The sequence below is a fragment of the Dasypus novemcinctus genome, chromosome 5 (assembly GCF_030445035.2).
Source record: "Dasypus novemcinctus isolate mDasNov1 chromosome 5, mDasNov1.1.hap2, whole genome shotgun sequence".
NCBI lineage: Eukaryota > Metazoa > Chordata > Mammalia > Cingulata > Dasypodidae > Dasypus > Dasypus novemcinctus.
Genome location: NC_080677.1, coordinates 134,906,738 through 134,978,826, shown reverse-complemented (window position 1 = coordinate 134,978,826; position 72,089 = coordinate 134,906,738).

Sequence of the window (72,089 nt, the reverse complement as noted above, 5' to 3'; positions counted from 1 at the left end):
TGACAAACTGCTTTCCACAGCAGCAGCACCATCTTAACATTCTTTGCCAGCAAAAACAAGAGTTCCAATTACTCTGCATCCTTTCCAACACTGGTTATTTTTGTTTTTTAATAATAGCCAGCCTTGTAGATGTGAAATGGTATCATGTTGTGGTTTTGATTTTCATTGACCTAATGAATAATGACGTTGAACATCTTTTCATGTGCTTACTGTCCATTTGTATACCTTCGTTGGAAAAATATCTGTTCAAGTCCTTTGCCCATTTTTAATTGAGTTGTCTTTTAGTTGTTGAGTTGTGAGAGTCCTTTATATATTCTAGATATTAAATATGTATCAGATATATGATTTGCAACTATTTTCTCCCATTCTGTATGCTGCCTTTTCCTTTTTTTTCTTAAATGGTGAAAGCATCATTTATTCTGTTTGGAAGAATGATGGTGTTTTTTAAAATGTATTTTTTTAATTTATTAAAAAATTTTTAAAGTCTTTTTTAAAAAAATACATAGATCACAAAAAATGTTACATTAAAAAATATGCGGTTCCCATATATCCCCCCCCCACACACACTTCTCCCACATCATCAATCTCTTTTATCATTGTGGCACATTCATTGCATTGGTGAATACATTTTGGAGCACTGCTGCACCACATGGATTATAGTTTACATTGTAGTTTACACTCTTCCCCAGTCCATTCAGTGGGTTATGGCAGGATAACCCAGTATCTATCCCTGTCATATCATTTAGGACTACTCCAAGTTCCAAAAACGCCCCCATTTCATATCTCTTCTTCCCTCTCCTTGCCCTCAGCAACTACCATGGCAACTGTCTCCATATCAATGATGCAATTTCTTCCATTACTAGGGTCACAATAGTTCTATAACAGAATACCAGTAAGTCCACTCGAATCCATATTTTATTCATCCATCCTATGGACCCTGCGATGGTGATGTTAATTCCAAATCTTTTGCCTTTTCACTTTCTTGATAATGTCAGTTGATATACAAAAATTTTAAATTTTAATGAAGTCAAATTTATCTATTGTTTCTCATGCTTTAGGTGTTACATCCAAGAATTCATTACCAAATCCAAGGTAATGAAGATTTGCCCCTACGTTATCTTCTACGAGTTTTTGGTTTTAGCTTTTGTATTTATGCACTTGATCCATTTTGAGTTAATTTTTGTATCTGGTGTAAGGAAGGTAGAGACACTTTTGAAAACAATGAAAAGTTAGATGTACAACTACAATCTGACACAGCCATTCCACTTGTAAGTATTTATCCAACATAGAAAGTGGACTTGTACAAGAATATTCATTGTAGTTGTATTTGTAACAGCCAAAATTGGAAACCCTGAAGTGCCCATAAAAATAAAGTCAGACCAAAAAAAAATTCATGATATATAATTATACTTATATGAATTTCAGGAAAAATGTAAGCTAATATATAATGACATAAAGCAGATGAGAAGTTGCCTGGTAATAGTGGGGGACAGGCAAAAGGAGAAGAAGGAGGGAAGGATTTCAAAGGAAGACAAAGAAGCTTTTGGGAGTGATGGGAGAATTCATTATCTTTATTGTGGTGATAGTTTTACAGGTATATACATATGTTAAGACATAAAATTATACTCATAAAATATGTACAGTATGTCAATCATACCTCAACAAAGTTGTTAATTTTTTTAAAGAAAAACAAAATTTTTAATGTATAATATAGAGAATATAAGATTTTTTTCATTAGTAGCACCAGTGACTTTAAAATACATAACAGACCCTTTTCCTATATTCACTTTCTCCTTATACATTTCCATTAATGGTGTAACTACTTACTTCATCACTTAGTTAGGAAACACAGAATCTTTCTCCATAACTTCCTGACCCTGGTCTACACTTACTGATTCCTTAAAAAAAAAAAAGATTCTTGGATCTAATACTTCCACTCAGTCTCCACTCTTCCTGTCTTAATTTAGCCCCTTGGAATCTCTTTTCCTGGACTCCTATTTCGTCTCTTCTTTCCAGCATAACCCTCCATGGTTATATCTCTCCTTTACATTGCTGATTTACCTTTCTGCACAACAGAAATAATTAAATATTTTAAATAGCTCAAAAACATCTGTGATGAAATATGATCTTTCATAAAACTTGTTAAATCATTCAAAATATTGCTTCAACCCTAGTCTCATCTCCTTTCCATTCCTTAAACATTGTCGACCTACAAAAAGTAAAGAGATTTATTTTATAATAGAGTGGCCTTTATGTCATTTGTTACATGCTAGAAACTGAAAATCTAAGAATGAAGATTTTGGTGGAATGGTATTTGAGGCATCAACTCTTCAGTACCACACAGGCAGTCACCTAATTGTTCATTCATAAGCCTGGACCTAGGAAAATTCCATCCCTCTGCAGAAGGTGGGGCCAAATAGAGCTAATGACATTCTTAAAAACCAAACTACTCACAAGGACACACACAATAACAATTTCTGGAAACTAGACAAATTGGATAAATGCAAGAGTTGCATGACTAAACCATTTGTGAAATGGCCTTTTATAGTATTCTAATATGGAGGTCACAAATTTATATACATGAAAAGAGGGAAATTGTCTTAGTTATTGTGAATTCCTTGCCTCAGTAAAAAATGAGAAACCATATAAATATTTAAACAGTTTTCTTAATGATATTGCTAATGTTCTTAAGCATGAACCTCTTTTGGCAGTATATTTAGTGTACCTCCTTGCAACTTTGCTTTTGTCCCCATTAGGATCTAAATCCTTTCCAAGTAGAGAACTGAATATTTCTTTATTGATTGAATGCCAACTTTATCCCTAAGTTATAAAACTGTAGATTCAGAATAATACAAATTACAGCATTAAAGAAATATGATATATCATGATCCATAGTACTCTGGAAAACAACAGCAACCCTGCTTTCTGCTAGGTTGTAGCAATCCAATTTACATATTGGGGTATACCAAATAATTCCAGTTTGGACACTTTAGATATGACCTGCTGTCCCAGGATATAGTATAATGATTTTAAACTAGGATTTGCTAATTTATTAGCCTTTCCACAGTTAGAGATTATAAATTCACTCATTTAGTTAACATATATTTATTGACTGCCTAACATATGGAATGCACTGAGGGTAGAACAGAGCAACATAATAAAAGTTCCTCTAATTAGGGAACAGTCAGGAGAGGGAAAGCAACAATAAGCAAGTAAATACTAATTTAGATAATTATAAACAGTATGGAATTCTACAGAGGAAATAAGCTGGCTGCTGATGTAACTAGTGGCTGGGCATGGCTGCAACATTGGATGGGGTGATTATGGGAGGCAGTTCTGAGGGTAAAATGATATTTAAGCTGTACCCAAAAGCTAAGAAGGAGTTGCCTATATAAAAGTAGAGATTATAATATTAGAATTATTTTTTCCTTAAATTTATCCATGTTAACCAAAACATGTAGTGACCAGGAATTTTTAAATTCATAAATCCTACTTTGATATGAGGAAAGCTTAACATATAATGTACCATAATAAGATAAATTCAATTTACATAGTTAATTTTGGATGAATTGTTACTCAAAACTCAAACTTTCTGTTCCCTCTCAGGTCATCCCAACTCCTAAACCTTTATTTTCTTTTCCTTATATACATGATCCAATACTTACTAAAAGTTGGAGAATTCCATAAACATGTCTTCCAGACTCATATGTTAGGGCTTACTGGACATCAATTAGATATGCTGCAGGTATTTCCAATTTAACACAAACTTATATCTTTGCCTCTTTCTTCCAAACTAAAAAATTTATTCATCTTATTTCATACAAAGACATCACCATTTTAAGGGACCCAATTAGCATAAATCCTTGGGTCCTCCTTCTTTTCCAACTGACCTAAATAATCCAGTTACCAAATTTATTGTAATATATGTTAGAAAGTTTTAATTACTTAAACTCTTATTTATATTTTGATTACCATCATCTTAATTTAAACCCTTTAATTCTTGTCTGAATTTTTCTAAAAGCTTTCTAGTAAGCTTCTTGGTTGAAAGCCCTTTCCATTCATGACTATGTTATATTTGCAATCTTTTGTAAATTAGGAAATATATAATGCATATAAATTATATAAAAATTACATGGACCTATATTTGTAGCAGTATGGTTATTCTTTTATCCTAAAAAATTTTCCCAATACAAAGCTCAAAAAATGTTATACAAAATATAACAATAAACATATTTCAAAATATAGTTGTACTTACAAGAAAATAAGGGATATTCCCAAGGAATTAAAATTAGCTGAAGAGAAACCCTAAGGAAACATATGAAAAGAAAAGGACTTCCATATCTGGCTATGATGCAGTAGTTTGTATCAGAAGAACCTCTGACCAAAAATATTTACAACATGTAGACAATATACAAAAATAAAAATCTGGAGCTCAATTGTGGCCACAAGAGCTTGCACTTTGAATATCACAGAGAGAAGGAAAATTATTCAGACAAGTCCAACATTTATACCACGTTTCCCCAGAAGGAAGTTGTTGATTCACACATCGTATGGCTTAGAAATTTTGGTAAGACAAACTGGAACCAGGGTCCTACCAAATACTCAATTCTTTCTGTTAAAAACTGTTAAGCGCTAGGGCATGAGAATAAGAATAAGATAAAATTAGATTATCCTTCATAAAGACTGAAAAGAGGCTCAAATATACTTTATGCATTCTTGGATTAAGATGACCTGTTTTAACTGCCCACCCAAAAGGAGCAAATCCACTCTGAAGCTATCTAGAAATGTTCATTATAAGGTCTTGCATTCAGTAACACTTATCAGGTGTGCCAAGAGGTAGGATCCAATGACAGAGAGAGAAGGAGAGAAAGGGAGAACAGAAACTAGAAACAGACTTGCAAGGACTCAGATATTGAAGTTATCAGACATAGAATTTAAATGTTAAATAACTGAAATGAAGTGCTCAATGGATGGATTGAATAGCTGAATAGACACAGAAGAAAAGATAGTGGAAAGAAAAGATAGGGCAGTAGAAAATATCCAGACTGAAATGCAAAAGGGGAAAATAGATGCAAAACACAGAAAACAATAAAAGAGTTGGGGAACTTGTGAAAATACCTAGCACAACTATACTTTAAGCCACAATATTTAAGGAGAGATAGTGGGACAATAATACTAATAATTGGCTGGTAATTTTCCAAACCCAATAAAAGATATTAACCCACAGTTTTAAGAAAACCCATGAAATCCAAGCAAAAAAAGTACATAGAAAATTAAACATAAGCAAACCATTGAAAATTTGATGAACATTTAAGGCTTCTCTACAGAAACAAGGGAATCCAAATGACGATAGAATGATATCTTTGAAAATATAAAGGAAAATATTACTTACCTGGCATACTATAACAACAACAACAAAATTCTTCAAAAAAAAAAAGGGAAAAAGACCCAGACAAAACAAGCCAGCTGGTCACAAAAGGACAAATGCTGTCTGATTGCATTATCTTGAACTCAATATATTGTGTAAACTCATGGAGTTAATAATTAGACTATAGGTCACCAGAAAATAGCAGGAGGGTAGAGAATGGAAAGCTGAGGGCTATTCTACGCAGAAGTGGTAAAAAGGTTGTCTGTAAATCTTTGGAAAGGAATAAAAATGGTTAAAGCATATCATGGTGTTTGTAACTAGCTGGGCTATTTATTGTATGGGTAAACAGTGGTTGAAAGGGCAAGTCTAACATCATGTATACTACTAGAAGGAAAGCTAAAAACTGTAATATGGAACTGTATAAGATAGTAATATCTCATGTAAAACATGAATTTGGGTGATATTGCATATATATAAGACTATTTTTACAAAATATAACTATAAATATACTAGAGAGAAGGAAAAAGAACAGTAGCTGTATACAGCAGGGGAAGTATAGAGGGATTGAGAGGTGATGAGTTTTGTTTGTTTTTTTTTCATTATTATTATTGGAATAATGAAAGTACTCTAAGAATGATTAAAGTGATGAATGCCAAATATGTGATTACAAAGAATACCACTATTGTATACTTTGGATGGATTTATGCTTTATTCAATAAAATTGAATAAAATAAAATACCAATAAAATTGATTTGTCAAAAAAAAAGTGAAAGAAGACCTAGTCTAAAGAAATACTAAAGAAGTTCCTTCAAGCAGAAGGAAGATTTCAGATGAAAACATAGAAATACGAAGGAAACGAAAAGCCTGACAATGAGTAAATACGTGGGTAACTCTAAATGAATATTGACTGAATAAAATAAAATAAAAGAATTTAATATATGATTTTAAATGTAGGTAAAATGAATTAAAATACATGACAATAAAAAGCAAGGCAATATGGGGATAAATTGAAGTAGAGATTTCTAAGATTTTCAAAATAATGAGAAGCGGAAAAATAGAAGTGAAGGTTGCAAGTGGGAATCTCTAAGACAGCCACTAAAAGAAAATAAAAGAATGTGTAACTAAAAATAATACAAGTGGGCAATAAGGAAATTTAAAAATACTTGATTAATCCTAAAGAAGACAGTGAAGTAGAACAAATGGGATAAATGTAAAACAAATGGTAGATGGTAGATTTATACCAGACCATCTGAAAAATTAAATTAAATATAAACATTAAATACTCTAATTAAGAGTTGAATATTATTGAATTAGATTTTTAAGAATTCAACATATATGCTGCTGTATTAGTCAGGGTTCTCCAGGGAAACAGGGAAACAGAATTGACAGGATAGATCTGTGAATAGTATGAGATTTTATAAAATTCTCTCACGTGACATACAAGTCCAAATTCCACAGGCAGGTTGCAAACCAGAGGATCTTATAAAGGTCCTTGATGAGTTCCCCAGAGACGTTGCCTGTCTGAAGTTGATCTGGAAATACTCTCTGAATGCTGAAATCACTTCCCCTTTGAAGGCATTTAACTGATTGGATAAAATGTCATACATTGTTGACAGCAATCTCCTTGGTTGATTGCAGAGGTAATCAGCCATATATACAATGAACTCACTGATGATTGAAGTCCATAAATGTCTTTATATTACAGTTAGCCCAGTGCTTGCTTGACCAAATGACTGTACATAATTACCTGGCAGAGTGGACACATTAGCCTAACCATCATAGCTGCGAACTAGAGACATACTTAGATATAAGGGAGCAGAAAGATGGAAAGTACAAGAACTTAAAGTATCACCAAAAGAGTCAACAAACAAATGAATAATTTTCTGGTGTATCTATACTAATGTGAAAGAAAATGGGCATTAAGACAAGAAGCATGGTTGGTGGAAAAGTGGGATATTTCATAATGAAAATAAATCCACCAAGCAGATTAAAATAAAACAAAATTATATTCTCCTATGAACATAGCCTCAAAATATATAAGAAAATTAATGTAAATAAAAGAGATAAAATCATAAATGTACCCAAAAGTTTTAGTAGATTTTCTGAAAAAAAAACTAATAGAAAATAAGCAAAAAAATCAATTGGTAATTAGAAAATTTTGATGAGTTTGATAAATTTGATCCACAGAAAAAAAAAGCAACAGGAGAAACCATATTTTATTCAACTACATATGGCTCATCTACCAAAAATCCTATATTCTAGCACATAAAGTTATTCTTAAGAAATTTTAAAAGACTGCAATAAAAAAGACTACTTTGAAAATGTAAACTCAAGCTAGAAATAGAAAAAAGTAAATTAGAATATTGCCAAATGTTTAAAATTAATTTGTACATTTCTAAAGGACAATTTGGTAAAAGGAAATCATCAATAAAGGTTGCAACATATTTTAAATTAAAATATTACCTTTAAAATTTGTGAGATAGAATTAAAATTGTACTTGGAAGAAAATTCATGGCATTAATTTGCATATATTATAAAAGAAGAAATGCTAAAAACAATTACCAAAATATTCATTTAAAGAAGTTATCATAAGAACAGTAAACAAAATTCAATGCAGGAATGAAATATTAATAAAACCATCATTATACATAGACATCATGTAAAACATCATTATACATAGAATAACCAAGATGGTTCTTTGGAAAGACTAATAAAATTGACAAACTGCATAGAATGAATAAACATGAAAAAAGAATGCACAAATTACTAATATTTGAAATGGACAGGAGAATTATTATATATCCTATAGAGTTCAGAAAGATAAGATGATATCATAAATAATTTTATAACTTGAAAGTTTAGGTGAAATGGAATAATTCCTAGAAAATACAACTTAATGAATGTGGGTAAAAGATTATCTTTTCAATAAATGTTGGTGTACCAATTAGATATCCATATGGAAAATAAATATTCTTGATTTAAATCCAGTTGCATGGTAGTAAACTGACTCTTTAAAACACATATGTACTAAATACATATGTATATTATATATAACACACATATACATATAAACACACACATACATGCATAGAAAAATACCCTGATTTGGCATTTGGCCATTTTTGTTAGATAAATACTCTCACTTTGGCTGATTTCAGGTTATCAATGATTTATTTATTAACAAAAACAATTGTCTTGCAAAATTCCTGAATTTCAATAACTTACCCTTTTAATAGCCAGGTACAGCACACTACAGTTTATACCTCATATCATACATAAAATCAATTCCAGATGAACCATAAATCTCAATATGAGAGGCAAATGAGTAAGGCCGCAAAGCTTGGAAAGAGGTGAAGTTTCCAACGTCTAACCAAAAAAGAACAGCAGGATTAAGAATTTCTGTTTATCAAACCATTAACAGAGTGAAAAAGCAAGCCACAGAATGGGATATTTGCCAAATATAACTGACAAAGATTCATCTAGAATATATAACAAATCCCTTCTTAATCATGAGAGAAAGATAGCTAACTGTCCTAGTTTTCCAGGGCTACAATGACAAATACCACAGACAGGTGGCCTTAACAGAATTTATGGGCTTACAAGGTATTGGCAGGCCACATTTTCTCCCATAGTCTGAAGTGAATGGTAGCTCACTGGCATTCCTTGTAAATATAATAGTACCTTGGTACTTGTAGTTAATTAGTTCTGGGAGATGTAATAAGTGCCAAAAATGATGAGTACCAAACAAATTTTTCCCATAAGGAATAATGTAAATAAGCTTAATGTGTTTCCAAACCAAAGACAATGCACATTTTTAAGGTAATATGTTAAAAGGTAGGGTTGTATATCATAACTTTACATGAGAAATAAATTTAAAAATTAATACATACTTAGAATAAATAAAATAAAAACTCGGGTCTCGTTGCAGATAAAGATTTGGTGGGGAATAAAATCCTTAGCCTCTATGTAGTTTTGAAATATCTTGTCATAACTTACAAAATTGTACAGGAGTTTAAACTATAAACTAAAATCAGTGGCAATGCTCTGATAGGCGTTCATCAATTGTAACAAATGTACCAGATTAATGAAGGATGTTGTTAACGTGGGAAAGTGTGGGAGGGGTAGGGAGTGGGGCATATGGGAATCCCCTACATTTTTTATGTATTATTTATGTAATCTAATTATCTTAAAAAATTTTTTAATTAAAAAAAAATCCATGGCAAATTCATAAGCAGCCTTTTTATTAGCACTCGCTGCCTCACCATGCCTCACAACACTATGGATACTGGTCCTCTTTTAAAAATTACCAAAGCAGCCATCGTTGGCCTTAAAAACTTCAACACTCCCATCACTAGGTTCTGGTTTGTTTCTCTGAAGGATTGGCATGCAACACTTTCACTTTTTCACATACTGTGACTTCTGATACACTGTTGCCTGCTAACTGCTTCTCATTAACCCAAATTAATACCAGCTTTTCAACTTACTTGAGTAGTTGGGAACACTGCTTTGTTACTGCTTTAACTCCTTTCACAACATCAGCCTTTTTTATTGCTTCTTTATTCTTGATGGTGGAGATCGTTGTTCTAGGCATTCTGTATCCCCTAGCAAGATTAGTAATACAAAAGCCACTCTCATATTTACCTATTACTTCTTTTTTTTTTTTTCTTTGCTTAATGGTGGTACAAAGTAATTTTCTTTTCTGCACAGCCCTATCATGGCTCATTTTCTTAGGACCCAATGATGAGGAAAAACAAATGTGAAAATACACAAAATGACCACAGATGCTAGGCTAAGATAAGACCGCAGTGGGATATGCATAGGGCAAGAGCTGCCACATGACTAATGTGTGACCCTTTGTTTTGGCTGGAAAGTGTAGTGAGTAACAAGGCAACAGACACTGACAAGTTCTGCCTTGCAGATTGAGTACTAAACAAATGACGCGAGTACCAGGACAAAATTTTTGCATCAAAATGCATTGAGTACCAAATTCGACAACTTTCAAAGCAGTCAAGTACCAAGGTATGACTGAATATCACTGCTTCTGTCACATGGCAGTATCTGTCTCCTTCTCTGGCATCCACTGACTGACCACATCTGAATCTCTCTGCTTATAAGGACTCTAGGCATATGGATTATGGCTCACCATGATTCAAATTGGCCCCATCTAAACAGGAAGATCCTATTCACCAGTAAGTATACACCCACAGGATGAGGGGAGGATTAGGAGTTAAACATGTCTTTGTGGGAGTCATAATTCAATTCCTAAAAATATCCAACTAAATGCGCAAAATCAAATGCATGACCAATTAACATCTAAAAAGAGCTTCAACCTTATTAGTCATTTGGAAAAGACAATTTAAAACAACAATGAGGGAGCCAATGTGGCTCAAGCAGCTGAGCATCCACCTTCCACATGGGAGGTCACAGATCCTGGTGCCTCCTAAAAAAGCAAAAACAAACAACAAGCAAAACAAATGATAAAACCAACTCAGGGACGATGATGTGGTTCAGTCATTGAGTGCTAGCTTCTCACATACAAGGTCCTGGATTCAATCTCCAGCCCCTGGTACATCAAAAACAAAAAACAAAGAAACAAATAAAAACAACAATGAGATTTCACTACCAGAATGACTAAATTGAAAAAGACAAAAGCAAAACAACAACAACAACAAAAAAACCAAGTGATGTAAACAAAAAAGACCAAGTGATGTAAAAGATAACAGCAGGCACTGTCATCTTCTGTTGGTGGGAAATATGACTTTGTACAAACACTTGAAAAGAGTTTGGCAAGATCTACTAAAGTTGAAAAATTGTTACCCATTCAATCCATTGTCTAATACACACCCAAGAAAAATGCATTCAGAAGTTTGCCAAAATCAATAAATATTCATATCAATAAATGCTCATAGCAGCATTTTTCTAATAGCAAAAATTGGAGACAATCCTATCTGTACTATAGAATGGATGCTTAAGTTGTGACATCAGACATTCCAATTTGTGGAGAGTGGATAGGTGTATATGGAATAAATGTATTACATGAATATGTAACGGAAATATTTGTCTGTGGTCTCCTTTTCTGATTATTTAGTGCTTCCCAGTGCAGGCTTGATTTGGAGGGGAAGAAGCAAAGGGCAAAGGGTTTAGTTCCAAATCCCTTCTTGCAAGGTTCACATCCCCTCTCCCAAGAGTACTTTCACCTTTGATTCTCTTATTTATAGAGATTTCTAGCTGTCCCCAGAGAAGCTTTACCGCAGCAATAGCTTCCTCTCTTATTTGCAGTTCATTTCTTCTGATCACAGGAGATTTTTTTCCCTATGCCTTTATGGCTTAGCAATACATTTAAAAGGATATTTGTTATATTTTTATCCAGCATACATAAATGGGAGGTTTTAAATTTTAAGATATTGACTTTACCATAATGTTTATATCAGAAGTCCTGAAATATCTTTCTAAAGCAGAGATCCAGACATATCACTGATCTAATTTAAAATTTTCAGAGGTCAATTTGAGCTATATGTATAAAAATGATTTTTCCATGTATAAATGTTGGGGGAAAGTCACAAAAGAAATCATACAGTATTACATGATTTTAAAAGCCCCCAAACATACGGTGTGAATTGATGTATTCTAGGGACATACATGTATTCAGAAAAACAAACAAAATCAAGGAAATAATTGTAAACTTTAAAATAATGGTTAACTATAGAGGAAAAAGATGCAATTGGGATGGGGGCTCAAATGGCTATTTGCTAGTTTTGTTAATAATATTCTGTTTCTTGGGCTTGGTGGTAAGTGTATAGGCTTTTTAATTTTTTATATCTTGTTACTTTATATTTATAAAATTTCAAAAGTATTTCATAAAAATAAATAAATTGGCCTCAGCCTTATTAACAACATGTTCATTCCAACAAATTAAGTAGGATAGTCCTGCTGAAATCCACACTGGAATTTGAAATCCATACTAAAAGGATGTAGCAGTTTGATATAGTTATGAATTCCAAAAATAGACATTGGTTTATATTTGTAAACTGGTCTGTACCTGATTAAATTACGATTAGGGCTTTGATTGGGCCATATCAGTAGGGCATTGAGTCCCTGCCCCTTGGTGTGTGGGGACTCAAAGATAAAAGGCATGGCAAAGGACAGAGTTGGAACTTTTTGATGCTGGAGTTTTGAATTGCAGCCCAGGAAGTGGACATGCAGGAGATGAACACAGAGGAATAGAGACAGCTCCTTACATATGGCAGAAGCCCCTGGGAGAGAGACAGAGACATTTGCCTGATAGTCTATAGCTGGCCTTGTGGAGGAAGCACAGCCACTGAGCCCCGAGAGAAATGCAGCCCTGGGAAGAGATGAACACTCAGTCCAGAGAGAAGCAAGTCCTGGGAAGAGAGGAAACCAGGAAGTACAAAACCTGGCAGATGTTGGCAGCCATTTTGCAAAACATGTGGCAGAAGACTTTGGTGAGGGAAGTAACTTATGCTTTATGGCCTGGTAACTGCAAGCTTCTACCTCAAATAAATACCTTTATAAAAACCAACCAATTTCTGGTATTTTGCATCAGCACACTTTTGGCTGACTAATACAAAGGATTTGCCAAAATTTGGTTCTAGCAAAAACTTGAAAATGTAACAGTTTCCTCAGCAGAGTGACTTTTTTCCTGATCCAGCTTAACCTCACTGGAAGAGAATGATTACAGAATTGATACCTGGAGCTTAGATTCACCCAGCAGTGATATGCCTGCTCAATTCATCCAAGAATCATTTTCTTTCCAAATGAGCCAGTGCTACACGAAGGCTAAATGTACCAAAGCAGCTCCCCCTTCATAAATACAGGCTCTGGGATAGCTATTGTAGTCCAGAAAGGGAATCAAGTATGGTAAGTGATGATTATTTTTTTTAAAGATTTATTTATTTTATTTCTCTCCCTTTCCCCACTCCTGCCCCAGTTGTCTGTTCTCTGTGTCTATTTGCTGCGTCTTGTTTCTTTGTTCGCTTCTGTTGTTGTCAGTGGCATGGGAATCTGTGTTTCTTTTTGTTGCGTCATCTTGCTGTGTCAGCTCTCCATGTGGGTGGCGCCATTCTTGGGCAGGCTGCACTTTCTTTCACACTGGGCGGTTCTCCTTACGGGGTGCACTCCTTGCACGTGGGGTTCACCCTACGCGGGGGACACCCCTGAGTGGCAGGGCACTCCTTGCGCGCATCAGCACTGCGCATGGGCCAGCTGCACACAGGTCAAGGGGGCCCGGGGTTTGAACCACAGACTTCCCATGTGGTAGGCGGATGCCCTAACCGCTGGGCCAAGTCTGCTTCCCAATAGGTAATGCTTAAAGGCTACTACTGTGGTTGTTATTACAGCTCTTGAAATGTTTTTTCCTGGCCTCTAAAACACTTCATATCATGTCCCTTCCTACCCATCTAATATTTTCTTCAAAATCCTCCAGAATCTACTTTCCACTCCCGGGGAGCTCACCCTCCCACTGTTTTGCAGATACCATTCCTGTTTCACCCTTTGCTCATGCTACTGCCATAGCTTTAAGAACTTTCTCTCTCCTCTGGACTCGGTAAATTTCTAGCCCTCTCTCAAGGTTCAGCTCAAGGCAATCAATCAATCAGCCTATTTATAAATGTAGAGCACTCAAATTTGAATGCCTCAATGAAATCATCCCAGACAGATCTAATCTACATTGATTTCATCACCATATATATATTTAAATCTGACATTAATATTTATATATGCTTTGTCTTATATTTTCTAATACATAGTTCTAATAAAATACATTTTTCACTGATGGCCCAACTTCTGTTTAGTGGGAACAAGGAGGATTACCAACCTGATCTAAATTTATATGGGAAAAAATATATACAAATGATGATAAGCCACTATACCCAAATATTTCAGTGGATTATTTATACATTGGCAACGTGGGATGGTGATTGATATTTGAACTATAATATGGACATGCTCTTTATTGTAAAATTACAGGCAAATACTGCTAATGCAAATAATAATCTCTAGTCATTTTATGTATAAACTAATAATACTCAAAAACTAAACTGATAATAAAGCTAAACTAATATGTATTTATAATTTAAAAACAGCAGCAATTGAACACTATAATTAATTAATTAACGCTGATGTCACAATGATTTCAAATAGCCCTTACTGAAAATATACTGAAAATAGAAAAATCCAAATATCTATAGGTGCGCTTTGCAAACAATGCCAGACATTTCATGGCAGCCAGACTTTTGTGTAGAATACTGATTAAGGATTTCAGAAAGTCTGCTACTGTGCTCGTTTTCATTTATGTGCACTAATTTTAATAACATAATTCACTAAAAGTTAATGCACAAAAAGCTTTTAAACACATGTTAAAATGAAACTGTATGGAATCGCATAACTTTTAGCAGTAATTATACAGGAATTTGCATAGTTTTGAAAAAATGTATGGTCCATCACAAAAGCCACACATCACTGTCTGAAAATCACTACTCTATAACATCATATGTGTCATCTTCTGTTTCTCTCTAACTTGAATATTCCATGAAAGGAAGGATTATGTCCTGTGTTTTACTTCTTGCATATTTCACATAGGGGGTATAGTAGAGTCACATAAAAACAACAGGTATTTGTATGTTATGTTTGGGTGTTGACTGAGTGTAACAGATTGTACTTGAGTCAAGGTTTCTAAGATCTACAAAGCCTGCTTATAGACTGATTGTACAAGCAACAACAAGGTTGGAATGCAACTTTGCAATTTACTAGCTAGGTGACCTTGGACAGGCTGCTCAAACTTTCTAGGACTCAATTTTTTAATATTTAAAATGGGAATGATATATCATGGAATTGTTGGGAGGGTTATAGTATGCCAAACAGAATCGAGCTCTGGTTTTATGAACAATGAAATACAGCTCCTGGGGAAACAAATGTGGATCAACCAATTGGGCTCCCGTCTACCATACAGGCGGTCCAGGGTTCGATGTCCATGGCCTCCTGGTAAGAGCAAGTCGGTCCATGTGGTGAGCTGGCCCACGCAGAGTATCCACCCAGGTGGGAATGCAGTCCCATGCAGAAGAGCCACCCTGGGTGGAAATGCCGCCTCACATGAGAAAAGCTGCCCCGCACAGGAGTGCCAGCCAACATGGAGAGCTGGCACAGCAAGATGATGCAACAAGAGACACAGAGGAGAGACAATAAGCACACGTAACAGAACAGGGGAGCTGAGGTAGCACAAGAGAGTAATCGCTTCTCTTCCACTCCAGAAGATCTAAGGATTGGTTCCTGGAGTCAGCTAATGAGAATACAAGCAGACACAGAAGAACACAGAGAGAATGGACACAGAGAGCAGACAATGGGAGGAGTGGGGGGAAATAAAAGAAAAAAAAAGAAATATAGCTCCTGATCTCAATGAGTTCCAAGGCTAGTTGGAAAGATAAGAGGAAGCCATATGAGGTGATCTGGGTTAGATGTCCCTGCTCTGCCTGCCCAAGCCATCTGCACCAAGCCCCATCACCATACTCCAACCCAGTTCTGATTCTAGGTTTACCTCTGATCTATTCTACATTGAAGGTTTCTCTTTACCTCAAAATTAACTCTCCTTCCATCAGATCAATTGGTACCTGGTTTGCCATTCTCTGGGAAAGTTATTTATAAGAAGTTAAGTATTATTTCATGTATTAGTCATTGTATGGGGATTTACATGTTAAAGTCTATTTATAGAAAGTAAAATTTTCATACAAAGGAAAATCTCTCAGTCACAAGGTTCTCCACCTGGGTTACAAGTCCTGGGTAGGCAGAGCTCTGTGTGCATGTGTTTTTATGTATATTCCCTTGTGCATTTTATAGGAAGGCAGATCATAACTTTCCTCAGCTTCTCAAGGAGATCCAGGCATGACCCTAAAAAGGTTAAAATCCAAATCTATAAATGTGAAAGTTTCAGACAATGCAGCAGGGAAGCATATATTGTCCCTTAATTGTATAGTGTTGCTACTCTGTGAACCGAGAAGTTGTACTAAAAAGAAGTTTGGCCTAACTGGGGTCTTTCCAGTCATTTTTCAGCCTACAAGGATAATTATTGCTTTCTGCACAATTTTCCACAAGGAAGGCCCCTGAATGTCTCAAAGCAGTGGTCCAGAGGCTTATAAACCTCCGTGGAAAAGGCATGAATTTTATTTCCCTGAAACTCAGTCATCCTTCTTTGAGACACCTTTACAGACTTGACTTTCTTTCTAAGAAGCCCTTGCTCTAGATCCTGTGGGAGGCTTACTTTATTTGTCCAGCCATGCCTCAGACCCTTTGTAAAATGTTACTGGGATCTCTTACCAGATAGGAAATCTAGGCATGAATAAATGCTTATTGGTTAACTAGAAGAAAGACTGAAAGCTAAAAGGAAAAATGACCAGACTGATATATGATAAGTTTGGAACCAATGTAATTTGAATCCCTTTCAATATGAAAACCACATATACAGGGTCTGACAATATATGATATCAACTAGAAATAACCTCCAGTGAACCTGGGAGCAACTCCTTGGAGTTCCTGGGAACTAAACTAGAAAATCCATTTATAATTGATTAGAAAATGCAAAGTTACCTTCAAAGACTTCTAGGCCAAGATTGGAACTATAATCTGATTAGGACATAGTGGTTATGAGCATGGGCTCTGAGACAGCAGACTTACTGGGTTTTGAGCCTAGCTCCCATACAAACATGAAAAAGTATGTTTCTCTGTGCCTCAGCTTTCTCATAAGGGTTACAGGAGTTAATATAAGCAAAACACATAGAACAGTATATGAAACATATTAAGTATTCGATAAACGTAATCTTATTTACTACTACTACTGCTATTAGTAAATTTTTTCATACTAATAACTATATTCACAAAAGTATCACTAGGGCAAACATAAAAATTTGTCTCAAGATGACCATTCAGGGTGTTCATGAAAATACTGCCCAGGAAAGAGGATGCCCTAACTCATGCACATATATCAGAATAGCTCCAGTAAGATGAGATCAGCCATTAAATTCTCTCTATTCTGCTTGAGGGTGGTAGAAGTTGGTCTTCCACGTAGATTTGCCAACAAGGTACAATGCCTTGATCTGTGAAGGGGAAAACCCATGTCTGCTGAACACACGTAGCTTAAGTTATTGTTTTGAGTTTTCATATCCGGCTTTTTTGAGGTTGCTTAATGTTAGTCACCTAGAAATCCAGGAACTCTGGGTATGTTATCAGATTTAATTTTGGGTTACAAATACCTAAGGACCAAAATCTTACCATTTCATTCACTTCATACTCCTGCACTCCCATCCTATGGGCATACTCTGCAAAGCCAACTACTTCCCTGCTGGCTCCTCTTTGTACCATTGCCTGCTGTGGCAGATACAACTAATTGCCTACACAATAGGGTAGTAATTTTCCTCTTTATGAAGTTAGAAATCAAGTTATTAGAGAGTCATTATGGTTTATCTTGAAGGGTGTTAATTATCCTAGTGTTGCTTTCAACATGCAAAACCTTTTGATTACATCATGAGTAACATGAGATTGGGCCTATGGGGAGAGAACTGAAGAATGAAACAATAACAAAAGGCAAAGCAGGAAGTCTCCAATATCACTTCCTTCTTTACTTTCTTTCCATTCTTCACAATTCGTCTGTTGTCCCAATACAGAATGCTGTTCTCCGGTAAGTATCTGTTGAAGACCACAGAGAGTTTGTATAGTATAGTCTCCCTCAAGCTACAAATGTCATAAAATGGAAAAGGGGAGGGAGTAAGGAGAGAGGAAGCATTTTTAAATAATTGGCAAGAGATAAATGCATAATATTTTCTCATTCTAAAATCCATTTAGTAAGTAAGGTGTAAAGGAATAATGTGACTATAGCAATTTCATTTTGCATTTTTAATGTTTAGCCAGGAAGTACCAGGAGAGCAAGAATAAATGTTTGTTTTCTTTTTATGTACTGAGACAAATCAGTAATAGAAAATTGAACATTTCAGTGTATAGGTCTAACTAAGACGATGCCTATGCTCAGTGTAATGACAGGGAGGCAAATCTCTCAGGGTAATATAAATATAATACTCTTAAATGACCAGATGTGGGCTAGCAAGAACAAAAAGATATAGCTTTGACTCTTACTGGTGATTTTTAAGGTTATTTACAAAAACTCTAGTTTTGTTCCTTCTGGACATTTTAGTAGAACTGCACAACCTTACTCTAATCGAAGGTAGGCAAGACTATTTTTATTGCCTTGGTCAATAAAATATTATTGGAAGAGACATGTCACTCCCAGGTGTAAGCTCTAAGTACCAGTGTGCAGATTGCCATGTTCTTTCCTCTGATTGTAGAAGCCTGTGTCAAGACGTAGTTGCCTCCCAAGAGCTAAGTCCCCTGCCAGCCCTTGTTTGGCATGTAACATTTTAGTGATAAATAAATATTTGATTTATAAAACCATTGAAATTTTGCAATTGGATTTGGCACTATATAGCCTAGCATGTCCTGACTGAGGCAAACTGGTGCAGCTTAGAGCAAAGTATACTATATTAGATGTTTAGAGATTGATGTTATAGGCTAGCCATGCTCTGAAATCATGAGAAAATCATTTCTTTGCACCATAAAGAACATGTATCTCCCTATCTCATGTTAAAAGTCCTCTCTGTAGGCTAAAATTATCCATGAGGTAATGGGTTAGCATTATAGACATCAGTATGCGTTCATGTTTAGCTTAATGTAGTTACAGATGCTACATAGAGAATTATTTATAGATAAGTGCAAATACATAAATTAGTATCACATAGATATTTTCTTGCTCTGTTAGCTGAGAAGGCCTAGAAGGAATGACCCTCAAATAGCAATGAACACACCTAGTACTAGATATTGGTTTCTAATATCATTCTCCAGTTTAAGGAACCAGAGCTCCTTGAAAAGTCAATGGCTGTAGGAATGGGATGGCTGATACTGAAGATGCACCTGGAGCATCTTGTAAATACAGAAAGTAAAGAAGTGCAAAAATGAACAAACAAACAAATCCCCACAACACCAAGAATTTGTTGAATGGACACAGGAACCAATTTAAAGAACTTCCAATGACCAAAACTGGAATAATTAGAGCATTGAATATATAAATTAGGATTGGAATATAACCGAAAGTATAAAATAAATATCCATGAATCCATACTGATATAAATTATTAAATAAGTACAAAAATCAAAGAGAAAAGACAAATCTCCAATCAAAATATTCCATATAATTTCTGTCAATTCATTACTCTCATCAAGGTGGAACAAAACTCTCCACTCTGTAAGTGTGGACCATCCATAGTGACTTCCTTTCAAAGGATACAATAAGGAAAGGCAGAAAAAGAAGAACTGCACTGTGAAGAAACCTGAAATATACTGCTTCAAGCCAAGTGATCAGTTAACATAAAAAATCTTTAGCATGTTAATAGTATGAAGTCTTGATGTGATGTGATAAGAATGATACATTAACTCTGTGGTATTCCTTCAAAAATAATCCACAATCCCCAGTATAATCAAAGTAAAACAGACAAATCCCAATAGAAGGATACTATACAAAATACCTTACCAGTACTCCTATAAACAGTCAAGGCTATAAAAAAATGAAAAAAAAAAAAACTGTTACAGCAAAGAGAAGCATACAAGGACATGATAAATAATTCTAATGTGATATCCTGGATGGGATCCTAGAATATAAAAAGGACATTAAAAACTAAGGAAATCATAAAAATATTGAATTTAGTAATAACTTATCAACATTGTTTTAGTTTCCTAAACTTTATACAAGGAATAAAAAAATACGAGCTATCTATATACTATCTACAAGAGACTCACATCAGATGTAAGGAGACAACCATGTTGAAAGTGAAAATTTGGAAAAAGATATTCCATGCAAATAATAATAAAAAAGAACTTGAGTAGTGGTACTATTGGACAAAATAGATTTTAAACTGTTATAAGGGTTGAAGAAGGTCATTATATATTAATAAAAGGGGCAATTGACCAAGAAGAAATAACTCTACTAAATATTTATGCACATACCCTAGGTTCCCCAAGATACATGAAGCATACACGGGCAAAACTGAAGGGAGAAATAGATTCTCAGTATTGGGTAAAACATCTGGATAGGGGATAAAAAAAGAAACAAAGAACTTGAATAATATGATAAATGATCTAGACCTAATAGACATTTATAGAGCACTGCACTCTAAAACAGCAGGATATACATTCTTTTCAAGCTCTCATGGATTCTTCTCCAGGGTGGACCACATTTTGAGTCACAAGATAGGGCTCAATAAATTTTAAAGTTTGAAATTATACAATACACTTTCTCTGATCATAATGGAATGAAGCTAGAAATCAATAATGGATGGACACAGGGAAAATTCATAAATATCTGGAGATTAAACAGCACATTCTTAAATAATCAGTGGGTCAAGGGAGAAATTGCAAGAGAATTTCATAAATATCTTGAGATGAATGAAAATGAGAACACAACATATCAAAACCTATGGGACACTGCAAAGACATGCTGAGAGGGAAATTTATAGCCCTCAATGCTTACATTAAAAAAGAAGAAAAATCTAAAATTAGAGACCTAATTGCACACTTGGAAGAACAGAAAAAGATCAGCAATCTAATCCCAAACCAAGCTGAAGAAATACTAAAGATCAGAGCAGAATCAAATGAAATTAAGAACTACAAAAAAAGAGAATAAACAAAAACAAAAGTTGGTTCTTTGAAAAGATTTACAAATTTGACAAATCCTTAGCTAGACTAACAAAGAAAAAGGAGAGAAGATGTAAGTAAATAAAATCAGAAATGAGAGGGAAGGTATTACCACTGACCTTGCAGAAATAAGAGAGATCATAAGAGGTTACTATGAACAACTGTATGCCAAAAAACTAGACAATGTAAAGGAGATGGAAGAATTCTTAGAAACAAACAAATCGTCTACACTGACCCTAGAAAAAATAAAAGACCTCAACACACCAATCACAACTGAAGCAACTGAGACTGTCTTCAAAATCCTCCCAAAGGTGAAAAGCCCAGGATCGAGTGAATTCACAGGTGAATTCTATCAATCATCCAAAGGCAATCTATTGCCAATTGTGCTCAAGCTCTTCCAAAAAATTGATCTGGAAAGAATGCTACCAAATTCACTTTATGAAGCCAACCTCACCCTAACACCAAAATCAGGTAAAGACACTATGAAATAGAAGGCTAAAATATCCATGTGTAGGGAAACCACAACTGAGTCCAACTCTGTCACACTGGAGAACATAAATTCCAAAGTAGGGCCCACTGGCAAGGCACCAAACTCCTAAACTATCTGCCCTAACTATAGTGTCTGGGTGTCTCCAGAGCCCTCAGGAGCTCTGTTCTTTGGGGGTAATATCTAATTTGGCAATCAATGAGATCCTGCTGAGAGGTGCGTAAGTGTAACATCTGGAATGACCTCCCGACTCACTTTGAAGTCTCTTAGCCATATCAACTTATTTGTCTTTACCTTTCCCCCCTTTTGGTCAAGGTCTTTTTCCAGTTGCATTGCTAGTTGGTGCTTGGTAGTAATCTCTCAGTGCCAGGGAGCCTCCTACCTAGGAGTCATGTCCCATACTGGGGGGAAGCTTCTTTCCCCATGTCCCATGCTGAGGGGAAGGTTCTTCTGTCCTTCTATTTGCACCTATAATTAGTACTAATCTTGGTAGGTATATGTCCAAGAGACTTAAATCTTTGGGCTGTCCATGTGCCAGCTGGGCCCTAAATCTAACAGAGTTCCATGGCTCACACCCAGGACAATTAACATGGAGGTGATGATGAACAACTACCATACCAAGGAACTAAGAAAATCTACAACTGTAAGGAAGAGAGTCCCATCCATTGGTTCTATGGGATCACAGCCCACCCCCTCTCAACTAGAGGTGGAGTGGATATCACCATCCCAGAATCTGCAGGACTGGGGAATGAACTATGGACTAAAGTAGACTTACTGGTATTCTACTACAGACTTACTGTGATTCTAGCAATGGAAGAAATGATATCATTGATTATATCATTGATGTGGAGGCAGTGGCCACTGGAGGTTCTGAGGGCAGGGAGAGGGGAAAACAGGTGTAACATGGGGTTATTTTTGGGAATTGTTCTGAATGACATTGCAAAGACAGGTACAGGCTATTATAAATCTTGTCATAACATACAGAATTGGATGGTGCTCTAAACTGCAATGTAAACTTTAATCCATGCTTAGTGACAATGCTTCAAAATGTGTTCATCAATTGCAATGAATGTACCTCACTAATAAAGGATGTTGTTAATGTGGGAGGTGTGGGGAGTGGGGCATATGGAAATTCCCTATATTTTTAATGTGATTTTGTATAATCAAAGTATTTTTTTAAATGTTATAAGAAAAGAAAAATTACAGACCAATATTCTTAATGAATATAGATGCAAAAATCCTCAACAAAATACAAGCAAACTGAATCCAGAAGTACATTAAAAGAATTATATACCATGATCAGGTGGATTTTATTCGAGGTGTGTAAGGGTGGTTCAACACAAGAAAATCAATTAGTATAATAAACCACATTGATAAATTGAAGAAGAAAGATCACATGATCCTTATGATTGCACCTTTTCATGATAAAAAACACTCCAAAATATAGGAATAGAAGGAAGCTTTCCCAATAAGGAAAAGTGTATATATGAAAAACCCACAGCTTGCATTATACTCAATGGTGAAAGACTGAAAGCTTTCCTGCTGAGATGAGGAACTAGAGAAGGATGCCCACTGTCTCCACTGTTATTTAATACTGTGCTAGAAGATCTAGTAGAGCAATTAGACAAAATAAGGGGAAAAAATGCACCCAAATAGGAAAAAAAAAGTAAAACTCTCACTATTCACTGATGGTATATCTATATCTAGAAAGTTCTGAAAAATCCACAACAAAGTTACTAGTACTAATAGATGAGTTCAGCAAAGTGGTAGGATACAAGATGAATAGGCAAAAATCAATAGCGTTTGTATACACTACTGATGAGCAATCTGAGGAGGAAATCAGAAAAAAAAATTCCATTTGTAATAGTTACTAAAAGAATCAAATATTTAGGAATAAAGTTAACCAAGGTCATAAAGACCTGTATTCAGAAAACTACAAAACATTGCTATAAGAAACCGAAGATGACTTAAATAAATGGAAGGATATTCCATATTCATGGATTGGAAGACTAAATATCATTAAAATGTCAATTCTATCCAAACTGATTTACAAATTCAATGCAAGCCCAATAAAAATCCCCACAGCCTTTTTGGCAGAAATAGAAAAGCAAATAATAAAATTTATTTGGAAGAGTAATGGGCAGTGAATAACCAAAAATGTATTTAAAAAGAAGAACAACGTTGGAGGACTCTCACTTTCTGACTTTAAATCATATAATTAGCTACAGTGGTAAAAACAGCATAAAGACAGACAAATTGATCAATGGAATTGAGCCGAGAACTAAGAAATAGACCCTCACATCTACAGTTAAATGATTATTGACAAGGTTATCATTCTCTCACATCTAGGCCAGAACAGTCTCTTCAGCAAATGGTGCTCAGAGAACTGGATAGTCATATACAAATGAAAGAAAGAGAACCCCTACCTCCCATTTATTCAAAAATTAAATCAAAATGGATGAAGGACTAAAATACATAAGCGACAACCATAAATCTCCTAGAATAAAATGTAGGAAAACATCTTCAAGATATTGTGTTAGGCAGTTGTTTCTTAAACCTTACACCCAAAGCTCAAGCAACAAAAGAAAAATATAGATAAATGGGACTTCCTCAAAATTAAACACTTTTGCACCTCAAAGGACTTTGTCAAAAGTATGAAAAGGCAGTCAACTCAATTGGAAAAAATATTTGGCAATTACACATCCAATACGGTTTTAATATCCATGATACATAAAGAGAACATACAATTCAACAATAAAAAAGATAAACTACTTGATTAAAAAATGAGCAATAGACTTAAAAGAAAATTGAAAAAGAAGGAATTACAAAGGTGAAAAACACATGAAAAAAAGTTCAACATCACTAGTGATTAGGAAAACGCAAGTCAAAACTACAGAGATATCATTTCACATTAGAATGGCCACTATTAAAAACTTTGAAAACTGTAAGTATTGGAGAGAATGTGGAGAGATAGGAATGCTTATTCACTGTTGGTGGGAATGTAAAATGGTACAGACACTGTGGAGGACTGTTTGGCATTTCCTAAGGAAGTTGGATGTATACTTGCTATATGACCTGGCAATATCACTCCTAGGTATATATCCAGAAGAACTGAGAGCAGTGACACAAACAGATATCTGCACAATGGCCTTCATAGTGGCATTATTCATGATTGCCAAAAGATGGAAACAACCCAGGTGTCCATCAACTGAAGAATGGATAAACAGATTGTGGTGTGTGCCCACAATGGAATATTATGCCACTGTAAGAAGAAATGAAGTCACAAATCATGTAAAAACATGGATGAACCTGGAGGACATTATGTTGAGTGAAGCAAGCCAGGCACAAAAGGACAAATACTGTATGACTGAGCTATTATGAACTAATTGTATTGTGCAAACTCATGGAGTTAATAATTAGAATATAGGTCACCAGAAAATAGAATGAGGGTAGAGAATGGAAAGTTGAGGGTTCATCTGTGCAGAACTGATAAAAAGGTGGTTTGTAAATCTTTGGAAATGAAAATAACTGGTGAAAGCACATCATAGTGTTTGTAACTAGCAGAGCTATTATATCGGTATGACAGTGGTTAAAAGGTAAGAAGACTAAGGTCACAAAAACTAGTAAAAGGAAAGGTAAAAAATGTAACATGGAACTGTATAATGTAGTGAATCCTCATGCAAAATATGAATATGGGTAATACTGCATATATAAGACTGTTTTTATAAAATATAACAAAATAGAGAGATGAAAACAATAGCAGCTATGTATGGCAGGGAAACAGAGAGATTAAGAAGTAATCTTTTGTTTTTTGTTTATTATTATCATTATTGGAATAATGAAAATGCTCTAAATTTGACTGAAGTGGTGAATGCACAGCTATGTGATTATACCGAATACCTTTGATTGTACACTTTAGATGGATTTATGTTTTATTAATATGTATCAATAAAATTGATTTGTTAAAAAAATTGGTTTTTCCTGAATGAGGGTGTGGGAAGCCTGTCCCTTCCAGGTGCTGGGGCAGGCTCACCTTCTCTGCACACAGGGGTGGGTGTGCTCTCTTGGTCTGAGAATATGTCTTCAGTCCTGACCTCAGTTTCTATGTTTCTGCCCTTGAAGCAATTTTCCCTTTAATTTGTCCCTTCTCTGTCCCTTTTAGTCCAGGCTTGCAGTGGTTCTGTTTATAGAAATTATGTAAGAAATTTGCTAGCCTTGCATGTAGTTCAAAGGGATCCAAACCATCAGACAGTAGGACTTTCCACAGATTCCTGGATAATTCACCTCCAATCTTAACTTGCACCAAAATTGCTGACTGGATCCACATTCAGTTAAACCCTTACATGGAGCACTATTCTCCGTAAACTTACTTTCCAGAAACTCAATTCTCCAAAGCATCAATTTCTGGTTTCCTTGTACCCAGGAGTTCAGTTCTCAGCTTATCCCTTTTCTGTCTCATTTTTACTATAAGCTTCAAGGAGAAACCAGGTAGTGCTTTGTATTCTTAGCTTGGAAATCTCTTCAGCTAAATATCTAAGTTTATCAATTTCAAATTCTTCCTTTCATCTGACACCAGAACTCAATTTTTCCAAGTTCTCTGCCACTTTAAAATAAGAATCACCTTTCCTCCAGTTTCCAAAAACACTTTCATAATTTTCTTTTAAGTCCTTATCAGAAGTACCTTTAATATCCATATTTCTACCAACAGTCTCTTCAAAGCAATCTAGGTTTTATCTATCAAGCACCTCACAATTGTTCCACCATCTACCTATTACCCTGTTCCAAAGCCTTTTCCACATTTTTGTTATTTGCAGGAATAGCATCCAAGATCTGCTTTAGTTTCCTAAGCTGCTGAAACCAATGCTATGAAATGGGTCAGCTTAAACAATGGGAATTAATTCACTCACAATGTTTTTTTTTCTGGATGTATTTTTTTAATTTTCTTTTTTAAAAAAGATAAATAGATCACACAAATTTGTTACATTAAAAGACATAAGAGGTACCCATATACCCCACTCCCCACCCCCACCCTCTGCAAACTGTGACTCCTAACTTAAACCATGGACTATAATTAATAGTACAATTATAAAATGTGCTTTCAACAAATGTTCCATACCAAACCAAAGCAAAGTGTTAAAAATAGGATGGTATATGGGGATCCTGTATTTCATGCATGATTGTTCTGTAAACCACAAGTTCTCTAATAAAGAAAACAATAATCAAAATATGTGAACAGACATCTCACCAAGCAACTGAACAATATAAAGCTGCTCAATATCATTAACCATAAAGGAAATTCAAACTATATTGTGATTGCTCTATATACCAATAGAAAGCCTAAAATTAAAAAGGCTAACCACATTAAATGTTGACAAGAATGTAGAGCAACTGGAACTCTCATACAGTTCTGGTGGGAACATAAAATAGTAGAACTTATTTAAAAACTATTTGACATTGCCTTAAAAATACAAACATACATCCTCTACATGACCCAGTTATTCTACTTCTATGTATTTACCGTAAGAAATCAAAGCATATGTCAATTCAAAGATTTGTACATGAATTTTCATAGTAGCTATATTTTAAAAGCCAAAAATAGATAAAACCTATATGTTTATCAACAGGTTAATAAATGCTTCGTGTTATATCCCTATATGGAACAATACTTTGCAATAAAAGGGAATGAACAATTTATAACCACAACAACACTAATGAATCTCAAAATAATTATGATCAATGAAAAAAAAAAGGCTAATAAAAAAGAGAACATAATCTGTTTCCCTTTATATATTCTAGAAAATTCAAAGTAATATATAGTGGTATAAAGTTGGGGATGGGAAGGAGGGAATTATAAAGGGGAAAACCAAAAAACTTTTGAGGAGATGGACATATTCACTATTTTGATTGTAGTGATGGTTTCATACATGCATGAATTCCTCGGATTTAATCTAATTAGATATTTAAAAATACAGTTGATTTTATGTCAAAATTTCTCAATAAAACTGTTAGAAAATATGTCCTGAAAAATCACTTGTATTAAAATGTTCATTTTATTTTTAGTAACAGAGTCCCTAATAGGACCCAAATGTATATTAATAAGAAAATTAATAAACAAATTATTAAATGTTTATATAATAAAATATATCACAGTAAATAAAAGGAACATACACTGATATAAGTAACATCCTGGGAAAATCTCAGAAAAAACAATAGCAATATAGTGAGCTAAAGAAAATTGTATTATTCACAATATGTAGGTTTATTTAGGATTACAGAAACCAGAAAGTAGTTCCATCTAGGAGTTGAGTGAGATTGACTAGAAAGGGTGGTGAGGGAACTCCATTGGTTGATGGAAACGTTTTATCTATCATTTTAATGGTGGTTGCATGGCTATATGTGAAGCCATAGAATTGAACACTGATTAGTATATGCTGTATTTTCATTATATTGCAATAAAAATGACTATTCTTAGAAAGATAATGAAAGAAATAAAGAATTTGAGAGAGGGAGGAAGAGAGAGTGAGGAGAGAAGGAAGGAAGGGGAAAAGGAAAGGCTGGAGGAGAGACAGAAAAAGGGATATAAAGAAGGAAGTGTCATTTTCAGAGCATCTGGATAGAGGCTCATTTTCTTGCCATTTTCATACAAGCTCCAAATATTACTGAAGTATGTTAAAGGCAGGCATTTTTCTTCTCTATCCCATGCAATTCCACTCAATGAAAGTTTATTTGCATGAATGTTCAAAGGCATCTAGCCATCCTGGAGCCTGTAGCTACAGTATGCACAACCGCTATTTTCATTTCGCTGGGAATATTCTGTTCCTGATCAACTGTTGAGAAAAGGCTCAAGTCAAAAACTGTCAGCTCAGGTTGCAAATTGGCATGTAAATTGGTGGCTCTGTGGGAATTGCAATGAAGATAAAACTTGTTTTTAGACATTTTCACTTTAACCTACAGAGGCATTTTACTTTTAGCATTCTAAGTGTGCACTTTGGATTGAGTCAAATATTCATAATACAGTTCTACACATTCCTTGTCCCCTGATTTGGGTCAGATAGTAAATATTTTGGTGACTGTTTCCTAATGTGTAAACAGTAGGATTTGAATTGCTATGATAACTGACAAAATAACAGATTTGAAGCACCTAGTACAGTGCAGAGCATGTAACATATATTCTATAATGAACATAGTTTATGGTTATCATCCCAGAAAACCTGCCATTGCTCTCCTGATGCAACAAGAATAACTAGGGCATGACTTGGGGCACACAAAAACCAGGTTATCTTTTATGAGATGGGGCAACCAAGAGGGCAAATGGAGGAACCATAAATTATGTAATTAATAATTGAATAAAGGGGGAGAAACCTCCTAAAGCAAATTAAGGATTGTTTAAAGTAGGTGAACATATATGTTATTAGTGGATAGATTAAAATTACATGTGCACACATCATCTGACAATGAATTTTCATATAGTCTCCGAAGTATAAATAAAGTGTTCTTTTGGTAATTTGGGAAATCCTTTAATATGGGACATCAAAAGGAATTGGAGAGTTTAAAAGAAATCAAGTAACAGACCCCACTTAGTGAAACAAAAAGTATCAATGTAGATTTCACATCAGCTGAAATGAGGTGCATGCCTGTTTATTTGCATGTGTATTGGGCTGTAGCCACCCACTGGCCTCCATAAGCAGTTGTTCAGACTCACCAGGTATATCACAGCCCCAGCTCAGTGCTTTTATGCCTGCTGCTCTCATCTTTGAACATCATTTCCTTAAATAGCCCCTTACTGCTTTTATGTTTCTGCTCAAACGTTACCTGCTTAGAGACATTGTCTTCAAACATCTTATAAAACAGCTCCCAGTGTTATTCTCTATCTCCATAACCAGAATTTTTATACCTAATCACAACCTGGTTATAGGGTGATATTTATTTATTCATCCGTGTTTTCCTACTGGTATGTAAAGCCCATAAACCCAAGGTCACATTTGTCTTGTACATTTTTGTATCCTTAGCATCTAGAACAATGCCTGGCACATGGCTATGATTCAAAAAATATTTGCTGAATAAAGCATGACATAAAGGATTCAAGCTTTATTACACTCAACCTTTATATTACATTCTGGGAGGCAGGTTGTTGAAGAAATAAATAAATCAATGAATAGTTAGTGAAGATTTTGATTCTAACAATGTCCATGAAGATTTAGCTTCATACATGTGGATGCCTACCGGGTCAAAAAATCCTACTAAAATACTCAAGTCAATGAGGTGCAGAGGTGCCCAAAGATGTACCCACCAAATCCAATGGATGTGTCATGATGATGGGAACGAGTGTTGCTGGGGGGGGGGAGAGGTGGGGTGGGGGGGTGGGGTTGAATGGGACCTCACATATATATTTTTAATGTAATATTATTACAAAGTCAATAAAAAAAATTAAAAAAAAATACTCAAGTCAATTTATGCTTGTTGTGCAAACACTATACCTTTAGAGTTTAAAATTTTAGGATAAACTTTGCTGGGGGTGGGGTGTGAGCCAAGTGAGGAAGTGGTAAAAAAAAGAGATGGAGTCCCTGGGGACTTTGAAGAGAGTGTAGAGAGAGCCAGAGTAAATCGGAAGAGGGCGGGAAAGGAAACCTATTGAGGACAGCAAGGGGGAATTAGGGCAACAAAACAAACTTGCCTCTATTTTAGATCCAGCCCTGCATGGTACCACAAAGCTGAACAATATTTTCATCAGCAATCACTTATCTAAACCTGTTGAAATAGGGGGGAAAGCAATTCAGGGGCGATAAACATGGCACAGTCAATCATTCAGATGAAAGAACGAAATTTCTCACTGACGTGATGGAAAACTGTTTGAAAGCAATACAAACTGAAAAGGTTTTAGCTTTGTTTCTTTTTCTATTTTTTCAAATCAAATGGCACGTTCTTGGAAATACAGGATTTGGACTGCAGGCAGAAGTCTCTTTATTCTCCAGATGCCTCAGTGGCCTGTAACTTTGGACCTAGCAATTTGTTTCAAACTAAGAATAGAAAGAGAAGACTACACTATAATGGAAGATAGCTGCAATTTTTAAGGGCTTCTGTAGTTGACAATCAGTCGATGAGACAGAAACTCTAAAGGTGTTTTTTAGTGATTTTTTGGTCTTCTTATTAGACTTTTTAAGACATTTCTTCCCTCTCCTCCCTTCCCATAAAATTAAATACTAAGGATTAAGATTTTGTCAGGTAGAGCTGTTTTCGAGGTACAAAAGCCATTGCAATATTTAATATTTTTGCCTCTGCGCTCAAGAACCAATTTCCACCCCCTTCAGGATAATATAATTTCCATTGAGTATGCTTGCTCTTGGTACAGAATTTTACTTAATACTCACAGCAGCTTTATGAAGAGGATGTTACAGTTGCATTTATCTTATGATGAGGAAACAATGAAAGTAAAATTATTTGCCTAGAGTTACTGACTTAGTGATACCTAAACAAGGATTTGAACCAACGCTTGTTTGACTTGGAAACTCATACTCCTGAATTCCATTCAACATGGTATCCCCTTGAGCAGAAATAAACTGAAAAGGACAAATCCAAAAGGATACTTGCAGAGCAAAATTTTAATAAGAGTTTTCAGTAACTCTGCTAAGAATATATCTGGGGGACTCAGAATTTAATCTAGCCTGCAAGTTTTATCAAGGGCTTCATATTTTTTAATGACAGATTTATTGAGATACAATTCACATAGCATAAAATTCACCCTTTTAAAATGTACAGTTCAGTGGCTTTTAGTATATTCATAGAGTTGTACAACTCTATCTAATTTCAGAATATTTTCATCACGCCCAAAAGAAACTCTGCCCACTAACAGTCACTTCTCAATGCTGCCTTTCCCCTCCAATACCTAACAAACACTAATCTATTTATTCTTTCAGGGGTCTTTTCATTCTGAATATTTAGACTCATGCAATATGTGAACTGGCCTTTCTCACTTTGTTTTCAAGGTAAATCCATGTTAATATATGTCTGGATATTAAACTTTTATTGGATATGTGGTTTCCAAATATTTTCTCCCATTGTGTAAGTTGTAATTTTATGTTTATGATAAAGTGCTTTGAGGTGCAAAAGTTTTCAATTTTCATGAGGTCCCATTTATTTTTTATACTGTTTTCTCTGCTTTGGTGCAAAGTCCAAGAAACCATTGTCTAACCCATGGTCCTGTAGATGCTTCCCTGCATTTTCTAGGAATTTGATAGTTCTAGCTCTGACATTTAGGTCTTTGATCCATTTTGAGTTGATTTTTCTATATGGTGTGAGGTAGAGGTATACTTCCATTTTTTTTTCAAATGAGTTGTCCTAGCACCATTTGTTGAAGAGACTATTCTTTCCCAATTGACTGGTCTTTGTTACCTTGCCAAAAATGAGTTAGCCATAAATATAAGGGTTAATTTCTGAGCTCTCAATTAAATTCTATTGGTTTATATGTCTATCCTTGTGCCAGTACCACACTGTTTTGATTATCATGACTTTTTTAAAAACTTTTTTTGGTATTTAAAAATTAAAAAAAAAAAGGGTTTAGATTACATAAATGTTACATAAAAATACAGGGAATTCCCATATGCCCCACTTACTCCCCCTCCCACACTTTCCCACATTAATAACATCCTTTATTAATGTGGTACATTTATTATAATTGAAGAATACATATGAAGCATTATAGTTTACACTACAGTTTATACTCTGTCCCACACAATTTTGTAGGTTATGACAAAATATATAATGGCCTACATCTATCATTACAATGTCATGCAGGACAATTCCAATGTTCTGAAAATGCCCCCATAGTACACCTATTCTTCCCTCTCCCTCCCCTCAGAGGCTCTGGTGGCCACTGCCTTTATATCAATGATAAAATTCTTCTATTGCTAGAATAATAATGTCTAAGATAGAATAATAATAAATCTACTTTAGTCCATTGTACATTCCCCTATCTTGAGGATTTTGGGTTGGTGACGCCCACTCGGTTTCTAGTTTAGAGGGGCTTAGGTACCATGGGGCAGATGGATGGAACCACCTTGCTTGCAGTTGCTGACACTTTCTGTTCCTTGGGATGAACGTTGTCCATTATAATGTCCTTGTTAGTTACCCTGGGTGAATCCAGTGAACTGGAGAATAGATGTTGCAAGTCTGCTGAGATTCAGGGCTAAACTGGCACATGAATGGACCAAAGGTTTACATCTCTGGGACATATATTTAACAAGTATGTGCTAATTATAGTTTCAAGTAAAAGGGGCAGAAGAGCCATGTGTTGGGAAACTATAAATGGGTCTAACTCCCATTACACAGAGGAGCATAAATTCTAAATTAAGGCCCACTGACAGTCTGCCAAATCCCTGAACTTGTCTGCCCTCCTTATAGAGTCTGAATGTCTTGAGCCCTCAGGAGCTCTGCTGTTTGAGGCACTATTTGCTGTGGAAGTCAATGAGATCCTGCTGAGGTGTGCTTAGGTGTAACCTCTGGAATGACCTCCTCACTCACTTTGAAATCTCTTAGCCATAAAAACTCATTTGTATTAATATTTCTCCCTTTTGGTTAAGATTTTTTCCCCAGATGCATTGCTAGTTGGTGCTTGGTAATAATCCCTCATGACAGGGAAGCTCATCCCTGGAAGTCATGTCCCACATGAGGGGGGAAAGGTAGTGCATTTATAAGCTGAATTTGGCTTAGAGAGTGGCCACATTTGAGCAACAAGGAGGCTTTCAGGAAGTAACTCTTAGACAATATAATACTAGGCTAAGTTTCACTTTCACAAGAAAAGGTTCATAAGTACAATCATCAATATCAAGGGCCTGGCTTAATGGTTTATTTTCCTTCACTAGGCACTGCCCTTGTAATCAGGGGATTCTTGCCATTCTATTAGGGAATATAATAGAACTCCCTGGCATGGGAATTCAATATTCTTTCAGTTATTGTGTGGCAAGACAATGCCACATGAACACTTGAGCATATTCATATGCCTTAGATGCATGCCCCAGATGCATCCCTCCCCATACATTCCCACATCACTGACACCCCACTCCAGTGATCCTCTCCTGCCACAGTTGTGACCCTTCTGTGATCCAAAACCTACTTTGATGCCATCTTCTCAGAAGTCAAGCACTGTGACTTTTTAATAGGTTTTAAGACCTGGAAGTACTTGATATTGATGCTTATATTTATGAATCTTGTTACTGAGAAATTGAAACAGCCTAATATTACATATGCCTAAAAGTTACCTCCTGAAAGCCCCCTTGTTACTCAAATGTGGCTTTTCTCTAAGCCAAATTCAGCATATATACTCACTGCCTTCTCCTTGGCATTGCTTATGACTCCTGAGGATGAGCTTCCCTGGCACTCAGGAATCATTACCAAGAGACAACTAGCAATGCATTTGGAAAATGGCCTTCACCAAAAAGGGAAAGTATTAAATACAAATTAATTTTTATGGCTAAGAGATTTAAAAGTGAGTCAGGAGGTCATTCCAGAGGTTATGATTATGCACATCTCAGGAGAATCTCACTGACTGTTGTAATAAACTGTGCTTCAAGCAGGGGGGCTCCTGAGGGTTCTAGAGACATCTGGACACCATAGGCTGGGCAGACAATCCCAGGAACTTGGTACCCTATCAGTGGCCTTATCTTGGACTATATAACTTATCCCCCCAATATATCAGAGTTGGACTTATTTATAATTTTGCTACACATTGTTCTTGTGCCCCTTTTATTTGAACCTATAATTAACACTATACCCATTAAATATGTGTCCCAGAGACTTAAATCTTCTGGCCGTTCATATGCCAGGTGATCCCTGAATCTCAGCAGAGTTGCAGCCAACACATACTCTCTAGATCATCAGACTCATCCAACACAACTAACAAAAGGATGATGATGGACAATTCCCATCCCAAAAAACAGTATCTACACTGCAAGCAAGGCAGTTGCATTCATCTACTCCATGGGATCTCAGACCCCTCTTAACTGGAAGCAGAGTGGGCATCACCACCCCAAAATCTTCAAGATTGAGTAAAGAAATAACATAAGGGGGAATGCAACTAAGGACTAAAGTAGACATTATTATTGTAATAATGGAAGAACTTGTAACATTGATAAAAAAGCAGTGGTCACTAGAGGTTCTGGGGAGGTAGAAGGAAGAATAGGTATAATATGGGACATTTTTGGGCATTAGATTTGTTCTGCTTGATATTGCAATGAAGGATACAGGTCATTATATATTTTGTCAAAACTTACAAAATTGTGTGGTGCAAAGTGTAAACCATAATATAAACTATAGACCATGGTTAGTAGCAATATTTCAATATGTGTTCATCAATTGTAACAAATGTACTACACTCATAAAAGATGTTGTTAATGGGGGAAAGTGTGGGAGAGGGAAGGGGTGGGATATATGGGAATCCCTATATTTTTGCTGTAACATTTATGTAATCTAAAGTGTCTTTAAAAATAAAATAAAAATAAACAACAAACAAAACAAACAAACAAAAAGATCAGGAAGTATGATTCTTCCAATATCATTCTTCATTTTCAAGATAACTTTAGCTATTCGGGGCCCTTTACCCTTTCATATACATATGATGATTGGCTTTTTGATTTCCACAAAGAGGGTTGTTGGAATTTCGATTGTGATTTCACTGAATTCTTTAAGTTGCTATTTTGAATGGAATGTTTTCCTTGAGTTCTTCCTCTAATTGTTCATTGCTTATGTAAAGAAATACTACTGGGTTCTGGGTGTTGATTTCATCCCAGACCACTTTGATGAATTCATTTATTAGCTCAAGGAACTTTGTTGTGGATGGTAATTTTGGTTTTTGTCTCATAAGGTCAATGTCTGAGCTTCATCAGGCAAAGTTTCTATTGTCTGCTTTTGTCCTGTATAGGCCATACTTGCTTATTTATTTTCCTGTCTCATGATTTCTTATTTAAATCTAAACATTTTAAATAACATAATGTGGTAACACTGGAAATCATCCCCCAATTTTTTTTATTACTGCTATTTGTCATTGTTGATATTGTTGTTTTCCTGTTTGGTGACTTTCTTTAATCTGTAAAGTCTATATTCTTTGTCATGTGTGGGCACTACAGCTCTGCTTTGTTAGCTTAGTATTCAGCTAAAGAATGGACAGAGAGTTTCTTAAATATCTTGAACCAATATGTCTTCCAGCCTTTGCCTTTAACAACTTTAATACTCAGTCATTTCACAACTCTGCCAAAGTTTTCACTTCCTACTTGGTCAGACCTTCAAGGCTGGCTAAAAATGGAAAGTTAGAATCTTCTCAGATCTTTCCTAGGTGTGGCCTTCTAGATGCCTAGGAATATGCTGAACGTTGAATCTTTTCAAAGCCTTCTATAGCCATCTCATTCCCAAGTTTTTGATCAGTCTCTTCTTTGCCAGCTTTTCACTGCCTCAGGCTGCTGTAATGTTAAATAATTGCTAATGATTGTTTTCAATAAATTAACCCCAGGAAAATGCTGTTTACAATGAGAAAGCTTGAATCAGGTCAAATTAGGACAAGTCTTACTAGTGGGTATTTTCAAGGAGCTGCCAGACAGATCGAACCAAGACAATTCTCTTAGAATTGGGCTTCTGCCCCCTCTCAAGGTTGCTAGCCAACTGTTTTTCACAGTTACAGGGATCACAAGAATTTTGATTTTTAAGAAAACCATGGACCTGGTGCAAGATGGATGGGGATGGTGCAATTTAAAGTATAACAGACTCTTCACTGATCTACTGAAATTCAGTCCTTATCTTGAAATAATGCTCCTTGGGTTTTGCAAGACTTACTTAATTTCCATATTTTAAAAAAAAGGTTGATCTTGACAATTTTTGTCACTGTTCTCATTTCTTTTATGGAGAAACAAGTTTTCAGAAGTCCTACTCCAACATTCTGGATGTGCTTCCTTTTTCAAACCTTTGTCTTCTGCGAACATCTTTCTTTCGACTTAATATAGTCGATCTCTTCCATAGTGAACCTCAACTGCATAATGGTTTCAGGCTCATGGTCTAATACAACCCTTTAGCTATTTTCTAGAGTTTGAAGGAAGATATCTTTCCCAGGTTTTGCTATTAATTCAAAGATTCTGTTGGGAAGCAGCACCATGGAGAGTCTTATACCATGATATTAGTTAAAAGCAAGCCATTTAATTTTTACTTCTCCATTTAATCACAACAGAATTTTAGTCATTTAGCCTTTAGTCTTTACACAATGGTGTATCACTGAGTACCCATTTTGTCTCTTCATTTAATTCCTTCAATGTTGCTGGGCAAAAACTAAAGTACCTGAAAACTGTCTCTATAGAGCTATTGACTATCTTGCCTGGACCTGGGTGATAATTACTGAGATTAGACTGACTTGGTACCAGTGTCTTCATTGCTAGGAGGTGACCACTCCTTGTATTGACATATTTTCATGTAGTAGACCAGTGCCTTTTTTTTTTTTTTAATCACACAGCATTGTTATGCTTTTAATGTTTGAGAATTATCCATTTCATGAATCTCGGTGGGAGGAAAGGCTGTTTCCCTTTATAAGAGAGAGCAATGGTAGATGCTGCTTTCCTAGCCTTTTCTGGAGTTAGACCATAGGAATATTACCTTGGCTCCTCCAATCAGATGTACATTTACCTAACTTAGATTTAGAAGCTGATGATGTGAGAAAAGTGTTTTAAAAAACTCTTTAAAGTTTAAAATCTAAGAGATTCAGGAAGTTACTCTAATGTATGTCTCAGCCAGATATCACAAATTGCCAAGGTATGCAAAACCAAAAGCAATGTTTCTGAGGATATGTGGAAGTCAAGAAACAACTACAAGGATAAAGAAATCAGTAAACTGTTTAACTTGAGGGACATTTGGAAACTCCAAATATCCACCAATCATAATTCATTACAAATAACTTATGTAATCTTCTTCCTTTACTTTAAAACCCTTGCTTAGAAGCCCCAAGAAGGGGCACAGTTTGGGTTGCTATCTGAATCTGTGCTCCCCAAACTTCAATTCTAATACCGCAAAGTTTGTAATTTCCCAATCAACATATCTGGTATCAGAAGAGGGAGCTAAAGCTACCACCAATTTTCCTCTGGAACCACTATTGATATGAGAATGGTATCTGCTAGAGCCTCACTCACTCTGTCACTTCCCTGGTGGCCCTGGGGTTTCTGTTTGTGAGTTTTCTTGGTTCCAAACTTCCTTTCCTTTGGGTGGGATTTTGGGCTTTATTTGGGTGTCTTCTAGTTAAAGACATTTTGAAATTTGTTCTTCTTGCTTTATTTTGAACTGTATTCTTTTGGTTTGGACAGGTGGCATTAATCCTTTTGGTTTACAGGAATTTTCCCCATTTGTTGAGTACTCAAATATTTAAAACTCTTCTTTATCTCTTTCTCTGATATCATATGGAGGAATGCCTCCCTCTTGTTTCAACTGACCTTTGTCCTGAATGAGAGCAATCATATAATCTTGATGGGCAGAATCAGGTACTTAAATGCTATTAGAGCCCCCCTCCCCCCACAATTAATGAGAGGCTTCAGCTTCTGAAGACCGAGACTCCTTTATAAGAATAAAGTGGTCATGGACAGGCAAGATTGACAGTAGGTTGCCTGCCACCCTTAAGACAATTCCATGCAACTAGGGAGAGCTAGACATGGGTCAGATAACTAGATGCTAGGCAGTCTCTAGCTAAATAAGTATAGAGAAATCCTACCAGGCTTTTTTTATTTTTATTTTCTTTTTTTTAAAGATGCATTGATCACACAAAATGTTAAAATGTTACATTAAAAAATACAGGGGAAGCAGATTTGGCTCAACTGATAGAGCATTTGCCTGCCACATGGGAGGTACAGGGTTCAAACCCAGGACCTCCTGACCCGTGTGGTGAGCTGGCCCACAAGCACTGCTGATTAGCGCAAGGAGTGCAGTGCCAAGCAGGGGTGCCCCTCGTGTAGGGGAGCATCACGCGTAAGAAGTGTGCCCCATAAGGAGAACCACCTTATATGAAAAAAGCGCAGCTTGCCCAGGAGTGGTGCCGCACACATGGACAACTGATGCAGCAAGATGACATAACAAAAAGAGACACAGATTCCCGGTGCCGCTCACAAGAATGCAAGCAGACACAGAAGAACACACAGCAAATGGACTGAGAGAGCAGATGGGGGGAGGGCAGAGAAACACATTTTTTAAAAAATCTTGAAAAAATATATAGGAGGCTCCCATATATCCCACTCCTCACACCCCTCACTCCTCCCACATCAACTTCTTTCATTAGTGTGGTACATTCATTGCATTCGATGAACAAATTTTGGAAAACTGCTACACAGCACGGATTATAGTTTATATTGTAGTTTATACTCTCTCCCAGTCCATTCAATGGGTTATGGCAGGATATATAATGTCCAGCATCTGTCCCTGCAATATCATTCAGGACAACTCCAGGTCCTGAAAATGGCCCTATATCTCACCTCTTTTTCCCTCTCCCTGCCTTCACCACTCCCATGGCCACTGTCTTCACACATCAATGATACAATTTCTTCCATTGGTAGAGTCACAATAGTTCTATAGTAGGATACCATTAAGTCCACTCTAATCCATATTTTATTCCTCCATCCTGAGGACCCTAGGATGGTGATGCCTATTCCAGCTCTAAATCAAGAGGGGGCTTAGATCCCACATGGTTGATGGATGGGATTCTTCTGCTTGCAGTTGTAGACTTTCTTGGTTCCTTGGTGTGATGGTTGACCATCCTCACTTCCTTGTTAGCTGACCTGGGTAGGTCAAACGAACAAGAGAGTAAGTGTTGCAACTCTGCTGAGGCTCAGGGCCCAGCTGGCACATGGACAGTCCAGAGATTCAAGTCTCCTGAGCATACACCAACCCCAGCACCAACCACAGATTCAGTAAAAATGACAGAAAAGGTATGTGTAGAGAAGTCACACCTGAGTCCAACTCCATCACACTCAGGAGCACACATTCCAAAGTAGGGCCCACTGACAAGGCACTGAACTCCAGAGCCATCTGCCATATCCAGAGGACCTGGGTTTCTCCATAGCCCTCAGAACACCACTACTTGAGATTGTATTTCCTTTGTCTGTGGTGGAGACCCTGCTGAAACGTGTGTAAGTGCAACCCCTCTGATGACCCCACCTCCCAACTCATTTTGAAGTCTCTTAGCCATATAAACTCATATGTCTTTACCATTTCCCCCTTTTATTCAAGGTTTTTTTCTGGTTGCATCACCAGCTGTTCCTTGATAGTAAGCCCTTGGCACCAGGGAGGCTCATCTCCAGGAGTCATGTCCCACTCAGGGGAAAAGTAATGCATTTATATGCTGAGTCTGACTTAAAGAGTGACCACATTTGAGCAACATGGAGGCTCTCAGGAGGTAACTCTTAGGCACCCTGCAGCTCTAGGCTTATAAGCAGAGTCATCAGTATCAAGGGCCCATCATCAGACCATCCTTCTTCACTGGTCATTGCCCTTGCAATTGGGGGATTGTTATTGTCCCATTGCACAACGTGACAGAACTCCCCAAGATGGTAATTCAGTACTCCCTTAGTTGTCGTGTGAAACTCTACCCACTATGTGAACACCTGACAAACATCTGGACATATCTATATACCCTACGTGCATGCCCTGAAGAACTCCCTCCCACCCATGCATCCCCCATCAATGATACCTCACATCAATGCTGAGGCGCACTGGTGTGGGCTAAAGCTTTTTAGGCTTCAGGATTGCTCACAATTAGAAACAATGTCTTCTATTCCTTTGAAAAATTCTAATGCAGACTGCCTTTAAGCACTCCAGCTGGTTTTAAGTATAAGAATTATGGTTCTGTGTCACATAAAATATTTTCTTGCTGGACCTAACATACTGAAGATAATCTTGCATTACAATAACTGCAATGAAACTCTTTTAATATACCCAAATTAGTGCATTTGCATGCACAATTAGAATTTAGGGGCTATAAGATCAAACAAACTGAATAGAATACCTTTTTTATAATTGGTAGTTTGAAACTTCTAAATGCATAAAAAAATTTGAAAATGGCCTTTCATCAAGAAACAAATTCCAAATTAACAAAAGAAAGCTTTATCTAAATGTCTAACTAATGTAAAAAACTGTCTTAAACTTCTAAATTTGTCAAGGCTGTCTCAGCTCTTCCTCCTGTCCTCTTTGTATTTATCTTAGCCTTGAGGAGTTGCCTTTTATAGAGGGTCCTGAGCTCCTTCAGATCTACCTCTTTTTGCCCCTGTTAAAATCACACCAATTAAAGGAGCATCAGAAATTGCCCCTATAAACTTCACTTCTTTGACTAAAACTGAAATAAATGCCACAACCAAGGTCAGTCCAAGCGCTATTGAAGAGTGCCCCAAAACCTTGGAATACATTCTTTAATTGGCATTTTGAATGCACCAAAAGAGTATCTGATTCTAAAATTTCTCTTTAAAGGATTCCTTGCAGAGAGCTTAAAACAAATGAATAAACAAACAAATAAATCTAGCCTTAATAACTCTCTGACTAAAAAGATTGGACTGGAAGATGCTGTCCTTTCTGCTTCCCCTAATCCTATGGCTCCCCATTTGTGTTCCTTCTTTGTATTCTTCCTTCACTGACTACTAAAATTTGTCAATTGCCATATAAGACCAGACCTTCTACTTTTGGAAGAGCACCCTCAATAATATTTAGTCCCTAATCAAGAGCAGAGGTTGGGGCATTTGGTAAGGAATTTCCCAACCTCAAACAGATCAAAAAAATGAAAATTATGAGGAATTTAAAATTCTTTTGGTGTTTTAAATCCAGGATTGCCTGGCCTTTTTCAATCCACATATATGGCTTTAAGACTGGGTGAAATAAAATATACAAATGAATCAAGGCAGCTAAATGGGAAATGCTGAAAAATTATATAAGGGACCCTACAAATACTATAGGTAAGAATGCTTCAAAAAGCCCACCAAATTGCTAAGGAATCCCTAATGTAAACTATAAACTATGGTTAATAGCTCAATTATAATAATACTCTTTTCATCAATTGTAACAAATGTATCACCCTAATGTAAGGTGCTAATAATGGAGTAGGGGCAATGTATAGAATTTTTCTGTAAATCTACAACTTTTCTAATAAAAAATGGCTAAGAATGTATTAAAAGCCATACCGAAAGCCTTTCCTCAAAAAAAATTGGTAAAAAATCTAAACATATAAACAAAAGAGGATGAATTCATCTAAAATTAAAAGAGGCAATTGTCTTAGACCTTTGGTGCTCATTCAGGTCTTTTGTCCTTGGCTGATTCATTTAAAGGGATACTGTCCTCATTATTTGCGTGGACTGAAAACTAATTTGGGAAGATAGTTAAATAACATAAAGTTTGGCAAGCCACTCCATTAAAAATTTTGTTAAATTAGCTAAACAATTTGAAAAAACTCTGTATCAGGATAATAATTAAAACAAAAATCAAATCACAGCTTTACAATTACAGCAACTCCAAAAGGGTGGAATAAAAAATTGTTGAAATATATGGAATGTTGCACCCCAAAAGAGCAGGATATACCTTCTTCTCAAGTGCTCATGGATTTTTTTTCCAGGATAGACCATATGTTGGGTCACAAAACAAGTCTCAAACAATTTAAAAAGACTGAAATTATACAAAGCACTATTGATGATCAAAATGGAATGAAGCTGGAAATCAACCACAGGTGGAGAAAGGGAAAGCTCACAAATATACAGAAATTAAACAACAGACTCTTTAACAGTGGATCAAAGAAGATATTGCAAGGGAACTCAGTAAATATCTTGAGATGAATGAAAACAAGAACACAATATATCAAAACCTATGGGATGCAACAAAGGCAGTACTGAGGGGGAAATTTATAACATTCAATGCTTATTTTACAAAAGAAGAAAGAGCTAAAATCAAAGATCTAACTGAACACCTGAAACAACTAGAAAAAGAACAGCAAGATAATCCCAAAGTAAGCAAAAGAAAAAAAAAATAACAAAGATTAAAGCAGAAATTAATGAAATTAAGAACAACAACAACAAAACACACAATAGAATCAGCAAAACCAAAAGTTGGTTCTTTGAAAAGATCAACCAAATTGACAAATCCTTAGCTAAACTGACAAAGAAAAAAAGAGAAGATACAAATAAATAACATCAAGATAAGAGGAGCAACATTACTCCTGACCCCACAGAAATAAAAGATCATAAAAGGATACTAAGAACAACTGGTTTGTACTCCAAAAACTAGAAAATGTAGACAAAATGGGCAAATTCCTAGAAACACACGTACAAGCTACACTAACCCTAGAAGAAATAGAAGACCTCAACAAACCAATCACAAGTAAGAAGATTCAAACAGTCATCAAAAACCTCCCAATGATGAAAAGTGCAGGACCAGATGGCTTCACAGGTGACTTCTATCAATCTTTCAAAGAAGAATTAATACCAATCAAGCTCAACCTCATCCAAAAAATAGAAAAGAAGGAAATGTTACCAAACTCATTCTATGAAGTTCAAATCAACCAGATCAAAAAACATTAAAAATAAATAAGTAAATAAAATAAAGTGGGGCAAGGACAAAAAGGTCAGCTCTTTTATATAAACTAGTGAGTCTCATTTATCTGTTTTATCTAACTCATATCTGAAAATTTCGAGCTGTAAATCTTCTGTTGTGTATATTAACTTAACAGTGCTAATTTAAAAACTATGTTTTCTGAGTTATTAATATTAAATATAAAAAGGCATATATTTTTGGAGTTGTTTTTCTTTAACATATGCAGAGTTACTGATCAAATAAGCTAATATTAAATCTATATATTTAAATGTAAATATATTTAAGTTTACTTTTAACCAAATTGAGTCATTATTCTGACAAGTTTTATTTTTATGGTAACTGTTTCATAAAATATCACCTTGAAGACTGTTTCCAAAATCATTTGTTAACTTAAGTAAATAAGGTATACAGGATGGATTTTTTTTTTCAATTCTTTATTTTTTAAAGATACTTAGGTATACAAATGTCACATAAAATATATATGCCCCGCTCCCCACACCTCCCACATTTTCCCACATCCTTCATTAGTGAGGAACATTCATTGTAACTGATGAACATATTTTGGAGCATTGCCGCTAAGTGTGGATTAAAGTTTACATTGTAGTTTACATTCTTTCCCGTCCAATTCTGTAGATTATGGCAAGATTTATAATGGCTCATACCTGTCACTGCAATCATTCAGGACAATTCCCAAGTCCTGAAAATAACCCCATATTACACCTGTTTTCCTCTCTCCCTGCCTTCAGAACCTCCAGTGGCCACTGTCTCCACATCAATGATATAATTTCTTCCATTGCTAGAAGCACAATAAGTCTATAGTAGAATAGCAGTAAGTCTACTTTAGTCCATAATTCATTCCCTAGTCCTCAGGATTCTGGGGTGGTTATGTCCACTCCATCTCTAATTGAGAGGGGGTGGGCTGTGATCCCATAGAGCTGATGGATGGGACTCTCTTGCTTGTAGCTGTAGACTCTCTTGGTCCCTTGGTATGGTAGTTGTCTATCATCACCTCCATGTTAGTTGTCCTGGGTGAGACTACTGAACTGGAGAGTGTTACAACTCCTTTGAGATTCAGGGCCCAGCTAGCACATGGACAGCCCAAGATTTAAGTCTCTTGGATATATATACCTACCAACTCTAGTACTATTATAATAGGTTCAATAGAAGGACAGAAGAGCCATGTGTAGAGAAACCACAACTTAGTCCAACTCTGTCACTCTGAGGAACATAAATTCCAAAGTAGGGCCCACTGGCAAGGCACTAAACTCCTGAACTATCTCTCCTGACTATAGTGTCTGAATGTCTCCAGAGCCCTCAGGAGCTCCACTATTTGAGGTAGTATCTACTTTGGTAGTCAATGAAATCCTGCTGAGACATGCATAATTGTAACTTTAAGGAAAAAGAGAGAAGATCTGCCCTAAATGAAAATGACTGTTATAGAATGGGGAAATGGAAAATGTAGGACAAAACGTGAATGAATACAGAACATTGTAGGAGGTTTATAGAAAAGAAATTTTATTTCTTGTGGTCCAAGTTACATAAGATTTTAAATAACCTTAGTATCAAATAGAACACTAATACAAAACTAGAATTTTGTTTTCTCTTTATTAAAATGAATAATGATTTATTGCATTATTAATCTATTATTAGTAAGAGGTCATAAAGTTTTTTTCTGAATAATCAATGTAAACGGTAGAAAGTCTATGTTTTATCAAAATAATTTCTTGTACTTAATGTGATCTTTATCATGTCCTTAATTGTTTAAAAGAAATAAGTCTTCTCATCTTTATTAAATAAAGTTTTTACCATCATGTTGTATCTTATATTTACTTAAAAAAAATCTTTCGTTCTCATTTTAATTAAAGAAGCCAACTATTGTTTCATAGTGAACTGTGATCCTATTTAAACAAATAAACTCTCCTTACCACTTTTAATATTTTGCCATCTCAAATCAAATGCTGAATATCTTTTTATTTTAAACTGCCTTTGGGATTTTCTAGAACGCCCCTGAAAAATCATAAAGAATATACTCTTTCACTTATTTTTAAAAAGTTTATTTGATATGTTATAAATTGCATAAGAAGTGTTGTCAAATCAAAAGGGATTTTCTGACAGTCTCATAGTTAAATCATATAAATCTAATGTTATTAATATATACTCTAAAAGTTATGTAAAGTTCCTAAATATTTGTCAATGTCTTCACTGTACATAAGACATCCTAATACTAATCTGCTTCATATTAAACAACAGTATAAGGTTATCAGGCATAATTTGAGTTATTTTTTAAAATAAATTACATGGCACAGAAACAATTTAATTTCCTTACCAATTATATTATTTTACAATGACCTCTCATAAAAGCTTTCACTTTTTTAAAACAATAAGTTAACATAATCATTCTTTATCATTTATATTTTGTTTTATTATCCAGAGATAATTTTAAAATTTTATTCTTAGGTTTTCTTGAAAACACAATCGGCTATAGGCCAAAGTGCTTCATCTTCAACAGTGTAAAAATACTGTCTCAGAGACTTGTGAAAAGTACTATACCAGATACTTTGAGGGACTGGCTTCTAATGACATTGCTTAAAGATTCTATTCATGAACTACTGTGGTTAGTAATCGAAGAAAATGTGGCATTGGTGTGGAAAAAGTGGCCATGGTGGCTGCTGGGTGCGGGGAATGGGAGGAAGAGATGAGATGTGGAGGCATTTTTGGGACTTGGAGTTGTCCTGGGTGGTGCTGCAGGGACAATTACCAGACATTGTAGATCCTCCCATGGCCCACTGGATGGAACGTGGGAGAGTGTGGGCCATGATGTGGACCATTGACCATGAGGTGCAGCGATGCTCAGAGATTTATTCACCAAATGCAATGGATGTGTCATGATGATGGGGGAGAGTGTTGCTGTGGGGGGAGTGGTGGGGTGGGGGAGTGGGGGGTGCATGGAGACCTCATATTTTTTGAATGTAATATTTCAAAAAAATGAATTAAAAAAAAAAAAAAAGAACTCTAAGACCATACCATGGCATCGACTCAGAATTTCCAGATGTCTAGGAAATCTGATAGGTTCAGGACATTGTTAACACAAAATTGAATGGAACAAGAATTACTTAGGACCAAATGAATTGATAAAAATAATTACAGATTTTATTATAAATATTGCTCATATGTTAATATTTTATTTTTTTAACTACAAGAAAGTTCTTTTGCTCTTCTCTTAAACTGTCTATAATGCATAAAACATTTATCTTTCTCTACCTGCATCATCTCCTAGAATTCAGAAACTCTTATAATATGTTCTCATTTTCATGGAAATATAATTATTTATATAAGTTCAATAAGAAAATGTCCTCCTTGTTAATGGGGCATAATTAGAAACACAGATTATATAAACCAAAGCTTTAACTAGAATAACATAATCAAAAATAATGCTGGCTAAATCAAGATAAAGAAATTTATAAAATATTTCAAGTTTTGCTAATCATTTAAATTGTAATTATTACAGTATCTCTTATTTTCTGTTCATATCTAAAATAATGGCTGCATCTACTCTCCCGGCCATGTTAATGCACCTGACCCTTAATTCTAAGCCTATGCTTATGAAACTTATAACAAAACTAAGTTTAACTATAATTAATACCTAAGAGCCACTTCTTGAGGACCTCCTTGTTGCTCAAATTTACCCATTGTCTAAGCCAAAAGCTGCAGATGAACCCACAACCTTCCCCTCTATGTGGGACATGACTCCTAGGTATGAACCTCTCTGGTGCTGAGAGAGTAACACCAAATGTTGGTCAGTGATGCTTTGGAAGAAAGATCTTGCTCAAAAAGGGAAATGAGAAAAGATATAAAACAAAATGGAGTTACTTTTGTTAAGAGATTTAAAATGGAGTCAGGAGGCCATTCAGGAAGTTACTCTTATGCACATCTTGGTCAGAAATCACAAACTGTCAAGGTATGCAAAACCAAAGCAACAATGTTTCTGAGGACATATCAATGCCCTGAAACAAATATAAAGAAATCAACAAACTCCCCAACTTGAGAGACATTAGGAAAACCCCAAATATCCACCAATCATAATTCCTTACAAATAACTTACGTAATTTTCTTTTTCTTTAAAAACATGTGCTTAGAAGTCTTAATATGGGGCACAGTTTGGGTTGCTATATGAATCTATGCTCCCCAAAATTGTAATTTTAAGACCCCAAATAAATGCTTTTGTTGTCTTGTAGCTCAGATTGTATTTTCTCAGTCAAAAAAGCAAGACAGAAGAGGGGTAAACTTACCATTTCTTGCACAGTGACAGCAGTAGGGGTAGCTACAAGTTAAAGATTTTGGTGCAGGGAGAGTTATTAGTAGTAGTCATAACGGAAGAAGTTAAGCCAAATTTTCCATGCAGAAGAGATTGTAGTACTCAGTGACAGCAACAATGGCTTCCTAATGAGACTAATTCTGTGGCAGACTTAAGTATTGTTCCTGAAATCTTAGCCTTAATCCTCGTTCTCCAGGTTTTTTGGTGAAACAATGAGCTACTAAATCCCCATTTATTTATTTATTATTTTTTATTTTTTTTTTTTGCTTTTTAATGTTGCGCTTTTATTTATTTTTTATTGACTTTGTAATAATATTACATTAAAAATATATATGTGAGGTCCCATTCAGCCCCACCCCCCACCCCCCCTCTCCCCCCCCCAACAACACTCGTTCCCATCATCATGACACATCCACTGGATTTGGTAAGTACATCTTTGGGTACCTCTGCACCTCATAGACAATGGTCCACATCATGGCCCATACTCTCCTCCATTCCATCCAGTGGGCCCTGTGAGGATTTACAATGTCCGGTGATTACCTCTGAAGCACCATCCAGGGCAGCTCCATGACCCAAAGACGCCTCCACCTCTCATCTCTTCCTGCCTTTCCCCATACCCATTGTCCACCATGTCCACTTTTCCCAATCCAATGCCACCTCTTCTATGTGGACATTGGATTGGTTGTGTCCATTGCACCTCTATGTCAAGAGGAGGCTCAGATTCCACATGGATGCTGGATGCAATCCTCCCATTTTCAGTTGTAATCACTCTAGGCTCCATGGTGTGGTGGTTGTCAGTCCAGAGATTCAAATCCCCTAAATATATCTTAAACCCCAACATTAACTGCACCTCCAGCACATTAGCATGAAAGTCTTATGAAGGGAGATCCCATCTGAGTCCAGATTCATCACACATAAACACCATTTCCAAAGAGGGGCCATCTGCCCTGGTAGTTAACCCCATCGGCCATGACCATAACTCCCATGGGTCTCTTTGGCCCTCACAGGAACCAATATCTGGGGGTTGTATCTGCTTTATCTGTCTCTCTGACTCTGCTCAGTTGTGCATGAGGGCAATCCTTCTGCCAGCCTCCAGACTCTTTTTTAGAAACTCGTAGCCATATAAACTCATTTCTCCTTTCCATTTCCCCCTTACTTTAGGTCAAACAGCATTTTAAAGTCATGGTATTTTATGTAGACATGGATATTCTGCTGATCCGCATTGAACCTTCCGTATAAGGTCATTTTCCAGTTGCATCATCAGTTGGTAGTTGATAGTGGTCCCTCGTTGCCAGGGCTCATCCCCGGGTGTCATGTCCCACGCTGGGGGGAAGGCATTGCATTTACATGCTGAGTTTGGCTTCGAGACTGGCCACATTTGAGTAACATGAAGGCTGACAGGAGGGAATTCCCAGGCACAATGTTGCTCTAGGCCTTGTTCTTATTTTAGGTTTATCAGCTCACAAGCATAGTCATTAGCATCAGGGGCTCACTGTTGAACCCTCACTCCCTCCCGGTCCCCGCCACTGTACCTGGGAAACTGTCGCTGCTCCCCTAGGGACCACGACAGAGCACCACTGGCCAGGAACCCAGTACCCCCCCTACTGTGGTTTTTAATTGTTGCCACTATGAGTATATCCATACATTACCATGCACCCTGGACATATGTTCTGTACAGCTCCCTGTCAGCCATATATCACCTGTCATTGGTATCCCATACCAGTATCCCTCCATTGCCATTGTTGAAACACTCTGTGATCCAGAACTCCCCGAAATTTGAAGCCCAATATAATGTCATGGTCCCTTACTAGGGAATGGCATATAGCGATGGGTTTAAAGGATAGATAAAGAACTTGGATAAAGTTAGATAAAGAGCTTAGATAAAGAATGTTGACTTGAAAAAATTCCACATCCTATCTTTTCCCCCCCCCCCCCCTAATTATTCAGCTTTTCTTCACAGGAGTCCTAGATCACAGCAATGTATATATATAATATACAGCACTCCCACACATCCACCAGAAAACCTTTTCCCTTCCACAGTGATACTCTTACGCCCTATTCATATCATATTTACTTAAAGTGATGTACGGAGTCTGAGACATTAGCTTTCTAACAAGGTGACATCTGTGCTTACATTATGGTGCCTACTTTAGGATACACAGTTCTTTACATTTTTAGTTATCCTATGTTTTACATTATGGTTTACATTATCAGTCTGTCATCTCCTATATGTTATGGTGTAATATTACATGTTTTATATTCATCCTTGTGTACTCTCAAGAAACTCCTCTCTTACCCCCTATTTACTTTGGTTCCACACATTTAATGTCCATTTTCCCTTCCACCTTGGTGCCCACAGTGACAGCCAACCTCCGTTTCCTGAGGAGCCACTTCCAGAGATAGATGGAATAGTGTTCAGGGCCTAACTTGCTCAACTGCCCCAATGCCCTGGGAGCCACCCTTTCTCTCGAGGGATACAGTTCCCTCTATTTGATGGCATTAGTCCTCCCCAGGATGTGGGTCCACCCCCACTCTCACTACTTGGGTTTCTACCCCATGGTGTCACCCACTCTGGCAGAATGAGCATTTAGACATTCCCCAGGAGCCCGTCCTGCATCAGACCCTCCCCTCCGAGCATTATAAACAGGTAACCCTCTTTATTATATTTTGATATGATTTTCTCGGCATTTTACTCTCCACCAACACCTGACCCTCTCCTGTGTTCGTATGCTACCCCTCCCTCCCCCCACTTTTGGGCAACGTTACCCATCCGTCCCTCCCCAGCCACCCTCAAACCCACAAAGCCCCAACCAAAGGCAACCCCTTGCCCCCCTTTTATCTCTTCTTTGTGTTCATACTTACCACCATCTCGTCTTAAATTCCACCCCTGCAGACATCGGCTCATATCCTTCCTCCACCCTCCGATTTCCTGTAAGCCTATCGTTCAGTCTCTTGCTATCTAGGGCAGCTTGTTTATTTCATATCATTGAGGTCATGTAGTATTTGTCCTTCAATGTCTGGGTTGCTTCACTCAACATAAGGTTCTCAAGATTCATCCATGTTATCACATGTGTTTGTAGTGTGTTTGTTCTTACAGCCGAGTAGTATTCCATTGTGTGTATATACCACATTTTATTGATCCACTCGTCTGTTGATGGGCATTTGGGTTGATTCCAACTTTTGGCAATAGTGAACAATGCTGCTATGAACATTGGTGTACATATATCGGTTTGTGTCCTTGTTTTCAGTTCTGCTGGGTATATACCCAGCAGTGGTATTGCTGGGTCATATGGCAAATCTATGGCTAGTTTTTTGAGAAACCGCCATACTGTTCTCCAGAATGGTTGGATCCTTCTGCATTCCCACCAGCAGTGGATGAGTGTTCCCCTTCCTTCACATCCTCTCCAGCACTTGTATTCTTCTGTTTTTTTCATAGCTGCCAATCTTATGGGTGTAAGATGGTATCTCATTGTAGTTTTGATTTGCATTTCCCTGATAGCTAGAGATTTGGAACATTTTTTCATGTGCTTTCTTGCCATTTGTTTTCTTCTTCGGAGAAGTGTCTGTTTAAGTCTTTTTCCCATTTTTCAAATGGGTTGTTTATCTTTTTATTTTCAAGATATAGGAGTTCTTTATATATGCAAGTTATAAGTTTCTTATCAGATATATGATTGCCAAATATTTTCTCCCACTGTGTGGGCTCCCTTTTTACTTTCTTGACAAACTCCTTTGAGGTGCAGAAGGCTTTAATTTTGAGGAAGTCCCATTTATCTATTAGTTCTTTTGCTGCTCGTGCTTTTGGTGAGATATTCATAAATCCATTTCCTATTACAAGGTCCTGTAGGTGTTTCCCTACACTGCTTTCTAAGGTTTTTATGGTCTTGGCTCTTATATTTAGGTCTTTGATCCATCTTGAGTTGATCTTTGTATAAGGTGTGAGATGGTAATCCTCTTTCATTCTTCTACATATGGCTATCCAGTTCTCCAGACACCATTTGTTGAATAGGCCACTCTCTCCCAGTTGAGAGGGTTTGGTGGCTTTATCGAATATTATGTGGTTGTATATGTGAGGTTCTATATCAGAGCTTTCAATTCGATTCCATTGGTCTATGTGTCTCTCCTTATGCCAATACCATGCTGTTTTCACCACCGTAGCTTTGTAGTATGTTTTGAAGTCAGGTAGTGTGATTCCTCCAATTTCGTTTTTCTTTTTCAGTATGTCTTTGGCTATTCGGGGTCTCTTTCCTTTCCAAATAAATTTCATAGTTAGTTTTTCTAGTTCCTTAAAGAAGGCTGCGTTGATTTTTATTGGGATTGCATTGAATGTGTAGATCAGTTTTGGTAGGATAGACATCTTAATAACGTTCAGTCTTCCTATCCATGAACAAGGAATAGTCTTCCATTTATTTAGGTCTTCTTTGATTTCCTTGAACAATCTTGTATAGTTCTCGGTGTATAAGTTCTTTACCTCTTTATTTTATTTATTTATTTATTTATTTATTTATTTATTTATTTATTTTATTGACTTTGTAATAATATTACATCAAAAAAATATATATGTGAGGTCCCATTCACACCCGCTACCCCACCCCCCCTCTCCCCCCCCAACAACACTCGTTCCCATCATCATGACACATCCATTGGATTTGGTAAGTACATCTTTGGGCACCTCCGCACCTCATAGTCAATGGTCCACATCATGGCCCATACTCTCCTCCATTCCATCCAGTGGGCCCTGTGAGGATTTACAATGTCCGGTGATTGCCTCTGAAGCACCATCCAGGGCAGCTCCATGTCCCAAAGACACCTCCACCTCTCATCTCTTCCTGCCTTTCCCCATACCCATCGTCCACCATGTCCACTTTTCTCAATCCAATACCACCTCTTCTATGTGGACATTGGATTGGTTGTGTCCATTGCACCTCTATGTCAAGAGGAGGCTCAAATTCCACATGGATGCTGGATGCAATCCTCCCATTTTCAGTTGTAATCACTCTAGGCTCCATGGTGTGGTGGTTGTCCTTCTTCAACTCCATCTTAGCTGAGTGTGGTAAGTCCAATATATCAGATTGTAGGTGCTGGAGTCTGTTGAGGCTCAGGACCTGGCTATCACATTGTCAGTCCAGAGATTCAAATCCCCTAAATATATCTTAAACCCCAACATTAACTGCACCTCCAGCCCATTAGCATGAAAGTCTTCTGAAGGGAGATCCCATCTGAGTCCAGATTCATCACACATAAACACCATTTCCAAAGAGGGGCCATCTGCCCTGGTAGTTAACCCCATCGGCCATGACCATAACTCCCATGGGTCTCTTTGGCCCTCACAGGAACCAATATCTGGGGGTTGTATCTGCTTTATCTGTCTCTCTGACTCTGCTCAGTTGTGCATGAGGGCAATCCTTCTGCCAGCCTCCAGACTCTTTTTTAGAAACTCGTAGCCATATAAACTCATTTCTCCTTTCCATTTCCCCCTTACTTTAGGTCAAACAGCATTTTAAAGTCATGGTATTTTATGTAGACATGGATATTCTGCTGATCCGCATTGAACCTTCCGTATAAGGTCATTTTCCAGTTGCATCATCAGTTGGTAGTTGATAGTGGTCCCTCGTTGCCAGGGAGGCTCATCCCCGGGTGTCATGTCCCACGCTGGGGGGAAGGCATTGCATTTACATGCTGAGTTTGGCTTCGAGACTGGCCACATTTGAGTAACATGAAGGCTGACAGGAGGAAATTCCCAGGCACAATGTTGCTCTAGGCCTTGTTCTTATTTTAGGTTTATCAGCTCACAAGCATAGTCATTAGCATCAGGGGCTCACTGTTGAACTCTCACTCCCTCCCGGTCCCCGCCGCTGTACCTGGGAGACTATCGCTGCTCCCCTAGGGACCACGACAGAGCACCACTGGCCAGGAACCCAGTACCCCCCCTGCTGGGTTTTTAATTGTTGCCACTATGAGTATATCCAATCATTACCATGCACCCTGTACATATGTTCTGTACAGCTCCCTGTCAGCCATATATCACCTGTCATTGGTATCCCATACCAGTATCCCTCCATTGCCATTGTTGAAACACTCTGTGATCCAGAACTCCCCGAAATTTGAAGCCCAATATAATGTCATGGTCCCTTACTAGGGAATGGCATATAGCGATGGGTTTAAAGGATAGATAAAGAACTTGGATAAAGTTAGATAAAGAACTTAGATAAAGAATGTTGACTTGAAAAAATTCCACATCCTATCTTTTTCTTTCCCCCCCCCCCCTAATTATTCAGCTTTTCTTCACAGGAGTCCTAGATCACAGCAATGTATATATATAATATACAGCACTCCCACACATCCACCAGAAAACCTTTTCCCTTCCACAGTGATACTCTTACGCCCTATTCATATCATATTTACTTAAAGTGATGTACAAAGTCTGAGACATTAGCTTTCTAACAAGGTGACATCTGTGCTTACATTATGGTGCCTACTTTAGGATAAACAGTTCTTTACATTTTTAGTTATCCTATGTTTTACATTATGGTTTACATTATCAGTCTGTCATCTCCTATATGTTATGGTGAAATATTGCATGTTTTGTATCCATCCTTGTGTACTCTCAAGAAACTCCTCTCTTACCCCCCATTTACTTTGGTTCCACACATTTAACGTCCATTTTCCCTTCCACCTTGGTGCCCACAGTGACAGCCAACCTCCGTTTCCTGAGGAGCCACTTCCAGAGATAGATGGAATAGTGTTCAGGGCCTAACTTGCTCAACTGCCCCAATGCCCTGGGAGCCACCCTTTCTCTCGAGGGATACAGTTCCCTCTATTTGATGGTATTAGACCTCCCCAGGATGTGGGTCCACCCCCACTCTCACTACTTGGGTTTCTACCCCATGGTGTCACCCACTCTGGCAGAATGAGCATTTAGACATTCCCCAGGAGCCCGTCCTGCATCAGACCCTCCCCTCCGAGCATTATAAACAGGTAACCCTCTTTATTATATTTTGATATGATTTTCTCGGCATTTTACTCTCCACCAACACCTGACCCTCTCCTGTGTTCGTATGCTACCCCTCCCTCCCCCCACTTTTGGGCAACGTTACCCATCCGTCCCTCCCCAGCCACCCTCAAACCCGCAAAGCCCCAACCAAAGGCAACCCCTTGCCCCCCTTTTATCTCTTCTTTGTGTTCATACTTACCACCATCTCGTCTTAAATTCCACCCCTGCAGACATCGGCTCATATCCTTCCTCCACCCTCCGATTTCCTGTAAGCCTATCGTTCAGTCTCTTGCTATCTAGGGCAGCTTGTTTATTTCATATCATTGAGGTCATGTAGTATTTGTCCTTCAATGTCTGGGTTGCTTCACTCAACATAAGGTTCTCAAGATTCATCCATGTTATCACATGTGTTTGTAGTGTGTTTGTTCTTACAGCCGAGTAGTATTCCATTGTGTGTATATACCACATTTTATTGATCCACTCGTCTGTTGATGGGCATTTGGGTTGATTCCAACTTTTGGCAATAGTGAACAATGCTGCTATGAACATTGGTGTACATATATCAGTTTGTGTCCTTGTTTTCAGTTCTGCTGGGTATACACCCAGCAGTGGTATTGCTGGGTCATATGGCAAATCTATGGCTAGTTTTTTGAGAAACCGCCATACTGTCCTCCAGAATGGTTGGATCCTTCTGCATTCCCACCAGCAGTGGGTGAGTGTTCCCCTTCCTTCACATCCTCTCCAGCACTTGTATTCTTCTGTTTTTTTCATAGCTGCCAATCTTATGGGTGTAAGATGGTATCTCATTGTAGTTTTGGTTTGCATTTCCCTGATAGCTAGAGATTTGGAACATTTTTTCATGTGCTTTCTTGCCATTTGTATTTCTTCTTCGGAGAAGTGTCTGTTTAAGTCTTTTTCCCATTTTTTAAATGGGCTGTTTATCTTTTTATTTTCAAGATATAGGAGTTCTTTATATATGCAAGTTATAAGTTTCTTATCAGATATATGATTGCCAAATATTTTCTCCCACTGTGTGGGCTCCCTTTTTACTTTCTTGACAAACTCCTTTGAGGTGCAGAAGGCTTTAATTTTGAGGAAGTCCCATTTATCTATTAGTTCTTTTGCTGCTCGTGCTTTTGGTGAGATATTCATAAATCCATTTCCTATTACAAGGTCCTGTAGATGTTTCCCTACACTGCTTTCTAATGTTTTTATGGTCTTGGCTCTTATATTTAGGTCTTTGATCCATCTTGAGTTGATCTTTGTATAAGGTGTGAGATGGTAATCCTCTTTCATTCTTCTACATATGGCTATCCCGTTCTCCAGACACCATTTGTTGAATAGGCCACTCTCTCCCAGTTGAGAGGGTTTGGTGGCTTTATCGAATATTATGTGGTTGTATATGTGAGGTTCTATATCAGAGCTTTCAATTCGATTCCTTTGGTCTATGTGTCTCTCCTTATGCCAATACCATGCTGTTTTCACCACTGTAGCTTTATAGTATGTTTTGAAGTCAGGTAGTGTGATTCCTCCAATTTTGTTTTTCTTTTTCAGTATGTCTTTGGCTATTCGGGGTCTCTTTCCTTTCCAAATAAATTTCATAGTTAGTTTTTCTAGTTCCTTAAAGAAGGCTGCGTTGATTTTTATTGGGATTGCATTGAATGTGTAGATCAGTTTTGGTAGGATAGACATCTTAATAATGTTCAGTCTTCCTATCCATGAACAAGGAATAGTCTTCCATTTATTTAGGTCTTCTTTGATTTCCTTGAACAATCTTGTATAGTTCTCGGTGTATAAGTTCTTTACCTCTTTAGTTAAATTTATTCCTAAGTATTTGATTTTTTTATTTACTATTGTGAATGGTATTTGTTTCTTGATTTCCTCCTGATCTTGCTCATTATTGGTGTACAGAAATGCTACTGATTTTTGCGCATTGATCTTATAACCTGCGACTTTACTAAACTCATTTATGAATTCTAGAATCTTCGTTGTAGATCTCTCAGGGTTTTCTATGTATAGGATCATGTCATCTGCAAATAATGAAATTTTGACTTCTTCCTTTCCAATTTGAATGCCTTTTATTTCTGGTTCTTGCCTCAGTGCTCGAGCAAGTACTTCTAAGACAATGTTAAATAGGAGCGGAGACAGTGGGCATCCTTGTCTTGTTCCTGAGTTTAGAGGGAAGGAGTCTAGGATTTCTCCATTGTAAACAATATTGGCTTTAGGTTTTTCATATATACTCTTTATCATGTTCAAAAAATTCCCTTGTATTCCAATCTTTTGGAGTGTTTTTATCAAGAAAGGGTGCTGTATTTTGTCAAATGCTTTTTCTGCATCAATAGATATAATCATGTGATTTTTTTCCTTCAATCTGTTTATATGGTGTATTACGTTGATTGATTTTCTTATGTTGAACCATCCTTGCATACCTGGGATGAATCCCACTTGGTCGTGGTGTATAATACGTTTAATGTGTTGTTGAATACGATTAGCAAGTATTTTGTTAAGTATTTTTGCGTCTAGGTTCATTAGAGAAATTGGTCTGTAATTTTCCTTTCTTGTGATGTCTTTGTTTGGCTTTGGTACTAGGGTAATGTTGGCATCATAGAAGGAGTTGGGTAATGTTCTATCTGTTTTGATGTTTTGGAATAGTTTCAGCAGGATTGGTGTCAGTTCTTTCCGGAATGTTTTGTAGAATTCACCTGTGAAGCCATCTGGCCGTGGGCTCTTCTTAGTTGGGAGATTTTTAATAACTGATTCTATCTCTCTGCTTGTGATTGGTTTGTTAAGATCATCAATTTCTTCTTTTGTCAATATGGGCTGCTTATGTGTTTCTAGGAATTTGTCCATTTCCTCTAGATTGTCATTTTTGTTGGAATATAGTTTTTCAAAATATCCTCTTATGATAGTCTTTATTTCTGTGGGGTCAGTAGTGATATTGCCTTTCTCATTTCTTATTTTGTGTATTTGTATCTTCTCTCTTTTTTTCTTTATTAGTGTTGCTAAAGGTTTGTCAATTTTGTTAATCTTCTCAAAGAACCAGCTCTTGGTCTTGTTTATCTGTTCAAGTGCTTTCTTATTTTCTATTTCATTTAGTTCTGCTCTTATCTTTGTTATTTCCTTCCTTTTTCTTCCTGTTGGGTTACTTTGTTGTTGTTTTTCTAATTCCTTCAAATGTGCAGTTAGTTCTTCAATTTTTGCTCTTTCTTCTTTTTTGATATATGAATTTATGGCTATAAACTTCCCTCTCAGTACTGCTTTTGCTGCATCCCATAAATTTTGGTATGTTGTGTTATCATTAGCATTTGTTTCAAGGTAGTCATTGATTTCTTTTGAGATTTCCTCTTTGACCCACTGTTTTTCTAAGAGTGTGCTGTTTAATTTCCAAATCGTGGTGTGAAATCTGGGCTTCTGTCCCTTGCAAATCTCCAGCTTGACTCCACTGTGGTCAGAGATAATGTTTTGTATGATTTCAATCTTTCTGAATTCGTTCAGCCTTTCTTTGTGGCCTAGCATATGATCTATCTTGGAGAATGATCCATGTGCGCTTGAGAAGAATGTATATCCTGCTGTGTTTGGGTGTAGCGATCTATATATGTCTATTAGATCCAGCTCCTCTAATATACTATTCAGATGTTTTGTTTCTTTGGTGATTCTCTTTTGAGATGTTCTGTCCAGAGTTGATAGTGGTGTATTAAAATCTCCCAGTATAATTGTAGATGTATCTATTCTTTCACTTAGTTTTTCCAGCGTTTGCCTGACGTATTTAGAGGCACCCTTGTTAGGGGCATAGATATTTATGATTGTTCGATCTTCTTGACAGATTTTCCCTTTCACTAAAATGTAGTATCCTTCTTTGTCTCTCACAATTGTTTCACATTTAAAGTCTATTTTGTCTGATATTAATATAGCTACTCCTGCCTTTTTTTGGTTATTGTTAGCTTGTATGATTGTTTTCCAGCCATTCACTTTCAATCTCCATGCGTCTCTGGGTCTAAGATGTGTCTCTTGTAGATAGCATATGGATGGGTCATATTTCCTTATCCAATGTCCCAGTCTGAATCTTTTGATAGGTGAGTTTAATACGTTGACATTCAGTGTTATTACTATCAAGGAATTATTTGTGTTAGCCATATTTTGATTGGATTTGTGTTTGTCATATTTTGTTTGTATATATATTTTTTGTCTTTTTTGTTGTTGTTGTTGGTCTTATACTCTCCTCCAACTTTGCCTTTCCTGTCTTTTCCTTTCTTCCTGCAGAACTCCCTTTAGAATTTCTTGAAGGGGAGGTTTCTTGTTGGTATACTCTTTCAGTTTCTCTTTGTCTGCGAATATTTTGAACTCTCCATCATGTCTGAATGCTAGTTTAGCTGGATAGAGTATTCTTGGTTGGAAATTTTTTTCCTTTAGTACCTTGACTATATCATACCACTGTCTTCTTGCCTCCATGGTTTCAGAAGAGAAATCAGCACTTAATCTAATTGAGCTTCCCTTGTATGTGATGGTTTTCTTTTCTCTTGCTGCTTTTAGGATTTTCTCTTTGTCTTGAGCATTGGATAATTTGACAAGTATATGTCTTGGGGTGGGCCTGTTGGGGTTTATGACTTGTGGAGTGCGCTGTGCTTCTTGGATATGTACATCTGTCTCTTTCAGTAGATTTGGGAAGTTTTCAGCCATTATTTCCTGCAACACTCCTTCTGACCCCTTTCCCTTCTCTTCACCTTCTGGAATGCCTATAATACGTATGTTTGAGCATTTTGCATTGTCATTCAGGTCCCTAAATCCTAATTGGATTTTTTCTATCTTCTTATTGACCCCTTCTACTATCTGCTTGATTTCTGATGTACTGTCTTCCACATCACTAATTCTCTGCTCTGTCTCTTCTAGTCTGCTGATATTTGCTGCAAGTGTATTTTTGATTTCTTGAACTGTGGTGTTCATTCCCATCATATCTGTTATGTTTTTGCGTATGTCTGCAATTTCCCCTCCAAGTGATGTCTTCATGTTGTTAACCTCTTTCATTACTGCATCAAATTTGTCGGTGATAAATGTTCTGAGATCTTTCATTGCTTGTGCCAAGTTTTGCTCCCCTTTGTGATTATTGGTTTGTTGATTGGATTCAGCCATGTTTTCCTGATTATTGGTTTGGTTTGTAGATTTTTGTTGCTTTCTGGTCATCTCTTTATTTTGACGAATTTAATCAGTTCCTTAGCTTCTTTGTCTGCTCTTGGAGGTTAATTAGTTGTTATTTTTGCATAGGTGTTATATCTTCTCTTTGTCACTTTTTTCTTCTTATTCTAGTTACTTGTTGTTGGTTAAGTTCACTTTAGAGGAAAGTATTAGTGTTGGGGAAAGGCAATTGTGTAAGCAAGGGAAAAGTGTAAAGTAGTATTGGTGATGTATGTTAACAAAGCAAGAATATGAGATCTGGGAGGATGGAGGTTAGATTTATGTAGATTGTATAGAGTTATAGCTGTAGGTAGAGTACCTTTTATGAAGTAGATGACTGAATATGGGAGGAATATGGTATGAACTACAAAGCTATTGTTTTCATGAGAGAGGGAAAAAGAAAAGAAAGGTAATAGTTTCAAGAGTGGATAACAGACAGAAAACAGAACAAAGGTATTAGAAATTAAGAGTTAGACACTTTGTGGATCAAAGAACGGGAGGTGGGGGGTGGAATATAGGAGAGACAGTAGATGATAGTGGATATCAAGATGCAGGGGAAGGGGGATAGTGTAGGTAGCCTAAATCAGTTCACACAGAAATGAGGCAGTGGAGGATGGGAAAACCCAGCAAATGTGAGGTGTTCCCTGTATCACCTATTGTATACTTGAATTAAAATAAAATAAGTGGAAGATGAGGGACAAGAGGGAAAGAGAAAACCGAAAAAAAAAACTATAATAAAGAAAAAATGAAAGACAAGAAGAAAGGAAGAAAGAAAAAGCGGGTGGGCAAACGGTGGGGAACGGATAGGGGGAAGAGAGATACAGGTATACACGTGTCACAATTGCAACACTATCTAAAACAACAACTTCCCCCCGCTTTGCCCTAAAACCCCCCGTCTGTCTGCCCAAATGGGTCTGCAAGCACCTCCCTTCCCACAAACCCCCAATAGGCCGCCCAGGGCCCACGAACTCCCCAGTACTGCAGATGCTCAAAAAAAAAAAAAAAAATTAAGTAAAATAAATTTAAAAAAAAAACAAAACACAAAGAACAGAAACCCCTCCGCAGGCCCGGCTCCGCCCGCCGCTGCCGGCCGCGGAGGCCTGGACCGGCTCTGCCCGGCTCCTTACGCCGCAGCGGCCTAGCCTGGCCTGTCTCCGCCCGGCTCCGCTCGCTACAGCGGCCTAGCCGGCTCCCGCGTCCACCTCCCGCCGCCGCGGCCTGGACCGGCCCCGCCCGGCTCCGTACGCCGCCGCGGCCCGACCCGGCTCCGCCTGGCTCCGCTCGCTACAGCGGCCCGGCCCAGCTCCGGCGTCCGCCTCTCGCCGCCGCGGTCAGCACTGGCCCCGCCCGGCTCCGTACGCCGCCGCGGCCCGGCCCGGCTACGCCTGGCTCCGCTCGCTACAGCGGCCCAGGCCCGGCTCCGGCGTCCGCCGCCCGCCGCCGCGGCCTGAACTGGCCCCGCCCGGCTCCGCACGCCGCCGCGGCCCGGCTCGGCCCGGCTCGGCCCCGCCCGGCCCCGCTCGCCGCCGGCGCAGCCCGGCCCGGCTCCGGCGTCCTCTGCTGCGGCCCGGCCTGGCTCAGCCCCACCGAGCGGGGCTAGATGCCTCGTCTCCGCCTACCCAAGGAGGGAATCCTCTACAGGTAGCTGGGATCTCCGTGTATATTTCACTGACGGATCCTCTCTGTTACCTTCCCTCCAAATCGATGTCCAGACACCTCCGGACCAGCAAAAATCCCGAAACAATCCGGTCCCAAAGAGTCTCCGACGCAGCCCAGCCAATTCCCTGCAGAAGACCCTAACAGGGATGTTCACTCAGCTGCCATCTTGCCCCCTCTCCCCCAATCCCCATTTACTAGGACCAATTTATGCATAGTGATTCAGAAATTGTTTCTGTTTCTTGCTACTAATAATTTACCTGATATAGAAATTATTGCAAATATAGTTACCTTATCAATAACTATTACTCCCTAATTTTTCATAAATGGAATTCCTGGATTGCTCATGATATTTGTCCACTAAACATATACTTTTATAGCATCTCTTATTGGTGGGGTTAGCCATGCAACAGATCTGGCCAATAAGTTACATCTGAAGTATGCTGGGAATTTCTGGGAAAGCCTTTCTTCCTGTTTAAATGTCTGACTCTGTTTCTATCCACTTTTTCTTGACTATAAAGAAAATGTGACTGCCTAACTAGAATACCTATATTGTAGCAGTATGGGAGCAAATATGCAGATAAAAGTCAACAAATTAAGGATAGCACATTAAAAAGATATGAGGGGAAGGCAGACTTGGCTCAAAGGATACGGTGTCTGCCTACCACAGGAGAGGTCCGCGGTTCAAACCCCGGGCCTCCTTGACCCTTGTGAAGCTGGACCATGCGTAGTGCTGATGCACACAAGGAGTGCCATACCATGCAGGGGTGTCCCCCACATAGGGGAGCCCCATGTGCAAGGAGAGCACCCTGTAAGGTCAGCCACCCAGTGCGAAAGAAAGTGCAGCCTGCCCAAGAATGGCGCCACACACACGGAAAGCTGACACACCAAGATTACGCAACAAAAAGAAACACAGATTCCCAATGCTCCTGATAAGGATAGAAGCAGTCACAGAAAAGCACACAGCAAATGGACACAGAGAGCAGATACTGGGGGGGGGGGGGGGGGGGGGGGAAGGGGAAGGGTGGAGGGAACAGAAATAAAAAAGAAATCTTTAAAAAAAAAAGATATGAGGAAACGGAGTTGCTAATATTGTTGAACTGCTGCATGAGCTCTAGATTACACAACACTAGAGTTTTTTCAATATGAAAAAACCTGCTTATTTTGAGCTACTGTATCTGATTTTCTGCTACCTGATACTTTTCTCCTCCCCAAAATGCCTCCCTAGTGTTGTTTCATGTTCAGTTTTGTTGTTAGAAAGCAAGGTTTTCTTATTTTCCTTTTTTGAAAAAAATTAGATTCCTTCCCTTAGGTCAAAACTCAAATCAGTGTCACTGACAATTGTTTATACATTCCCAATTTGATCCGTGGGGACATTTCAGAGATCATACAGAAGAGGCCTTACCCTCTGAATCAAAAACTGAAGCACACAATCATGCAGGTGAGAGAGGCAAACGTAAAATATTATATGCACTTTGACATGTTCCAGGTGTTCTAGAATATGTTTTTTTAATCCATATTATACCTTTCAAACTGTAGCAAATGGTTGGCATAACCCACACAAGCTAGGGGCAAAAGGAACATTTATCCTTTGACTATTATGTGCCAGAGATTATGCCAGGGGCTTTATAGTCTACTATTCAACTTTATATTCAACTTTATATCTCAACTATTCCCAGAGTTGAAAAGATTAAAAATTATTTCTATTTTCCAGGCCACTGAAACAAGATTTAATGAGGCTATGTACATCTGGAAGATTCCACATGATCATTGGTACAGCCAGAAATGAATTACCATTCTGTCTGAATCCAAAGTTGACATGCATTCCACAAACCCTGAAATGATGCTTTTCCAGAAACTTTGTATGTGGCTGAATTATAATGAAAAGGGAGTTTGGATGTGATCAGACAGTATTCCTTTTAACTTCTATTTCCTCAACACAAAACTGTTGGTAAAGCATATAATTTTTAAACATTCTACCTAATGTTCTGGAGGCTGGCAAGACAGCCAGGGGAGCCACAATTTTCTACAATAACTGATTAACCCAGTAGAAAATCACTTAACATTGAGAGCCCAGGACTCCTTGAAGCATATCAGTAGGAAGAGGAACCTCTCTTCTGCATTGCCATTTTTCCCATTGTATGTGCAGAGGGGAATCATCTACTGTGACACTGAATGCAAATAAAAGGTTGAGCCATTTTAAAGCTGGCTTATTTCCTTCTTTACCTCTATTTGTGAGCCTCTGAGTCCAATTTTGTGGCAGCCTGAGAAGCAAGGTATGCTGGGGTTAAAGATTTCCACAGTGCAGGAACCCCACTGAGCCAATTTGGAGCTTTTCATTTTTAATAACATCCTTCTAATGAATATTGTGTTTCACTAAAATATTTCCAACTAGCATTGCTCTTACTCAAGGAAGGAGAGCCAGCAGTTGAAAAATCCAGTTGAACTGATTTTCAGGATAGTGCTGGGTTAAAATAATTCTGCATTTATCATTTAAGTTAATTGTAATGAGCCTAAGTCTAATGAGGCTTACCTCTAAACCCCATTTAAGACAATAGCTAATTGCTTCATTTTAATAAATGTTGTCAGGATAGGGAATATAACAATGACTGAGCACTCAATTACTACTTAGGCTAGAAAATAAAGATATGCAGAACTTAATGAGATACATAATCTGAAAAGGCAATTAGTATCCAGAGGTGGAATAGGACAATCTTCTCAAATCACATAAAGCAAAACAATTTGTTTGAAATAAACTACAAAGATTCAGATTAAGTTAACATTTCTCAGTGCCTACTATGTGCCAGCCTCAGTCCTATTGTACTTATTTAGTCCTTATTTTATCTGCTGAAGAAATTGAGGCTTAGAAAAATTACATATATTACATAGTCATGCAGCTATTCAATAACAGTTTCATGGATCAAAGCTTTCCTTCTGGAATCAGTTGGTGGGATATCGTCCTGTCACTTTTTGCTTACTTTCTGATAAATGGAGGCAGACATCCAGAAAGTCAATGGATTAGAAAAACAGTGAGAAAAACAAATTCTACTCAACAATGGAAGACCATGTTTGGATTTTCATGTATTATCATTCTGAGCCTTAAAATTGTAGATGTCTTAAAGTAGAATGATTTTCCTATTCTCCTCGAGTGGAAAGGAGGTCTTTTAATACATAATTGATGAAAGAACTCCTGCCAAGTAAAGTTTATCTCACTTATGAGAATAGATACTTGCCAACCATATCAGAATAGTCTTTTTTTAAGAGGTGAGTGGACTTCACCATCCCAGGGTCCGCAGGATGGAGGAATACAATATGGATTAGAGCGGACTTACTGTTATTCTAGTATAGAAGTATTGTGCCTCTGGCAATGGAAGAAATTGTATCATTGATGTGGAGACAGTGGCCACAGAAGTTGCTGAGGGCAGGGAGAGAGAAGAGGTGTGATATGGGGGCATTTTCAGGACTTGGAGTTGTCTTGAATGATATTGCAGGGACAGATGCAGGCCATTATATATCCTGTCAAACCCACTGAATGGACTGGAGGAGAGTGTAAACTACAATCCATGTGATGTAGCAGTGCTCCCGAATCTATTCATCAAATGCAATGAATGTTCCACACTGATGAAAGAGATTGATGATGTGGGAGGAGTGGGGGTGTGGGGTGGGGACTGAGGTATATGGGAAACTCATATATTTTCAATGTAACATTTTTTGTAATCTATGTATCTTTTTAAAAAAGACAATAAAAGAAATAAAATTTTTAAAAATTGTCCTTTTTTAAAAAAATAAGCTCAATTTCTTCACTTTGCATGACTTTGGTATTATTCATGGTTCAGGTTTTCTTAACCAAGCTTCCCCAAAAACAGAGACTGAGGAAAAATTATGTGGTAAAATTTTGTTTTAAGGGACCATCAGAAAAAGAGCAAAGGAAAGTGAGGAAGGAAGGGTAAAGTAAGGTGATACATTACCCTACTCACCACTGCTTTATAATAGACCCATGAAGAGATACTGCCAATAATTTCATAGGTATACCTACTCAGCAATCTAGTATGTCTATTAACAGGCTTTATGAAAAACCATGCATTGGAAAAGTCCATCTGCAAAAGAAGAGTGTATTTGTCTGTTGGGTCCTTCCTACTGACTAAAGTTTTCCTCAATGGAAGTTAAATCCCCCATACTTCTAGGGGGCAAACCTAGCCTTTTCCGCTATATGGAAAATCCATATCCAAACTTGTAGTTTGGAGCACCTTGTGGGTCAGTCCCATGCAGCAGATTTGGCTGCATAGAGAGCTGGCTGCTTACCTTCAGGGAGATAAGAGAAAGCAGGCCTAGGAAGAGTCCTTAAGAGCAGATGTACGGGTAGTAAAGAAGGCTGAAAAAATCTTATACCACCTCTGCTTTTGACCAAAAACCAGTTTCTCGTTTTGCCAGGTTTCTATGACAAATATCACATGGTAGATTGGCTTAAACAACATGAAATTATTGTCTCATGATTTCAGAGGCGAGAAGTTCAAGTCAAGCCATCAGCAAGACCATGCTTTCTCCTCAAAGTCTGTAGTGTTCAGGTGCTGGTTTGCTGCAATCCTTGGGGTTCTTGGGTTGGAGCTCTATCTCCCGCTACCTGGTAATCTTTCTTTCCTTATGTCTGCTCTTCCAATTTCCACGGACTTCCAGTTCCTGCTGGTGTAGACTTCTCAGTTTCCAAATTTCTTCTGCTGAAAAAGGACTCCAGTAATGTGGATTAAGGCCCTCATTGAATCTGCAGGACCACACCTTAACTAAAAATAACATCTTCAAAAGGGCCTTTTTATAAATTGGTTCACACTCACAGCAATATGAACTAAGTTACAGTGCATGTGTTTTACTGAGGGTACCTAATTCAACATATGGCACCAGCTTATTTATCACATATTTATGAGGACAAAGGGATAAAATACAAATTTAATACAAAGGAATATACAATTTTAGTTATATGTTCCATACATGGTCATTATACCTATTGAGGGACAATTGAAAAAAAATGGGAGGGATCTTGCTCATTCCTGAGTTAAGATATTCCTAGGTAAGTATTACATCCATTTATGAGGTAGAAAGTCATAGAAGATCAATAGGTCTTGCTACAACAGTGAGAAAACATAGGCTAAACTTAAACATTTCAGATTACAAGAGTGCCAAATGCAAAAATAGATAATAAACTAAGTGACAGATAGGAACAAATCTTTCCTAGGAAAACAGAGACAAGTAGATAGTTATCTTTATGGGCATTTGCGAAAACTGGAAACAGTGGTGGAGGGGCATTGGCTAGGCAAAGAAAAGTGCTAGGTCAAGTAGAAAGTAGCTAAATTATTAATGATCATGCATGGGAAGAAACCACAAAGAAAGAGCAAGTAGTCTACCTTGACATTTCTGTACAATGAAATTTTTGCTGAATGAACTGTTGTTCAGGAAATTGGAGGCTGGGTTGAAACACAAAGATCCATGAGCATGTGATGTGTATATACAGAAGATCTCATGCAGGGAGGTGTCTGATGTCTGATCGCACCTGAAGAACTCAGAGATGAACCAGAATAATTAGAGACCACCCAGCCTAGGTCAACTCTTCAACAGTTTGAAATTTGAAGAAATCAAACTCCTGCCCTAATTGCCTGACTTAGGAATAGGTGAGTCCTCAGTTAGAGAAAATAGACTCATTTCCATTTCTCCTGTTCACTTTTATACAATATTCAACATAAAATAAAAAATAATTATGAGACATGAAGAAGCAGAAAAATTTGACCCATAAACAAGATCCTAAATTTGATAATAGAAGCAGACTCACAGATGACCCAGGTTTTGGAATTCCAGACAAGGGGTTAAAATAGTTATTTTAAAATATGTTTAAAAGTTTTAATGAAAAGAACGGCCAAATTAGGTTAAAAAAAGGAAACTCTACCAAATATAAAATCTAGAATTTAACAATAAAAATATATATAACATGAAGAATTAATTAGATGGATTTAAGAGAAGATGAGCACAGCAGATATAAGGATTAGTGAATCAAAGACAGTTTGATAAAAACTATATAAACTGGGAAATGGTTGTGACTCAACAGAAAAAGAGTCTGCCTACCATATAGGAGGTCCAAGGGTTCGATACCCAGGTCCTCCTGGCCCGTGTGGTGAGCTGGCCCATGCGCAGTGCTGCTGCGTACAAGGAGTGCCGGTCCACACAGGGATGCCCCCCACACAAGCAGTGGGCCCATGTGAGGAGAGCCACCCTGTGCAAAACCGCAGCCCACCCAGGAGTGGTGCCACACACATGGAGAGCTGATGCAGCAAGATGACGCAACAAAAAAGAGACAAAGATCCCCAGGGCGGCCTGATGGGAATACAAGTGGACACAGAAGAACACACAGCAAATGGATAGAGAGAGCATACAAGGGGGGGTGGGGTGGATAAATAAATCTTAAAAAAAGAACTATACAAACTATCAAATCTTGGTCCATTTCTAAAGACTATTTCTCTTTAATATTCAACTTTTTTTTCCTGTTTATTTTCATAGCCAGTCACTTTTGTATGGGTTGGAATTTATAGATTATATATTGTAAATTATCAGTATGAAGTTATCTTCCTCTAAGGAGTGTTGAGTTTAATTTTGGCAGGCATATAAATTACTGTGTTTTACATTTATCTTGGTGTGGCAGTTTGAGATTATTTTATGAATCCCCAAAAGAGAAAGATTATGCTTGTAAACTATTCCTCTGGTTGTGATACCCTTTGATTGTATTAAATTTAGTTGAAGCACCTGTGATTAGATTACCTGTTGATATTGCTTTTAGGACTTTTTGACTCAACTATGTCATTAAGCTCGGGCTGAGTCCCCAACCCCTTGCTGGATATGATATAAATGGACTCACAGGTGGAGACATACAGGAAGAGAGAGCTATCATTTTTAATCCTGTCATGATAGAAAGGAGATGGCTCAAACAGCTGAGGCCCCAGGGAGAGAGGAAACATTTTGCCTGATAGCTTGCAGCTGAGCCTGAGAGAGGATGCCCAGGCCGAAGGCTGAAACCTCACAGAGATCGGTGGCCATCTTGCTTCATCACCTGGTAGCTGACTGGTGAGAAGGCACCTCTTACGGTGCCTTTAGTTGGACTTTTTATGTCCTTGGAACTGTAAGCGTTTACCCCAAATAAACACCCTTTATAAAAGCCAACATGTTTCTGGTATTTTGCATCAGCATCCTTTGGCAAACGAATACACTTGGTGAGGCTTGTCTTCGGCTTAGTAAAGGTACCTCTAATACAATTTTACTCTTACTCATAGAGCATGACCTTTTGAGGATAACAATGAGATAATTCAGGGTCTTTTCTTTCTGGCTAGGCACATATTCCAACTTACTCCCAATGTCAGGTGTGCTGCAGATTTGTACAAATTTACATTACAAAAGTAACTGGACTCTTCCACGTACTGCTCTCTAGAAGTGATCCTTCCAGAATATACCAATTTTCAAGGCAAAATGTTCCAAGTTTACTGAGGATGACAAGTGGCTCTTGGATGAGACAGTAAACTGAACATCTTAAAAGACAAGGGTTTGTGCAGAGGGAGCAATTCTGTAAAGTCAGACAGTCAGGGGTGAAGGAGTAATCAGAAAAATATGTCATTAAGTGTTATTTGGCAGAAGAGAACTTGACATGGAAGGAAGAGCACTGGGCTGGATTTCAGAAAGCCTAACATCCTACCCCTCTCTCTGGACGCATCTGTTTTGACACTATAACAAGAGTAATTCTGCCAATATTACTTGTTTAAAAATTGGGGAATAAGTGTCAGGGAATTGAAGAGCTGCCTAACAACTGATCAATTAGTAGGGTAATGAAGATTTCCCACCAGGTAAGATCCTAGGATTTAATTGAGATAGTTACAGAATCCCGGCCCTCAAGGAGCAGGTGACTCTAGAAAAGTCTATTTATCCACATCTCTGTGAAACCTAAACTTGCTCAGCCACACCTCGTAATTGCCATGAGACCTTGGGTGAGACAGAGCCAAATGAGGGCTCAGTTGTTATCTGTAAAATAAGGGATTTTGATCACAGTGTTTTTAACATCATTTGCAATTGCCAGATTTAACACTGAGGTAGAAAGGATTTGAAATGACTCCTTAAGAATGGTATTGCTAACAAAAAGAAATCTCAGTGGGGAAAAAAAACGTGGTTTTGCCACATATACATACACATAGATATATATGCATGCATGTGTGTATATATATTTCCTATTAGCAGCCAGAATGATCAATTTCCAAACTGTTCTGTGCTGCAGTGAGAACAAATTGGATATGTGATAGTTTTCAATTTAAGGTTTGTTTTTTTTTCACCCCTGGGAAGAATGCTACAAGACATTTCCATTTTGTTTTTGTTGTTGTTGTTCTTTGTTCAGTAGCAAATTGCCCCATACTAGTCTCTAATCACTAATACCACCCTGAAATTTCTGTTTCTGGGTTTCCTTCTAATTCTTAATCTTTGCTGAGATCACACTATTTAGTAAAATTCACCAACATGAATATTTCAATAACATTATTCACTTTGTGAATATAAACACTAACAGTGTCTCATCTTGAACAAAGGTTTTCACAGAACTTGTGGAAAAATCCAGTCTTATTTAGAAAAAAGAAAAAACAAACATCTGTGATGCCATAGGAAAAAACTCTTGGAGTTAGATATCTTGTCTCTAGTCCTGGTTATGTGACCTAAGGATTTGAATCTAACTTGCTGGAAGTTTTCCACTATAAAATGTGGGCTCTAGGATTATAATCTTGGAGAGCTTTTCCAAATTTAAGAACCGCACCATCTAGGCTCTGTGTTTCTATGCTGTTTGTAGCATTACTCAAATAACTTGCACTTGGCTAATACTGCATAGCTCTGCCCTTTGAATGGAGTGTAAAGTGACACAGAGAAACTTCCTTACAAAGAAGAGTGAATATCCTGCTACTGAAAGGTATGCACTTTCATTAGAGTTGCCTTGATCAAGTGACAGTAAAATTCAAAGAATTCTTAACAACCCGGTGTCACATAATCCTTTCCTCATGAAATCATACTGCTATTGAAATGAAGCTTCTAGAATTAATTGTCCTTTGCCCAAAGACTAAGTAATATTTGGTACACAAATCTATTTTAGTGTAAAGATTAAGAAGATACATCCATAGCCTGTACCTTCATCTCATCTTAATTCCATCTCCATGCCTAAGAATGGGAATTATTAGAAAGCTCCATACAAAAAAAAAAGGGCAAATTACTCTCTTCCCAAATTCTTTCTTCCAATGGCCGTAATGTATTTGAGAAGATATATTTATAAACTAAACTTTACTAATACATTTGCATAATTGTGGAGGAAGCAGCAAGGATGAAAAAGAGGTTATATGTTTTCTTAATATATTTTTCTTTCCTTTTCTAATTAGAGTGAAATTGTGCCTATATGGTATGATTAAATTTGTTGAAGAAAATTTTTTTTGTTACTCCTTTCTTTATCCATGTGGCAGGTCTGTCTTTGCCAGAGGCTGGTGGTGTGTTCAATGGACATGTTGGTTTTTATGTTAATGGAACTGTCACTTATAAATTGTGATTGGAAGAGGCTTCTGAAGAAGAGTATATCTTCATAGACCGGGCACAGTGTCTGATATTCCTACTATGAAAGGGATGAAAGCATGATAGCTCTTGGAATGGATAACTAAGGAACTGGCAAAAGGTTAGACTAGAACCCAAATCCAAGTTGCCGTATGACCATATAGACTTCAATTTAACTCAGAGAGAGGAGGATTGGGAAGATGTGAAGGACTGGTAGGTTCTTTTGAAGAGAGAGGAGGCACGGGGGAACTAAAAATGTGCTGTAAGTGTCCAAAGATAGAATGAAGGAGAGATACCACATCAAACAATACCCACCTCAGCACTTTGCCAAAGGAAATAAAATCTGTTATTTAGTATAAACTATGATAGAGTGAAATAGAAGATATCAGGGTTCAACTTAAGTTCCTAAAAACTAGTTGCATACATTTGGGCAAGCCTTTCCTGTATTTCCCGTCTGTAAAAATAAGGAGCTAGGAAAGATCATCTAAACTTTCTGCCAGCTCTGACAATCCACAATTACATGTCATTTGTTCTTGCCTCGCTCACCTGACAGGGCAGCTTATAGCACCAAGTGGAGCCAATGGAGCCTAACCACTACTGAAATAATTTATAAAAATTGTTTTCCTTTAAAAATAAGTGAAAGAAAATAGACCTGCTAGATGTAAATGTTTTTGATCTGGAATAATGAATTCCAGTGTTGGAAAATATTGTTGCAACTCACGAGGGTCAGGCCCATGGGAACACAGAGCACAGGTGGTGAGAGGTGACTTACTGGGTTGTTACATGAAGGCTCTAGTCTTAGTATGCAGGACGGTTGTGGCAAATACCACAATGGGTTGGTTTAAACAGGCATTTATTAGCTCATGGCTTCAGAGGCTAGAAGTCCAAAATCAAGGTGTTGGCAAGGCTGTGCTTTCTCCCAAAATCTGTAGTGATCTGGTGCTGGCTTGCTGCAATCTTTGGGGTTCCTTGGGTTGCATCTCTCCTTCTGCTACATGGCAATCTCTCTCTCCTTGTGTCTGCTCTTCCAATTTCCACTGACTTCCAGCTTCTTCCTGTGTGGACTACTGTTTCCAAATTTGTTCTGTTTATAAAGGACCCCAGTAATATGGTATTAAGGCCCACTCTGATTCGGTTGGGCCACACCTTAATTAAAACATCTTCAAATGTGAACATGAGTTCACGTGCACACAAAT